This window comes from Micromys minutus, assembly GCF_963924665.1.
Source record: "Micromys minutus genome assembly, chromosome: 28".
Taxonomy (NCBI): Eukaryota; Metazoa; Chordata; class Mammalia; order Rodentia; family Muridae; genus Micromys; species Micromys minutus.
The window spans coordinates 36,651,017-36,722,371 of NC_137963.1; the positions used below are offsets into that span (position 1 = coordinate 36,651,017).

The 71,355-nt window shown below is 46.5% G+C and overlaps 2 protein-coding genes across 2 annotated transcripts; both read left to right on the top strand.

The window, feature by feature from the left end:
- Nucleotides 1-17,960: 17,960 nt before the first annotated feature.
- On the top strand, nucleotides 17,961-26,640 carry HEMGN (hemogen; the record flags this gene model as incomplete). The annotated part of the gene is made up of 3 exons (XM_080940343.1): nucleotides 17,961-18,039; nucleotides 21,279-21,372; nucleotides 25,242-26,640. The coding sequence occupies 3 exons, from the start codon at nucleotides 17,961-17,963 to the stop codon at nucleotides 26,638-26,640; spliced, it is 1,572 nt and encodes a 523-aa protein (XP_080796469.1).
- Nucleotides 26,641-31,141: 4,501 nt separating this feature from the next.
- Nucleotides 31,142-41,258, top strand: TRMO (tRNA methyltransferase O). The gene is made up of 5 exons (XM_080940260.1): nucleotides 31,142-32,072; nucleotides 33,649-33,823; nucleotides 35,061-35,218; nucleotides 38,319-38,945; nucleotides 40,703-41,258. Exons 1-5 carry the CDS (start codon nucleotides 31,997-31,999, stop codon nucleotides 40,960-40,962), a joined length of 1,296 nt encoding a protein of 431 aa, XP_080796386.1. The 5' UTR covers nucleotides 31,142-31,996; the 3' UTR covers nucleotides 40,963-41,258.
- Nucleotides 41,259-71,355: the final 30,097 nt, after the last annotated feature.

The following is a 71,355-nucleotide window of genomic DNA, read 5'->3' on the forward strand; positions in this document are numbered from 1 at the left end:
AGTGCTGGGATTAAATCCTGGCTTGTTCCACCAGCACTTAGCAAAATCCCTTTTCTAATAAACTGTGTCGATAGAGGGTCTTTAGTTAATTCTTGGAAAATTTGGTTAGATGACGCGAAATATCTTGATGTCTTGATTTATTTTGAGATGGTATCTCACAATGTTGTTGAGGCTGCTTTGAACTCTGAGTGCACAAACCCTAACCTCTGAAGTAGACGAGAATCATCCATTTCACAAATTTAGCACAGTCTAGAAATGAGTTCTAAGGGAATCTCCAGACCAAAGAGTATTGCATCTGCCTGGTTTATCAGGGTAAAGACTGTTCCGCTTACCAACCTATCCTTCCTTCTCCAGCTTCTCTACGGCGTGACTAACTGTTATCTGATCAAGCTTTGCTTCCTCGGCCTGCAATGACCAGGATTTACAGCCAAAGGCATTTCCTCACGAGACAGGAAGACAGAGGTGTCAGCAACCATGGCTGAGATTTTAATTTAACACCTACTGAGAATTCAATCAACTAATTAGGGAGCTTTCACTGGCTCACTCATCCCCTAGAGATGGCTCAGGACTTCAGGGGGCCATCTGGGGAGTAGATATGAGAAGGAGGTAATTAGGTTTTTTTTTTTTTTTTTTTTTTGCTGTTGTTTTCTTTATTCCTGGCAGGACCAGCCATTGAATGTACAGCTCTGAGAGCGCTAGCTAGGCGAGCATTCTGCTGCAGAGCTGTTTGTTTGTCTGGAGACAAACTCTTAATTCATGGCAATCAGATTTAGGTTATACCATTCCATTTAGCTTAGACAGGGAGCTTTTTTTTTTTTTTTAAAGATTTATTTATTTATTTATTATATATAAGTATACTGTAGCTGTCTTCAGAAGAGTGCATCAGATCCTAATACAGATGGTTGTGAGCCACCATGTGGTTGCTGGGAATTGAACTCAGGACCTCTGGAAGAACAGCCAGTGGTGCTCTTAACTGCTGAGCGGTCTCTCCAGCCCCCCCCCTTTTTTTTGGTTTTGAGATAGGGGTCTCCTAAAGCTCAGTCTGGTCTTGATGACCTGGAACTTCTGAGCCTCCTGCCTCCATCTCCTAAGTGCTGGGATTACTGGTGTACACACACCACCACGCTGGGTTTTATCTGGTGCAGGGGACCAAACCCAGGCCTCCGCATGCTATGTAAACTCTCTACCAATTGAACTCCATCTCTGGTCCTTGTTTTTGCTTATTTGCTTTTAATGTGGATGTTGCTCGTTATAAATGTACGCTGCATTGTATTTGATCCCATGGAGTCAGGAGAGGGTGTAGAATTTCCTGCAGTTGTGTGAGCCACCCGAGGTGGGTACTGGGAACTAAACTTGGGTCCTCTGGAGGAGCAGGAAGAGTTCTGTGCTGCTAAACCATCTCTCCAACTCCCAATTCTTGTCTTTTGAGGTAGGTCCATGCAGCCCAAGAGACTTTGAACTCTTGATCTTCTCGCTCCAACCTTGAAAAGTACTGGGTGCTGAGATTACAGATGTGTACCACCAGGCCAGCTAAGAAGGAAGGTGTTTGTTTTTCCTTTGGATGTAATGTTCAAGGTTATACTTCATAGTTCAGGCTATACTGAAATTTACTGTGTAAGCCAGGCTGTCTCAGAGCTCAGATCCATGTTGGCCTGGGACTCAGCTGGGGTGGCAGGCACAAGAAAGCCATCATGTATGTCAAGAATAGAGTTTTGCTATGACAGACATGTACAGGTATCCTGGAAGGGCGTTCTGCATAGCTAGATGAATTAAGTTCTTAAGGTATTTACCCTGGGCGTGGTGGGTACACACTTGTAATCATAACATTTGGGTGACTGAGACAGGAGCAAAACCTGTCCTTTTAAAAATAAGATTACAGCTGGAGAGGTGGTTCAGTGGTTAGAGCACTGGCTGCTCCTCCAGAGGTCCTGAGTTCAATTCCCAGCAACCACATGGTGGCTCACAACCATCTGTAATGAGATCTGACGCCCTCTTCTGGTGTGTCTGAGGACAGCGACAGTGTATTCATATACGTAAAAGAAATAAATCCTTTAAAAATCAATAAAGATAAGATTTAAAAATGTACGTGTTGCATGAGCTTATATGTCCTGCATGTGTGCAGACGCCCATGGAGGGCAACGTGCACCAGGATGGGCGGCTGTGGTGCACCAGGATGGGCGGCTGTGGTGCACCTGGTTGGCGGCTGTGGTGCACCTGGTTGGCGGCTGTGGTGCACCAGGATGGGCGGCTGTGGTGCACCAGGATGGGCGGCTGTGGTGCACCTGGTTGGCGGCTGTGGTGCACCTGGTTGGCGGCTGTGGTGCACCTGGTTTGTATGCTTTGGGCACTGAAATGGGTAGTGTGTGCTCTCAGGCCATCTCTCCAGCCAGAAACCTGCACAGCAAATAAACACAAATGTTTTGGCTAGGGGTGGTGAAGCATGCCTAGAATCCCAGAACCTATGAGATAGAGGTAGGAGAAGCAGGGGTTCAAGGCCAGCCTCGACTACACAATCAGTTCTAGTTCATAAGACACTGTCGCAAGTAAAAAACAAACAGACAAAACTGTCTGCCAGGTTCTGCCTGCCTCCTAGTATGAGAACAACACATTGCACATAAGTCCCAGCTGAGCCAAAACGGAAGTTAAGATCATCCCAGGGGCATCAGACACCCTACTCATATGCCGGTCCAGAGTCCAGATTTTGGCCAGCTATAGGAGTGCCTGCTTATAGTCCCAGCACTTGGGAGGTGGAAGTTGAATGATTTGGGGTTCAGTATCAGCCTAGACTACACAGAGTTTCAAACCAGCCTGGGCTACATAACAAGGTCCTATCTCAAGGAAAGGAAACCCACAGACACCTCAGCAGGTAAAGGCACTTGTCACCAAGCCTGACAGATGCCCCAAGTTTGATCCCTGGGATGCAGAGTAGAAGGAAAAGAGTCTCTGAACCTCCCAAAGTTGTCCTCTGAGGTTCACCTGTGCATCAAGTCAGGCTTGTGGCCCCTGCAAAGAAATACACATCATTAAAAACATGACAAAGAAGAGGAGGAAGGGAGAAGAAGGGAAGGGAAAGGGATACGGCGAGGCCCAAGCTCTATTTACTGTGCCACGTTCTTTGGTGATGGCTGCTGCTCCCGGTCATGTTCCCCAAGAAGAGACACACTGTCCAGTGTTAACAGGAAGGCTGAGTGCTTTATGTCTGCCATCCAACGCCTGTTCTGTCAGGAAGCTTTTCAGATAGACAGAGTGTGAGTCATGTTCACAGTCTTTGAGGATGGCTATTCTGCCTGTTTTAATTTCTCTCTTGATTATCAAGGACATTCTGACATTTAAACGCAGGAGTAAAAAGGGTTGGCCCACTGCAATGACTCATGGGGAAGTGGTGTTTGCCTCTAGGCCTGACAACTTGAGTTTGATTCTCAGGACCAGCATGGTGGAAGGAGAGGTGGCTCATGCAGGTTGTCCTCTGAGCTCCACAGGCATGCTGTGGCACATGTGTTCTCTCCCTAAACACACACAGAATAAGATTAAGTGTAATAAAAGAAACATTACTCTTGTGTATTGGGATTACCTGTAATCCCAGATGAAGCTGGAGGATTGGCACACATTTTTGGTGCTTACAGAGTTTGAGGTCAGTCCGAGCTTAAGGCAAGATTCTGTCTTAGAGGGGGGTGTGGGAGGAGGGAGGGAGGGAGAGAAAGTTTCTGCTGATGTGGGACCCCACTTACAGTCTGTGTAGGCTATTACCCTTCTCTCCCAGTGGAGTGTGTGTGAGACTTCCCTCTGTTGCTTCACGCAGGAGTCTGCCAAAGGCTGAGCAAGGCTGACCTCTCTGTTTTTAGTTTTTAGTTTATGAGTCAGGTTCTCAAGTCACTCAAAAAATGGCTTCAAATTTGATATGCAGACAGGGATGATCTTGAATTCCAATCTGAATGGTCCTCCAGTTCCGGCTGGAATGCTGATTAGCGTTCACATCCTCCCCACCCCTCAGTTATTGTGGTACTTGGGATAAAATCCAGGGATTCTTTCAACTGAGCCACATCCCCAGTCCCCCTCTGGACTCTGAGGAATGAGACGGAGTGATAACTATAAAGGAAGACAATTCAGAACTTGGAGAAGCACAGCCTCACCTTGCACGTTTCCAGGATACCTGCAGGTAAAACCAGACCGGAGCAGACAAGATCCTGAACTGCCTTTGTTAAAGGTGCTAACAGTTGCTTAGGAGCGTGTTAGGCAAGAAAGACCTGCTTGCTGAAGTCATTCCTCCCCTGCCACCTAGCTAAAAATACAACCCAAGTGTCACTGGATATTAACAAAGCACACAGGAAAAACCCTAACATTTGTTGAGCAGAATGCAATAGACTGTCGATTAGCTAAGTGTTTGGTATGCAAACACTCTCAGTGTTTAACTCACCCAGAGGAGGACGCAGAGGAAAGAGGAAACAGAATGTCAGAGAATCAGGGAGCAGACTGGTTCCCTCCAAGGAGGGTGCCAGAGACAGAGCTCAAGATCCAGTAGACCAATCAGAATCACACAATTACCATCCTTGTCCACCAGAGCACCAGTATATCTATATCTACATCTATCTATGTCTATATCTAATCTTTATCTATCTATCTGTATATATAGATATAGATAGATACAGAGATAAATCGGGATCCATTCATATATAATATTTTCATTAATTTCCTGGAACCTCCAGCAGCTACCAGAGTTAGAATGTCTCCTTTGGGTTGGTGTCTTCTGTAGGTAATTACAGCTCTGGCTCTAGGAGACAGAATCTGCTAGAAGCAGAGCTTTGGAATACCCAAACAAATGGGGCTAGACCTCAGATTCGGTTCTAGTACATAGTCTATGTAGGGAAGCTAAGATTCAAGAGCGAGGGGAAATAGAACACAGCTAGACCCGGACAGCTAGCGTCAAACTGCCTCAGAGAGAAGCTGATTGGATAAGAGCGGTAGGTGACAGTCTGTGTCTTGGGGTGAGTCCTTCACTCTAATTCTTTGATGCATAAAGCGACTCCAGCTGAAGGCAGTGAGTTAGTTTAATGTTAAAACGGATTTGGACTTGATTTCCAGGTACTACGACAGTAAGTCATAACCAGGTACGGCCTTGGCAGCATGTGGGGGTTAGGGGGAGGTTGTGAGATCAAGGCTGTGGTGGCTCTTCCTGGTTGTCACCCTGACTATATCTGGAATGAACCACAATCCCGAATTGGAAGGCTCACCTGTGATCCTGATCTTGAGGCTGGGAGATACAAGTGTCTGACCTGGATGTTGGCCTGGAGATCTTGAGGCATAGTGGCCATGAACCTCAGGAGACTGAGTCAGGGAGATCTCTGAGTTCAAGGTCATCTGGGACAAAGCAAGTTCACACTTTTAATCAGGGACACACCTTCTGCTGGAGACCTACATAAGGACATTGGAAGAAGGAAGCTGCTTTCTTCTTCGCCTGCTTGCCTTGTGGGACTGAGCATCTGCTAGATCCTTGGACTTCCATTCACAGCTGCTGCTGACCGCTGTTGGGGAGTTGGACTACAGACTGTAAGTCACCAACAAATTCCCTTACGATATGGAGACTACCCATAAGTTCTGTGACTCTAGAGAACCCTGACTAATACAGAGGCTATCTATATACAGAAGACCTTCATTAAAAACCAAATTGTCTCAAATCAATAAATAAGACCAAAAACCCAAATAAGCAAATAAATAAAAATAGAAAATATGAATGGCAGCCATGGGGATCGAACTTGGGGCTTCACCACATTCCGGGCAAATGACCAACCACTGAGCTTTACCCACATCCTTCTTTGCTGATATTTTTTAAATCTTTATTCATTTTGCAAAGTACCAGGAAAACATTCAAAAGCAAAGTGACAATACAGATTAGAAATAGACTGTAAGTGAGGAACGGGCCACATGAGTAAGACATTACATTTAAAATTTATTTAATTTTTTTGAGACAAGGTCTCACTGTGGAGTCCTGACTAGCCTGGAACTTGCTATAATCCAGGCTGGCTGCCAACTCAGTCTACCTCCCAGGTCCTGCAGTTACAGTCACGTGACAGCACATCAGTGGTGTCTTGATTTTTTTGTAGCCCTGGATGTCCTGGAACTTGCTCTGTAGACTAGGCTAGCCTCAGACTCAGAGATCTGACTGCCTCTGCCTCCTGAGGGTTGGATTACAAGTACAGGTATGAACCACTATATCCAGTTTCTTTTGATTGTTAAGACAAAGATTTACGAGTCCTAGGCTGTTCTCAAATTCACTGTAGATGAGAAAACTTTCATTTTGATAGGTCGGTGTTTATTTAAATGTGCTTTAGAATAAATGTAGTCTGTTGTACCATAGCCTGTGGTTTCGCCGACGGTGCTCATGGTTTCTTATGGCAGTGACATAAAAACTTCACTTTAAACAAGAGAAAAATGGGTTTATTCAAGGACAAATCAGTAAAAGTGCAGGAGAAGTGAAGGTGGAAGGTTAACAACCTGAATGTCATGGAACTGCTTCATCAGGCAGAGGATGAGGTGGACAGACAGCTGACAGGGAGCCCAGAATGCCAGCCAGTCAGCTTCAGCCGACACCCAGCCTAAAGACACTGGTCTCTCTCGGCCTCCATTTCCTTGTTTATGAGGTGCAGGGAGCCTTCCTTAGCTTTGTGATTCAGCACTTCTAGATCATTTCATGCTATGAAGGTCATGAGCTGTACAGCAGCAGCCCATCCTGTAAGGCCACCTTTGTGCCAGGCATGTGTTGGAAGCTGTCTAGAAATCGCTGTTCTTAACCCTTTAAGTAACTTAGCCAGCATCCTGAAGAATCCTCTTGTGCTTGTTTCTCTAATCATTGATGAGTCCTAGGCCTCCAAGACCACGCTCACCTCTTCAACAACATTTTAAAAAAGATGTATTCGTTTTATTTTCTGTGAGTAGTCTGTATTCAAGTATGTATGTCTACCACAGGCTTTCCCACAGAGGTCAGAAGAGGAAGTTGGATCCCCTGGAACTGGAGCTATGGATGGTTATGAGCCACTACCTGGGTGCTGGGAACAAAACTCTGCAAGAGGTCCTCTTAACTACTGAGCATTTCTCCTGTGTTCACACTCACCTTTTTACTTCGAGGTTTTGTTTGGTCTTGATGGTGCTAGGGCTCGAACACAGGACCTTGCACATGCTAAGCCTGACCTTAGGCCACACCCATATCACTTCCTAAGTTTCATCTTCTTTCTTTCCCTGCCCCCAGTCTCGCTGGGTAGCTCTGAATTGCCTGGAACTGGATTATGTACATCAGGCTGGTTTCGAACTCACAGAGCTTCCCCTGTGTCTGCTCCAAGTGCTGGGCTTAAAGCTGTGTGCTCTCCTCTTAGTTTTCTATGTTCAGGTCTTTAGGAGGGTAAAGTTGCCTTTGTTTACCCAGCAGCCTGTGTAGTTCTGAGTATAGGGTAGTCAACGATTGAGCAGAGAAAGAGCAAGTGAAAAGGGGGACAGGCCACAGAAGAAGAAGAAAACATATTGCTACGCTATTGGATCAAACACCAGAAGAGAAGGGTAGGTAAGGACAGGGTCAGCCTCAAAGGATGCTCTAGTACTTAAGCTTCCACTGTCAGCATGAAATCCCCTGACGAGGGCCCGTTTGAGAACTGCCCAGATCAGATTGGATATTCTGTGGGGGATGCCTTCATGGTCAGTGGATTAGGAGGTCACAGCCCACTGTGGATAGCACTATTTTTGGACATGTGGTCCTGGACTGTATATAGAGCTAGCCAAGCATGAGTCTTCAGAATCCAGTAAAGTTTCATCCCTCCGTGGTTTCTGCTATACTTCCTTGACTATGCATTTCTTGGTCAGAGGCAATGCCTTCAAGCTCCTTCCCCGGCTTCTCCCAAAGATGGACTGTGATTTATATGCTTTATATGCTATCATTAGCCCTTTCTTCTCCTAAGTTGCTTGTGACCAGAGTGTTTTGTCACAGCAATAAGTGAAATGTGGGGCAGTGTGACAGGGCATGTGTTTAGTTCCTGTGTTCCTGTGACTCCCTCTATAGACTAGGATGTCCAGAGTACTAGCCCTGAAGGATGTTATAGCTTTTATCATACATGAAGTATGTAAGACAGTACTTAGGATAGAGCAAGCAAAGGCTAAATAATTGTTAGTTATATTATTATTATGATTAATTATGATTATTATTTATTATTATTACTATTCCTGGGGAATAAAGTGGTGAACGTATCCCTATCAAGAAAAAGTACAAGATGCTATTATATCAGACAGAGCTCTGCTGTCCTTCTGGTTCCGACTGACGGCCAAGGCCAGGTTTATCATGGGCTACCACATGCAAAGTCTTCAGCCTTTCAGTCCCAAGGCAGCAGCATTAGGCATCCATCTCTCCCCTCGGAACAGAGATATTAACATTAAAGGATCACGGGGCAGCTAGGTGTGGTGATGTTGTGTACTCTCAGCAGCTGGGAGGTTGAACTCCAGGCCAACCGGTGCTACATAGAGGCCTGGTCTCCAGCAAACAAAACCAGCAAGGAATGTGTTCAGTGTTTGGTGAATGAATATAGCACAGCAGATGTATTTATATATGAAAAATAAAAAATATGTGCTAACAAGTGAGACCATGGTTCTGGAAAGAGATTTTTCTAGACAGGAAAAGGCAGTGGAATTGTAGAATCAGACAGTCTTGGTTGGTTTTGAGCCCTAGCTTCCTTTCTTTTGAAGTTAGTTGACCTAGGAATGTAATTTAAACTCATTAAACTATTTTTCTTCACTAGTGAGATGGTAATAATATCTGTTGGCTGACCAAGCCAGCTCAGTCAACAGGTTCTCCAGGGCAGGAGGGAGGATTAGAAAGAAAAAAGGCAATTAGACAACATTGTAGCTTGACCCCAGCCAGTTCTGAGGCTGAGGTGGGTTTGTTTTTTCCTACTCTGCTTTTATACCATTTTAATTATATGCAAGTAATAAGGTCAGTTCTAGGTTAAAGGAACAAGCCAGACAATAAACACCAATAGTCAAGGAACAAGTAAGGCCATAAACAAAGTCCCATGACCACTGTTTCTAAGGGCTTATCTGGATGACCAAGATGTCTAAGACGACTGCTCCGTCCTAGCCCTAAGTCATATTCTTGCCTGAAGCCTACTTCTTTGTTCTAGTCTAAAATCAGATTCCTGCCTGAGCTTACTTCCCTGTCCTGGCCCAAAGTCAAATTCCTGCCTGAAGTAGGCCTACTTTCTTGTCCTGGCCCAATGTCAAATTCTTGCCAAGCGGCCCCAAAAGTTCTCCACAGTTGGCCAATCTGAGATACTTCAGGTAAGTGTTGGGTACCCACTGTGAGGTCACAGAATGACTATTGTCAGCATCTTCAGCCACAGGATCAAGGGTTTTGTGATGTGCCGTCACCTGCTACCTGGAAGGCTGGGCACAGGGAAGAATACTGGGCAGCCAATGGTACTGAATGTGCTGGAAAGACTCAAGGAGAAATAGGGAAAGCAAGCAGTGCTGTTTGATTGGCATGGGCGAGAATACCAGGAATCTGACCAGATTGCCTGGACCAAGGTTAGTCTTTCTTCCACAGGCATGCTGAGGCTTTATAGGATTCTAAGCAGGGCAGTGGGCTCAGGGCCTGCAGTAGGGAAAGTGCTCCAGCTATTTATGGAGGGTGGGTTGGGAGAGTGAGAAGACTCAGAGGGAAATAGATCCCTCCTGAGGTTCCACCCATACCTCTTACAGAGGGGTGGAAAGGCAAAGGTGGTATGAGGAGGAATAAGAATGACATGAGAGACAAGATGGAGTTTATGAGGTTGTATAAGAAGGTGGATTGCCAGGAATGGTGGTACACACCCTTGGTGTTAGCACTTAGCAGCCAGACTTTCCTATTGTGGGTTCCAGGCAAGGCAAGGCTAATCACAGTGAGGCACTTATACAAAAAAGAAGAGGAGGGGGAGGAGGAGGAAGGGGAGGAGGGGGAAGAGAGGGAAGAGAAGGAGGAGGAGAAAGAGGAAAAGGAGGAAGAGGAAGAGGAGGAGGGGAAAGGGGGAAAAGAAGGAGGAGGAGGGGGAAGAGGAGGAGGAGGAGGAGGGGAAGAGAAAGGAAGGAAAAGAAGGAGGAAGAGGAAAAGTTGGTTCTGGAGGTACAACCTGTATTCCAGTTCCTAACTGTGTAGGAGGCTGAGTCAGGAGGGCTGCTAATTCAAGGCATTGAATAAACTTGGCCAGCCTGGGAAATTTAGTGAAAAACCTGTCTCAAAGTAAAAAATCTTAAAAATAATAACAATGACAAACACACAAACAAACCCCTTGTCCTTTAAAAAAAAAAAAGAAGAAGGGGCTTGGGATGTAGCTTAGCAGGTCTGGCAGGTGTCCTGGGTTCATGTTCCAGTTCAATAACAAATATATTTCCTGTTCATCCCCCAGTAACAGCAAGCTCACCTCTCCTAAGAAGGCTTTTGGATTGTTTATCTTTATCTTGTTTAGACATCTGTCCCCGCCCACTGTGTTCTTCTGGTATTATTTTGTTTTTGTTTTTGAGAGGGAATCTCACGTCGTCTGGGCAGGCCTTGAATTCATACTAGGTAGCCAAGGTTACCCTTGAACTTCTGGTCCTCCTGAACCTGGGGTGATAAATGTGCAATGTCACACCTGTTTTACACATTGCTGGGGATCAGACTCAAGATGCCACACGGACTGGTAAGCACTGTATTAAATGAGCAAGTCTCCAGCTCGGTGGTGCTGAGGTTTAAGCATCATGAGGCCCCTCGGCAGTAAAGAATGACCACCAGGGGAAACTTAAAGGTGGGCGCGTTCATGTTCGTTGATGCTGGTACTGTGCATCGGCGTAACCGCTGAGAGCTGAGTCAGCTGTCTAAGGTATAGGGGTAAAGAGGAACAGTGTCCTCAGTTGACCCCGCCCACTGCAGGAGCGTGAAGGAGCCTGTGAGGAGGAAGCGGAGAGTGGAGATGAGCAACTCTGGGAAACCACAGTCTACCAGTGAGTCTCAAGGAGGAAGTGCTCAGTGTGGGCGAGCTGCAGAGGAGACCAAGCTGAGCAGGGACTATTGGGTTTTGCCATTAGGAATGCTCTGGTTATGCCGGGATGTGGTGGATCTCTGTGGGTTCGAGGCCAGCGTGGGCTGCCGAGGGAGTGTCAGGGAAGCCAGTCCTGTACAAAGAGACCCTGTCTTGAAAAACAACAGAAGCAATACAACAGGAGGAATCTGATGCCTTAGGTGGAAGGAAGAGCCACACTGCCGGCCCCTGGGAAGGGGGTGCCATGGTCTTGCTGTTCATGGTTTCATTGCAGGGCTGGTACCAAACTCAGCACCTCCCTAGTCGAGTGCTTTGCCTCTCAGCTACCCTCTCACCACTGACACGTGGGGGTAGGAGGATCTGAGAATGCATTATTAGATCTATTGTTCTGGGACAAACAGAGGTCTGATGGTGGCTTAAGGTAGAAGCAAAAGTTTTTCCCCAGGGGAGTGTCTACTGCCTACAGTCTAGTCACCAGCGCTTACCTGGTTTATTATTAAATACTTTAATATTTGTGCATACACACAAGAGAATACATGCATACGATATAGTACCACGCTTAATAGTAAAAGTTGGTGCGTATACTTTTAAGGTAGTAGTGGGTAGATGGAAGCCAGGCTGCGGTGGTCCCAAAGCTGTGGAAACATGATCCGCTGTTCAGAGCAGCATCTCTGTGAGCAGAGGTGCCATTCATTGTCACATGGCTGCAGGCTGACAGGGAGGAAAGAGCTGACAAAATGCCACCCACTGAGGAACCGAAGTTCCAGAAAGTATTATGTCAAGAAAAGGATTACAGCCTGAGGTGGTACTGCACGCCTTTGACCCCAGCACTCAGGAGGCAGAGGCAGGTGGACTTCTGTGAGTTGGAGGCCAGCCTGCTCTACGTAGTGGCTTCCAAGCCAGCCAGGCCCCTCCTGTGACTCTGTACCCCAGTGTGTTGTAGGAACAGGCCCCAGCCTCACTGGAGCACTGCATACGCAGTGAATATTGCCCAGATGTGTGGGCTCACATCTGCACAGCTTCTCACTTCCTACAGAGCTCTCTTCCTCACAGGGCCCACCGGTTGTTCTGGTTTACAGAAGAAGAAACCAAGGAGTTCAGAGTTAAGTGACTCCTACTGGAATTAGCCTGTTAGGAGATGGCGAGGCCCATACCTTTCGCCCTCTTTGGTGACTTCAAACACTGCTCCTGTGACCTTCACAGCACCACAGCCTAGCTAAGGTGTGATGGATAAAGCAAACCAAGGCTCTCCTGCCCCTCTGTAAGGGCTCTGAAATTCTCTCAGTCAGTGATGCAGGCCTGAAATTCTAGGCACTTGGGAGGCCGGGGCAGGAGGATTGAAAGTTTAAATCTAGGGCTGGCAAGATGGCTCAGTGGGTAAGGGCACTTGCTGTAAGCCTGACCTTGAGTACAATCCTCAGAATCCAAATGGTGTATGCAGTCTGTACCAGGGTGCACGTGTGCGAGTGAGCACCTCTCTCTCTCCCGCTCTCCCCCATACACACACACACACACACACACACACACACACACATACACATTCACGCATTCAAATAAAAATATTTTTAAAAAAGAACAACAAAAACCCTCACATAATACTGTCATCTTATAGTCAGCTTTGTTACTGAGTGAGCTGTGTCTGCTGCATGACTGAGCTCTTTCCTCTGCTCCCTTATCTCCACGAAGACCTCCAGCCATCGTCTGTTTTTTTAAAGATTTATTTGTTTGTTATATATATGTACACTGTAGCTGTCTTCAGACACACCAGAAGAGGCATGAGATCTCAGTACAGATGGTTGTGAGCCGCCATGTGGTTACTGGGATTTGAACTCAGGACCTCTGGAAGAGCAGTCAGTGAGTGCTCTTAACCTCTGAGCCATCTCTCCAGCCAGCCAGGGGTTCTTAATTGTATGCTTCCTTCCCTCCTGTGCTTCTAGTCTATCTGGGTCTCTGAAAGACACAGCCAAGATCCCTCTCCTTCCCTAGACCTGCTGGGTGGCCAGACAGGACGCTGTCCGGTCTTGGTACCTCTCTACCTCCGTATAGTTGAAGAAGGGCCAGGCTTGGAGGCTGAGGGCCCAGGTTCCCAGCTTCCCACCCAGCTCTGTGACTTTTTCGTTAGTCACACTTGTGACCTCACAGTTTCTCGCTGTGAGAACAGAGGACAGTAAGAGCTGAGTTGTAAAGACGCTGCAAGGAGCCCATGAAATGCAAAATGAGGCCCTGTGTTAGGTTAATTGTCTGTTTCCACCATCTGGAAGAATCTTACTGATGTTCAAAGGAGGAGGCCTGGGTTTTCATTTTGCCCTGGGCCTCAGCAAACTGTGTATCTGGTTTAACCTGTATGTCCACAGCCAAATCTATATTTAACCTCCCTGGCTGCCACAGTCTGTAATGAACTCAACTGAGCTGTTCGGAAAGAAACTGTTAGGTCAAATCTCCAGGCCTTCCTTCACAGAAGCAGATCTGACAGGAAGTTTAAGGGAGATATGAGTCGTCTCCAACTAACCTGCCTTCACTCTGGCTTCCTGTACACCCTGCCTTTCTGGTTCGCTGTCCCCCTGTCTGGGCTCTCCCTCTGGGACAGCACATTCAAACTAAAGTGCTCATTTCCCCCACATCTTCCCCTTCTGGGACGACATCTTTCCCCTCCCAGCTGTTCAGACCCAAACTCTGTCTTTGGCTCTTTCGACCCACGTCCGATTTGTAAATGTACCCAGACCACCTGTGTTGTTCCTGAGCGCCACTTCTTACCACGGCTGAAGCCGGCGCAGTGGTCGCCTCTCCAGTGGGTCTTCATGACCCTCTGACTGGTCTCCCTGCTTCACCTCCCCCTCAGCCCACACAGTGGCCACAACTCTTTTAAAGACAGGAGTCAAGCTGCACTGGTCCCTGCTCAAATCACCCGGAGCTGTCCATCCCACCAGGTCCCCTCTGACCCCCACCCTCATCCTCCCCCTCCTCAGGTCCTCCAGACCCTGTATGCTGTCAGCACCCTGGCCCTTCTTCCATTTTGTTAGCCTGAGCAAGTCAAGCCTCACCCTCCCACATTACTTAAGATAACAGCCACCATCGCCCCTTTATTCTTAGCCTATTATTCCTGGCTATTATTGTCTTTGGATGTTCTCCCCCCCCCTTCTCTCTCTCAATCTCTCTCTCTCTCTCTCTCTCTCTCTCTCTCTCTCTCTCTCTCTCTCTCGTTTCTCTGTATATCAGATGTAGCTGGCTGTCCTAGAACTCACATGTACCACGACCACACAGTTTCTGTTCCTCTTATTCATTTCTTTCGTTTTTTTGATCTTGTTGACTTTTTTTTCCTTCTCTGTATAGCCTTGGCTGTCCTTGAACTCACAGAGATCCGCTTGACTGCTGGGATTAAAAGCAAGTGCCACCCTCTTTTTGAAACCTGTAAACTAAGCAGGGCAGTGGTGGTGCACACTTTCTATCCCAGCACTTGGGAGGCAGAGGCAGTCAGATCTATGGATCCGAGGCCAAGCCTGGTCTACAGAGTGAGTTCCAGGACAGCCAGGGCTACACAGAGAGACCCGTGCAAACAAACAATCTATAAACTACATGTCAGGGACTTCCTTTTTTTAGTTTTTAGTCAGGTCTCGCTAATAGCCCAGGCTGGCCTTATATTCTTCACCCTCCTACGTCAGCTTCCTGAGAACTGGTGGCCCTGTTTTAAGTAACTCAAAGCAGCAAAACATCTCATCCCAGGAAGCTGAGGTGACTGAAGCCAAGCCTCCTTTAAAATCATGTTATGGGGACAAACAGGTGACTCTGGGTTTGTTAGTTGCCCATCCTGCCAAGAGCTTGTGGCCTAGAGGGAGGGTTTATATACATATGCGAATATCTCTAGAACAAGGCAGCCTTTGTTATAAGAGCTGGCCTTATGGGTACAATACTTGGCCTTTCAGTAATAGCTAGACACAGAAGGACTGAGCCCTAGGGCTTGCAGAACCGCATGGCTATTTCTGTCCCAAAGTCCCGCTCTTTCTGCTTATCACATCAGAGACACCTTGCCTGACTTCCAATCTAGGTCTCTCCAAAGTGTCTCCTCTGCTCCCTCCACCCTCAGTTTCTCCTCAACTTGAGACCCCACCCTTTGGAGCCTCTCACACTGCTTCTAGATACAGGAGAGTGGGGTAGCCACAGAGAAGGGCCTTGGGGAGTTGTCACAGAGCACAAAAGATCTTTATGTTCTATTTCCCTTCACTAAAGATGGTGTCCTTGGGCTGGCAATTTGGTTTAGTTGGTCAAGTATTCAGCTACCATTCATGAAGTCCTGGGTTCCATCTTTAGCACCAGACACTCTGGGCATGGTGGTCTCCACCTGTAATTTCAGTACATCTGGCATTGGAGGGGGAGACAGAAGGGTTGGACATTCCAAACTCAACTTCAGCTACATACTGAGTTCAAGGCCAGCCTGGGATACATGAGACTGTGATTTTAAAAAAAAACAATGTGTGCTCTGTTGTTTTTATATGAAGAAGTCAGGAACTGTATCGCCCACCTCTGTGGCCTGACAATTTTGCTCAGATGGTAGATAGCACAGGGTGGGTATCCTGCCCAGCCTGCTCCATCTCTGAACAGGTGTCATGAGCTCTGGAGAAAATCTGAGTTAGAAGTGGTTCTGCCATCCTCTGAAGTTGTTCTCATAAGAATTCTGTAACACTTGTTTTATTGAACTATCACCCAACTATTAAAAATTAAAACATTCTAGGGCCAGATGTGGTAGCACATGACTTCAATCTCAGCAGGCAGAGGCAGGTGGAACTGATCTCAAGGCTAGCCTGGTCAACAGGGAGATCCAGGACAGCCAGAGCTATATATATATATATATATATATATATATATATATATATATATATAGAGAGAGAGAGAGAGAGAGAGAGAGAGAGAGAGAGAGAGACCCTGCCTCAAAAAACAAACAAGCAAACAAACAAAAATCAAAACAAAACAAAAACCACAAAACCAGAAAAAAAAACCCCTAAACAACAACAAAATAAAACCCAGAAATCAAACTAAGAGCTTACAACATTTAAAATGCTGGTCTTGATTATAAAATAATTTCCAAAGATTATATCTAAGCCTTTAGTCTTATATGTGAAAATCAAAACATATTAGAAAATGCCTCTTATTTTCCATGAGGTCCCTCTGTCTAGCAAGCCCCTGAGAGTTACCTGAATTTTCAATGGTTTACTTGCAAGGTGGAGAGGGTAAGGAACAGAAGGAGGAGTAAATCTTGCTTGTTTATGACAAAGGTAAAACCTCAGTGGCGGGGACTTGGGTATATGCTGTATCATTGCCAATCCTTTTCAGAATGTTTCAAAACTTTCCCTCAGCTAGCATGGTGTCACACATACCCAATCCTAGCACTTAGGAAGCTGAGGCAGGAGGATGGTGGTGAGTTGAGGTCTGCCTGGGTGGTGTAAGGTCCAAAGCAAACAAGAATAAAGAAGGGAACTAAACTTTGGTAGATCAAGGTATAGCTTAAACTAATAAGAAACCCGTGTGCCACCACACTCTGCTAATTACCACCTTTCTGTGTGTTCTCTTACACACACAAGACATAGAGGAGTATATAGCCCATGTACACATAAAGAGAGAGATGGTCAGAGGTAGAGGAAGGAGACAGAGAGGTTCTCACGTAGCCCAGGCTGGCCCCCAACTTTATACAGTTGAGGGTAACCTTGAACTTCTGACCCATCTGCCTGTACCTGTCAAGTGCCACAGTGGCAGTGTATGCCACTGTGCTGGGTCCATGTCCTTATTAACAGTAAAGCAGCTAACGCTGACATTCAGTATGTTAGATACCGTTCATCAGTGTGCTGGGCACATGGAAGATGTCTTACACGGCTGAGGAGATTTGACCATCCCTGGGAATCCACAAAGCCAGCGCTACTGTCTCCATGTTCCAGGTCTGTGTTGGCTCCAGGCTAACTTGAACTAGAGAGGCTCTGGAACTCAAACCTTTTTCTTCTCAGTCTGTCTTCGGAACACAATGGGCCCTGTGTCTTCTGACCTTGGCCTCCATGTTCCCTCCTTGGCTGAGCCGTGGTCCTCTGCACCTACTGTCTTCAGTCCCCTTAACTTCTGGAGAGCAGTTCCTTCAATTTCAACTTCACTTCTGGAACATAATGCCAGGTCTTTTCACTCAGAGGCTCCGCCCCTCCCCCACCTCCGTGTCCATTAACAGCAGTCTTTCCTAGTTATTCTGACTGGTGAGCAGTGAAGATTAGCTTTGTTAGCCTAGCTAGGGTTTTGTGTCTATTGTCTATTCGAGGGTCATAACAGCAAGGTCATTGCTGATAGTTTGCAACAGCTTATGGTGAAAAGAGCCTCGCCTAGGAAGATTAATCAATAGCTAACTCTATAAGCGTCACTTTCATAAGAAATGTATGAAACAGGCAAGAGACTCTTTACTCGTTTTGCAAATGGAGGCACAGGAAAGGGATGTGGGTTGCTCTGGGCCACTGAGTTGGTCAGAGCCTAAACCCAGGGTTCTTCCTATACAAGACCATCTCCATTCATGAAAAGCCATCCTTCCGGCCACAGCTTGGAATGGCACAGCCATTTGGTGTCCTTAAAAGGAGCCCAGGCACATAGCACTGTGGCTGCCGAGTGGGAGGCTGCACATGCCAGACTGTGCCATAGAGGTTCCCTGGATACATGGGGAGCTTGCAGGATGACAGGGCCCTCGACAGCCCCCCCTTCACACCTGCGCAGAGTGATAAAGAAAGTGGAATTTGCCCACAGCTGTGGTCTAACCAGATAAAACCTTTAGGCGGGAAGTGACAAGCCAACTTGAATGCGTGTCTGTGGTTTTTTTTTTTTTTTTTTTTTTAAGTGTTAGTTTTTGATATTTTCAAAAAGCTTTTAGGCAGGCCGCTTGTGAAGTCTGAGCAAATACCAAGAAGGCATTGTGGTAAGATGGATGTGAGGAAGGGCCGATCTCATCTGAAGCGCCACCAGACCCCTGAGCCTCATCTACAGAAGTCCCATGTCCCAGGTAAGGACAGACCTTCAGAGTGGGGGCTGCTGGGGGGATATTACCCCCCTCTCATTTGGGTAGTGGTCAGATGAAAGGGGCAATGGGATGCAGCCATGGGGAGATGGGCCTGACTCTCTGAGCTGCATTTGGATGCTAACGACTTAAGTCTAGAGAACCGCAGGGGGAAGGAATGGTTACTAAGACATTCTCTGCAGTGGGAGACAGTGGAGATGCCCAGCACCAAATGGCTGTGACAGAGGAGAGGATGGTACTCCTCCTGCTCTGTGACAGAGCCGGTTGGCAGGATGTTTGGAAGGATGTGACAACAGGAACTCCACTAGGGTCTGAGCTGTCAGAATGCTTTACTCTTTTGGCTTTTAATGTATCTTAAGGTCTATTCTAAAGTGACAATTCTCAAAATGTTTTAATGTATCTTAAGGTCTGTTCTAAAGTGACAATTCTCAAAATGTTTTAATGTATCTTAAGGTCTATTCTAAAGTGACAATTCTCAAAATGTTTTAATGTATCTTAAGGTCTATTCTAAAGTGACAATTCTCAAAATGTTTTAATGTATCTTAAGGTCTATTCTAAAGTGACAATTCTCAAAATGTTTTGTGGAACCCTCAGCTCTAAGTTATCCTAGGGCACAGTTTGAAAACTTTTAGCTTCTGATGAACCTACAGAGTCTTGCTTGGAATAAAAAGGCTTAAATACACAGGATCACAAGGGTCATCATTGTATTTAGATAGTTATCAACACTGTTAAAACCGTGATATAGCAATACATGTGCTTATTTATAGATTGTTAAGTCATATCATACATAGTATCAAATCCAAAAAAATTCAGATCCACAGGTGATCCCACTGAAGCTACAAGCAAGAACTGTAGTGTCATGGAGAAAAAAATACCCTGCCATTTCTTTGAACAACAAAGTGCCACACAGCTAAAACTACTGTGGCTTTCTACTCAAAATTCATGCTTTGAAGAAAATTATATTTATAGAGTTTGGTAAAAATAGAATTTGCATCTACCAAGAATCCCTTAGCCGGGAACATAGATCGGTAGTGTAATGCCTGCCTAGCATGTGTGAGGCCCTAGGTTAAATTCCCAGTGCTCCCAGAAAAGGTGCAAGAAAGGGAGGAAGAGAGAAAGAAGGCGAATTGTCGCCCTAAGAACAACAGGAGTCATGGTCCAAGAGTGTGTCCTTTCTGGACTCCAGTGCAGAGCAGATACTCTCACAGGCTGCTGGGCTCTGTGTTGAAGGCCTCCTAGTTTTTCTCAAATTTAGGTGGTAGCATACTTTAAATTTTTTCTTGAAAAATTGTGTGTGTGTGTGTGTGTGTGTTATATATTTTCATGTATGTGGACATGTCTGTGCATTTGTGTATGTACACACACACACACACATATATATATGCACATGTGTGCTTAGGCCAGAGTTAGATAATCAGGTATCTTTCTCCTTGTTCTCTACCATATATATTGAGTTAGAGTCTCACATTGAACCCAGAGCTTGCCAGTTTGACTAGTCTACCTGGCTAGTTGGCTTTGGGGATCCCTGTCTCAGGCCTTAAAAAATAGGGTTGCATGCAGACCACCGTACCCACTTAAGCCATATAAGTATGGGCATTGAGTGTATATGAGCTCTGGTCCTCACTTTTCTGTGGCAAGTGCTTTACCTGATGAGCCATCATTCCAGCCCAGAATTTGATTTTCATAGTATACTTAGTATCCCAAATAATTTTAGTGAGTGCAGTCATATGGGCAGAATCTAATAGTAAAATCCTAAGTTGAGCAAGGTGTGACTCCCAGCAGTCTAGAGGGTTAGGATAAGGAATTCAAGACCAGTCAGGGATGTACCAGAGGGAGACCCTGTCTACCATTCCTCCCTCCAAAAGAAAAAAAAAAAAAAACACCAGTTATGTGAATATGCATATTTCAGTTGGATATTATTCATTGGTTTTTTAAGACAGGGTTTTTCTTTGTAGCCCTGGCTATCCTGGAACTGGCTCTGTAGACCAGGCTGGCCTCCAACTCAGAGATCTTCCTGCCTCTGTCTTCCGAGTTCTGGGCTTTAAAGGAAAAACAAAAAGTGGTAATTTTCTGTGAGCTTCCTATGAGTGGGCTGAGTGGCCAAAGAACGAGTCACCATGTCACAGGAAAATTGGTGTCGTGACTGTGTCACGGAACTATTTTTGACTAATGTTGGGTGGATAAAAGATAAAGTCTTGGTATGCTGTCATCGATGCTCTGTATAATAATGTAGCCTGGATGGAGACAGCGGAGGCAGTGAAAACAGGTCATTATGCCAAAGATGATAGAATAAAGCCTTTTAAAGTATTACCTGTACAAATATAAACTATCTTGAGCAAGTCAGTAGGTTGATAGCACACTGCTGAACAACTCTATGTAGGTCTCGAAGCTTTTCCACCCAAATGCTCATTAAATGGCTGTCCCCAGCAGGGCAGTGGTGCACTTGGGAGGCAGAAGCAGGCGAATCTCTGAGTTTGAGGCCAGCCTGGTCTACAGAGCCAGTTCCAGGACAGTCAGGGCTGCGCAAAGAAACTGTCTCAAAAAAACCAAACACTAAAGAAAAAAGATTCTGCTCCCCTGGGTGCAAAGAAACTGTCTCAAAAAAACCAAAAACTAAAGAAAAACGATTCTGCTCCCCTGGGTGCACTGCTGCAGGTCTTCAATCTCAGCGCTCCTAGTGCGGAGACCCGTGGGTCTGAGTCTGAGGCCAGCCTACAGAAGTTCCAGGCTACATACTAAGACCACATCTCAAAAAAAGAACAAAAGAATCTACTTTTATTTTTGGACTGTGTAAGGATAGTGAAGACAGATCTTGATTTCAAAAATCCAGGGCAAAACCCACAATAGGGTTTCTAAAATTCTTCAGGTAGCTGGAGAGATGGCTCAGCAGTTAAGAGCACCAACTGCTCTCTCTTCCAGAGGACCTGAGTTCAGTTCCCAGCATCCACACGCCAGCTCCTAACTCGTGGTCTCGGGTATCTGGTGTCCTCTTCTGGCCTCCTTAGGCACTGGTCATTCATGTGGTACACAGACACACATGAGGCAAAACCACCTATCTGTGTGAAATAATATGATGTAAAAGTAAACACATAGTAACTAACCGAGCTTCTGTGGTGAGGTCCTTGCTTAGGCATACCACGGGTCACCTCGGGTCACCACGGGTCACCGTGGGTCACCGTGGGTCACTGCTGCACACTGCAGTAACTTTCCTTTTCATCCGGCAGACACCATTGGAACTTGGAGTTTGAGAAACAGAGAACAACTGAAGAAGAGAAAAGCTGAGGCCCAGGGGAGGCAGATGTCACAATGGGTCTTTGGGTAGGTTCCTTTCTGAGAGAGGGGTGAGTGTGGGTGTGGTACGGCAGAACTCCAGCTCACACCACCTTCACAACAGTCCTCTGAGTCACTTGGTATTGTGTGTGTGTGTGTGTGTGTGTGTGTGTGTGTTTGCTTCTAATTTATAGTCCAGTGGGTTAACTCTCTTGCCCAAGGTCACAGCAGTAGAGTCATAACAAGAACCTTCCCCTGCTTTCTTTCTCTTTTCTTTCTTTTTTTCTGTCCCCATCAGTCCCTGAGGCAGGCTCCGGCCACAGAAGGCGGCTTGCCTGGAATATCCAGGGTAGCTCCTGCGGCCCTTTGGAGGTGCATATAAGCACTCAAGAGAGCGGTGTGGGAAGACTGCAAACTTCATGCTTGACAGGGCTTAGTGAGAACGCATACTGAAACACAAAGACTGACTTTTGCCTGCTCTTGGGACCCTTTTCCTCCTACTGAGTAGCCGTATTCAGCCTTACTATGAAGAGGGCCACCTAGTCCTGGTGTAACTTGTTACACCTTGTTTTGTTTGGCTGATAACCTTGGGAGCCCTGCTCTTTTCTGAAGGGAAACAGAGGAGAAGGGGAAGAGGGGAGGTGTGGTAAGAAAGGGAGGGGAAACTGTGGTCTGGATGTAATATATGAGAGAAGAATAAATTATAAAATAATAAAATAAGAAATAATGAATAAAAAGAGACGATACGAGGCATGATGGCTCACAGCTAAAAATCACAGAACTTAAGAAGCAAAGGCAGGAGGATTGCTGTGAGCTCCAGGCCAGGCACTTTGCGTTACAGAGTAAAACACTATGGAGTTGGAGAGGTAGCTTAGTAGTTAAAAGTATATATTTTAGGGGCTGGAGAGGTGGTTCAGTGGTTAGAGCACTGACTGCTCTTCCAGAGGTCCTGAGTTCAATTCCCAGCAACCACATGGTGGCTCACAACCATCTGTAATGATGCCCTCTTCTGGTGTGTCTGAAGACAGCTACAGTGTACTCATATATAATAAATAACATAATAAATAAATTGTTAAAAATACATATTGCTTTTGCCAAGGACACAAAATTAGTTTTTAGCATCCACACGGAGCAACTCAAAACTACCTATAAACCCAGCTCCACATGGGTCCCCTACACCTCTGGCCTCATGTGTATACACACACATACACACATCTTCAAAAAACAAAACAGTAAGGTGGCTCACTGGGTAAAGGAACTTACAGCAAGCCCGGTCCATCACTGGGACCCACATGGTGGAAGTAAAGAACCAACTGCTGAAAGATGTACTCTGACCTTCACCCATGCACACTGTCATTTTTTTCCTCTGTAATTAATGGTAATTATCATCATCAAGGCCAGAGAGATGGTTCAGTGGTTAAGAGTATGTCTACACATACAAACAAAATGTTCATACACATAAAATAAACTTTATAAAGATACAAAAGCATCTGAGTGACCTGAAGTTTGGCTCATGCTCCTTGGTGACGAGGGCAAGCTATTCTGTCTCCTCATTTCTTAGCTGTGTTGTAGGTAAAGTGAGATAAATAACACTTTGCAATTTGCTGTAGTGGCTGTAAGAATTACATACAACTTACGTGAATGAATCACAGGCACAGTATAAATTAGAAGTATGGTATTACTATAGAGAAGTGTGTGTGTGTGTGTGTGTGTGTGTGTGTGTGTGTGTGTGTGTGTGTGTGTACCATCTGTCATCTCTAGTCCTTCCATGTCTCTGGCACTATTGTGACTTACTTCTGTCACTTTGGGCTGTGAGGTGATGCTATTATCTTCATTTTGCATAGGACAAAATTGAGCTGTACTGAGATGTTTGTGAACATGCCCAAGGTCAACAACTAGGAAGCTGGGGATATTAGGCTGGTCATGTTTGCTTATCAGCAAGGTTCCCCCACCCCTCTAATTTTAATGTACACCGGTACTTTGTCTGCATGTGTGGGCACTGGGAGCTGTGCTCTTGACGGCTGACCCATCTCTCCAGCCCCTTGTTTCAGGAGTTTAACTATTAATCCATCTCTCCAGCGCCACAGCGTTGTATTCTGTAGCCCAACATGCTTGGCCTGGAGTTCATAGCAATCCTCCTGCCTTTGCTTCTCAAGTTCTGTGAACTAGGTGGCCTGGTGGATAAGGATGCTTACCCACAGATCTCCATCCTGAGTTTGATTCTTAGGACCTACATGGTGGCCGGAGAGCTCACTCCTGAAAGTTGTCCTCTAACACACACACTCGTGGTACATGCACTTCCCTACACATAAAATAAATGGATGTAAGGGGAAAATGATCATTTGACAAAGTTAGGCTTGGTGCAAAGCATCTAGAATCCAGCATTTGGGAGAGAAAAGCAGAGGATTACTAAGTTTGAGGCCAGCCTGGGTTACATAGAAAGGTCTTGTCTCAAAACTAAAACAAACAACAACAACAAAAAAGATTTTATAATTGTCTTGTTACCTTGGAATAACAGTTCAAAAGGCTGAGGTGTCAAAATTGCAGCACTTGGGAGGCAGAGAAGGTTAATCTCTGTGTTTGAAGCTAGCCTGGACTATGGAGAGAGTTCCAGGACAGCCAGGGTGAGGTGCCATTACCTTTAGGGTCCCTGTACCTTTATTTGGTTTAATTTTTTAAAGATAGGGCCTCAGAGCCAGGCGAAGTAACACACAACTATAGTCCCAGCACTTGGGAGCTGGAGGTAGACAGGTCGCTGTGAGTTTGACCCCATCCTGGTCTACAGAGTAATTCTCAGGCCAGCTAAGGCTACCTAGTAGAACACAGTAGCCCAGGCTGGCCTGGAACTCAAGTCAGTCTTTTCCTCAGTTTGAAGAACACGGTGCTTACAGGTGTGTCACTGCAGCCACAACCCAGGGCATCTGTGGGGAATCCTGTATACTCATATCGGGTATTTCTGTCCAAACCCAGGGTTTTTTGAGACAGGGATGCTCTGTGTAGCCCTTCCTGTCCTGGAACTTGTTCTGTAGACCAGGCTGGCCTCAAACTCAGAGATCCACCTGCCTCTACTACCTGAATGCTTAAATTAAAGGTTTATACCACTACCACCAGGCTTTTTAAAAGCTATATTTTAAATTACATTGTATTTATTTAGTATGTGAGTATATGGGAGCATCCAAACATGCAGAGGTCAGAGGACAACTTGTGGGAGTCAGTTCTCTCCACCACCATATGGGTCCTGGGAATGAATTCAGGTTATCAGGCTTGGCAGTAAATGCTGAGCCATTCCTCAGCCCTAATTAAAACTTTTAATCAGCTGGACAACTAGTGGATTTCTTTAGTTTGGGGAGAGGCAGCAAGAAGACGGACGACATCAAGTGTGATCATCAGGGATACCATCCACCTCTTTTGAGACAGGGTCTTTCACTAGCGTGAGTCCATCAATTAGGTAGGAAGACCCAGGGATCTCTGCCTCCGCAGCTGAGATTACAAACTCATGGCACCACAAACTCCATTATTTTTACATGGGTACTTAAGATAGCTAGAACTCAACGAAGCCCACTGAACTATCTCCCAAGTGTTTCCCTCCCTTTATCCCTCCCTTTCTCTTCTTCCACTCTTACACATTCCATTGCATGCACGCACATGCATGCGACACACACACACACACACACATACACACACACACATACACACATGTCACTTTATCTTTAAAACCATAAACTCTTAAAGGAACACTTTCCTAAGATTGAACACCTAGGATTACTCATCTTACAAACATAGAAATTGATGTCTGGGGAGAGTAAAGTGCTTGTTTCAGGTCATGTAACAAGGCTACAAGGACAGGGGTGGATATTGGAAGCATTCAGTTGAATACTGTAGCTCTGCTGCTGACATTAATTCTGGTCTCTCTGCAGAGAACAGAAAAAACGCAAGTATCAGAGAACAGGAAAAGGTATTCAGAGAGGCCAAAAGAGACAAGGGAATGTGGAGCAAAAGGCAGAGCCTTGTTCACAGACAGAAAAGGAAAGGGTGCAGGAGGTATTGGTACCTGCTGAGGAAGAAACTGAGCACCCTGGAAGCCCTGCAACTGAAGTCCTCCCCTTGGTAGCATCCCCCACAAAACCTGTGCCTGCAGAACACTGTTCTGAAGTACACCAAGAAAGCATTCAGTGCCAAGAAATAGCAATACAGAATCATTCTCAAACACACCAGCATAGCGCCAAAGCTGAAGACTTCTCTCCTACCACGTGCCAAGAAATAGCAGTATTCCAGCATTCTACTAAAATGTGCCAAGATGTGGCTGAACCCGAGGCGCTCTCACCAAAAATGTACCAGGAAACAACTGTGTCCCCAAACCAGTCTTCCGAAGTACCCCAAGGTATAGCTGAACCCGAGGCGTTTGCTCCTAAAATGTGCCAGGAAACAACTGTGCCACAATACCATTCTTCCAAAGTACCCCAAGATATGGCTGGACCCGAGGCGTTTGCTCCTAAAATGTGCCAGGAACCAACCGTGTTTCAAGAACATACTTTGAAAATGTGCCAAGATGTGGTGAGACCTGAAGTCCTCTCTCCTAAAACACATCAAGAGATGACTATTCCCCAAACCCTTCCCTGTTTAAAGCCTGAAGATGCTGCTGGCCCAGAAGGATACTTCCCAGAAGCACTCCCCGAATCCGATGTCCCTGAAGGCTGTCCACTTGACACAACCCCCACATCAGTCACATCAGAAAAAAACCACCCAGATCTGGGAATGGATGTGACTGAAGGAAGCTTTTCTGAAGCCCGAGAATGCACTGGATCTGAAGCTATTGGTACAAAAACACACCAGGAAGCAGTTGAGGCTGAATTCATTCCTCAGGAGACATATAAAGAAGTCACTATAGTCTCCTCTCATAAAACAATCCTAGAATCACCTGGGCCTGAAGAATATCTGCCTGAAACATGTCAACCAGCACCTGGGCCTGAGAACTATCCACCTGAAACCGGCCGTGAAATGTCAGGGCCTGAAGACCTCTCTATCAAGACCTGTGAGAACAGGGATGGGCCTAAACACAGCCTTCCTGAAGGAGCCCAGGAAGTGGGTGGGGCCCAGGGGCAGGACCCTGACGCCCAGGATAGTGAGAACACTGGTGCTTTCTCTCAAGGTAGGAGTCGTGTACAGCAACAACTCCCTCAGAATTTGTGTTTTAAAGCTTTGACAGTAGCCAGTTATTCCACTGGGAACTATGACTATCACTGGGTCTTTTCAAGTAAAATGTATTTTCGGGCTACCAACATTCGATTGGGACATTTCCAAAAAACATTCAAGTAACTGAAAATTCTAGTTACCTATTTTGAGAAACTACACTAAGAAAAACAAACCTAGAATAGGATTAATTATGTGTAAAAAAAAAAAAAAAGGCCTTGTTTTTTGAGCTAGATCTCACGATGTAGCTGTGCTGGTTGATTTTCATGGTCAAAACCAAATTCTGGTCCTTTGGAAGAGTGGCAAGTGCTCCAAAATGCACAGTCATTTCTCCAGCCCTAAAAAAGAACACACACACACACACACACACCAAAACCTTTTAAAACACAGAACCCTGAGATGGGGGTTGTGGTGCACACTTTTAACCCAGCACTGAGGAGGTAGACACAGAGGCAGGTGGATCTCTCTGAGTTCCAAGTCAGCCTCCACAATGAGTTCCACACAGCCAGGGCTACAATGAACCTATCTCCTAAACCAAACCAAACAAGCAAACCAAAAACCACCTGGGGCTGGAGGCAAGCGGACTCTGGTTAAGGGCCTGCTCTGCTCTTGCAGAGGACTCAAGTTAGGTTTCCAGCGCTCACTGTAATTCCAGGGGATTTAATGCTCTTCTCTGGCACCACAGGGTCCCACACACACCAGGTACACATAAACAAAACAGGCACACAAATACACATAATTATACATCTTCAAAACGGAACACCTACTGCTTTTTAAAAAAGTCCCAAGATTATAACACACTGTCGTTTCTATGACACGCAGCATCTTAATATCTAAGTACCTAATCCAATGGAAATGTGTCTACATGATCTGTGGCTCGGCCTCCCCTTCCCAAGTGAGTCACCGACAGTGCCAACGTTGTTCATTGAAGCTGTTGTTTTGTATTTTGTTTGATTTTACAGAAATGGAGGAAGAGGATGAAGCAGATCAAGACCCAGAAACTCCATCGAGGCCAGTGTCCTCAAGAGATCTGTCCAGAGAATGGCGTCTATAACTCTGCTCTATTTTAACAGTGCTCAGTGATTAGGTTACAGTCCTACTCAATACAGCAGTACATACATCTCTGTGACTCACTGAAACACCGCAGTAGATCTTATCTGAGAGAACTAACATTTTTAAGGCTCTAACATAGACAATAGTGTGTGTGTGTGTGTGTGTGTGTGTGTGTGTTTGCATGCGTGTACCTGTGTGAGAGCCTGAGGGTGTGTATTTGTATATGGGGGAAGACTGGAAGAACAGGGGAAAGGCTGAGTAGTTGATTTTTTTCCTCTAAGAAGAAACATATATTTGGTAATTCTGCGAAGATAGCAATTTAATATGAACATTTAGCATTTTGAAAGTATATAGTTTCTTGTGAATTTTGTCAGTTATTGATGTTGTAACAACATCAGAATTTTATTCAAGCTTTACATGTCTCTTTGAGTTAATCTGAACAAGTGTTATTCTAAAAGTTTTTGCAAGTTATTTTGGAATTGATAAATGTCACTTATTTCTGTGTGAACCTGGACCTTCTATTTCTATTTTTTTTTTAAGATTTATTTATTTTATGTATGTAAATACACTGTAGCTGTCTTCAGATGCACCAGAAGAGGGCATCGGATCCCACTACAGATGGTTGTGAGCCACCATGTGGTTGCTGGGAATTGAACTCAGGACCTCTGGAAGAGCAGTCAGTGCTTTTAACCACTGAGTCATCTCTCCAGCCCCCTCTATTTTTTAAACTGTATTTGTAAAAAAAAAAAAAAAAAGAAAGAAAGAAAAGAAAAAGTACATTACTATGGTCTTAGCTGTGTTACCAAGACAGCATCTTAGTTTATGTTGGGGGTGTGTGTAAAACACCTAAATGGCATGGCATCTTTGCTCACTAGGGTTTAATCTGGCCTCATAGAGGAACAAAAGAGAAAACAAAAGAGACAGTGCTGATTGCAACAGGCTCCTCTCTGGGGATCATACACACCCTGGTTCTGGGATGTTAAAGTGTTAATAACCTCCCCCAAAGGAAACTCTGTGGGTGCTGTATGAATAGCACATGCAATGGGAGTGCTTTTCTATCCTGGAGGGATGGGCAGGATCTGCACAGGAGACACAGGGAAGTGCAGTTCAAAGTCAAGAGCACTGCAGGCTAATTGTGTCAGTGTTGGCTCCATATGGAAAAGCTGGCTTATGTGCTAAAAATCTATCATGAGGCAGCTAATCTATTACTGACATGTAGAGACTCACCTGACCAGGAGTTTACAGGAGGTTGTGAAATATCGGACTTAGGTACCAGGAACCAAACCTGCAAGCCTGGATCCTCTCTAAGAGCAGTGTATCCTCCCCTGTCCCCTTTTCTTGACAAGGCTCCTGACCTGGAACGAGGCATGTAGACTGAGCCATAGAAAGTACTCTTAACCAGTGGAGCCATGTCTTAGCCCCGATTATAGACTTGCAGACTTACATGACCTAATAATTTATCAGGTAAATAAGGCTTTTCAACAATGAAGCTTAAGATTTTATTTCTGGAATTCATCTGGTGACAATGGTCACAATGACCTGAAAAGGATAGGAGACCAGAGGCAGGAACAGAAACAGTTCTGGGTGGGAAAATATTTGAAAATATTCCAATATTTTGTTGGTTTGGGTTTTCCTTGGGCTTTTATCAAAGACTAAAAATAGGACAGACTTTGGCAAATAAAAGCTCATTCAATAAGATCATGTGCTAGGCTCTGAGGCTATATCCAAGACAAGCCCAGTCTCCTGAAGAGGGGGTACAGAGTAACACATGAGCTACCAGGGGAGCCTTCAAGTAGATAGGACTCTCCTTAGGATTCTTATATTTGAGGTGACATCTATACATGGACATTTTTAAGTGGCTTTATGCCTAAGGTTTAAACTTTTTATATTTTTATGAGTGTTTCCTGTATGTATATGCATGCTTGGTGCCCACAAAAGTTAGAAGACAGCATCAGATCCCTTGGAACTGCATTTATGGTAAACTTTTGTCTGTCTGTGTAGGTGCTGGGAATTGAACCCAGGTCCTCTATAAGAGCAACAAATGTTCTTAACCACTCAGGTTTATCTTTTCTTGTTTATCTTTTTGAAGACAGGGTCTTACATGTCCCAGGCTGGCTTGAAACTCGCCTATGTCTCCACATCTGGCTTTATGTGTTGCTTGGATTGAACCAAGGACTTTGTATACATGAGACAAGTACAACTGAGCTACACCCCTAGCCTTTTGTTTTATGTGCTCTCAGGTACTGGCATGCGGGTTCATGGCTGACCATGTAGGTACATGAATATGAAACCAGAGGGTGATGTCTGTCTTCAATTGCTCTCCAGCTTACTCAGGCAGGGGCTCTCACTTGAACCCAGAGCCTAAAACTTGGGGTAGTCTAACTAGCCAGTCTGTTCCAGGGATTACCTGTCCTTACCCTTACAGCATTTACATGGGTGCTGGGAACCCAAAGTCTAGTTGCTTGCTTGCACGGCAAGTGCCTCACTCACTGAGCCATCTTCACCACCCTTTGTCCTGTTTCCTTCTACCATTTCCTATAAACTCATTATTTTCTTATTCATATCCAGATACTAGAGTGAATCAAATTATTCCTGTTTTCTTGTTGGCCTAGAGCTTTGAGGTAATAGATTAGAACCTCCAAGAATCCACTTTAGCTCCCTTTTGTGCTGCCCTCTTCTGGTGGCAGGAAGGGGTCTGGGCATGCCTGAGCTACATCCAAGACTTAAAATTGTGTGTTTGTGGCACTGGCTTACCTCCAACTCAGAGATCAGCCTGCTTCTGCCTCTGCAGTGCTGGGATTAAAGCTTGAGTCACCAGGCCCAGGTTTTAAATGTGTGTGTGTGGGTGGGTGGGTGGGTGCCTGTGGAGCCCAGAAGAAGGCACCAGATCCCCAGGAAGTGGAGTTACAAGTTGTGAGCTGCTACACGGGTGAGGAAAATCAAACCTGGATCCTCTTGAAACACTGCTGGTGCTTTGAACTGATCAGCCATCTCTTCAGCTCCCTTTAGGTTATTTAAAAAAACAGATTCCCAAGTCTAGTACCTCCAAGTCTACCTTTTTTTTGAGTCTCAGTAGCTGACACAGTTGGCAATTACACGCTGCTTGTAGATGATTATTGAGTGATTAGCTGGTCTTTCTGGAGGACAAGCACCTTTCACTTTTCAGTGTTTTGTTAACAGCGCCCACTAGTGGCAACTACAGCTTATTTCAGCCTATTTCTACAGTGTATACATTTGCCTCAAAGTACTCAAAACTTGTTTCTTCAGCTAGACAATAGTTACCTCCTACAGGAAAAAGGGGGAAAAAACGTTTGCAAATTTCACGGACAAAACTGACAGAGGACGCAATATCAGTTTTAACTTTTAAAAAAGTCACATCTTTCTCTCAAAAACCTGTCTCCTGATACTGGTTATTTCCTACTAGTGACTTGTTTAACGTCAGTCACAACACACACTTGGAAACAGCTTTTCACGGTTAAGCCTTTAATCTGCGGGCTCGCATATTTTTAATATTTTATATTACAAGTAATGTCAGGTGGATTCCCCCCTCCTCTCCTCCTAAACCGACAAGATTTTGAAATCCCTAAACATAATCATGTATACAAAAGAGTTTGCGTGGAAGACTCTTAAAAGTGGTAAAAGAACAGGCAATTGGGAGGAACAACTGGATATTGCATGAGATTAAAATGTGATTTTTGTTGGTGCCTAACTTTCTAGTGTACGAGCTTTTCAGTCCCAGTGGCCTGGAGCACAAGAAACGTTTCCCATTTACTAACTCCTAGCCTACTTTGCCTGTTAACCTACCACTCTTGATTTACTTGACCTTTTCCGACAAATAGTTATTACTATTTGGAGCAGAGTGTTAAATACAACCCGTATGCACATGCGCAAGGACAATCTTAAACATTTAACCTCTAGTTCTTGGAGCGGGGGGGGGGGGGGGGGGGGGACCTAAATTTGATCCTGGGAGTCACGCGGCGAAAGGAGAGGACGGGCTCCAGCATTTTGTCATCTGACTTCGACATGCTCCCGCACACACAATAAATGGGGGAGGAGCGTCCCAAACTCCAGTTCTTTTGCTATGTGATCATAGATATTCACATCCTCTGCCTGTGAACTCGTGGTTATTTCTGGTCACCGAGGCCGCTTCTGATTCAAGGGTAGCTTTGCGTGTACATCTCTATCCACACGTCACACCTTCGGAGGGTACGCTGCAGACTGTCGCGAGGCCGCCATCGCCGCATGATGGGTGAATGGTGGTGCGCACAGCGTCCAGGTTCCCAGCCTCCACGCGGCGGCTGGGCCGCCATTGAGCGCGTTCTCCAAGACCAGGCACCATGTGACAACTGCGCAGGCGCCAAAGCCTAAAGCACGGAAGCGGAAGCGGAAATCAACACTGGGCGCGCGGACGGTTCAGCGGCCTGTAAGCATGCGCGGCTTGGAGAAGCAGGGTTCGGGTGCTACCGCCGCCCCGTGTGGGTGCGCTCAGCCGGCCCTGGAGACAGGTAACTTTCAGGAAACGGGCGGCGCAGCGCCTTAAGCTAGACAGCCGGTTTTCCTACCCAGGAGAAAGCGAACTGCCTGATGTGCGTTCTTGTCCTTACCGCCAAAGTGAGGATCACGTGGCCCTGTGGTCACGTGACGCGCTAAGGACAACGGGAGTGACGTATTACGTTTTTGGTACACGGGGGTGTGGGCTGGGCTTAGTCTCAGTGCAGTGGCTGCGTCGGCCACGTGTGTCTTGTCTTTTTCCTTAGGTAGGTAGTTACGGGGAGGTACGATTGTGAGACTGAGGCTGTCATTTGGCCTCAGTTTCTTCGTCTTTAGTCCTCTTCCACAAGAGCATGGATGAAGATTTAAAAAAAAAAAAACAAAATACGCAAACAAAAATTATACAGCAGTCATTGTAAATATTCTTGGAGAAAACTTGGCAAGTTGTCAGAAGCACAATATAGGTGGAGAGAGAGAGCCAGTTTATGTAGATAATGTACAGTGGGGTGTCTGCTTTTATAGAATTTAGTCAAAGTAAGTGGAGTATTGCTTAGGCTCAAAAGTACATACGATATCACATTCGGTAGGGAAGTAAAAGATGGTAAGGATCAGATTGCAACTCCTGGAAGCAGTCTACAGAGATGCACTGAGAAGGTCTTCAGCGTGGCTGGCGGGTGTATTATACATACATGTTATATATATATATTATACATACATGTTTTATATATAAGTAAATATAAAAATATATATATATCCCCTTCTCTCTGAATAGAGTGTCGTTCTCTCCTCACTCACTCCAACCCTGGAGACAGGGTTTTTCTGTGTAGCCTCTGCTGCCCTGTTCACACTTTGTAGACCAGGCTGTCCTTGAACTCAGAAATCTGCCTGCCTCTGTCTCCCAAATACTGGGATTTAAAATAGGTGTGATACATTCCAACAATAATAAGAGTTTGTATAAGCTGGGGCCGGAGAGATGGCTCAGCGGTTAAGAGCACTGACTGCTCTTCCAGAGGTCCTGAGTTCAATTCCCAGCAACCACATGGTGGCTCACAACCATCTGTAATGAGATCTGAAGCTCTCTTCTGGTGTGTCTGAAGACAGCTACAGTGTACTTATATATAATAAGTAGATAAATCTTTAAAAGAGTTTGTACAAGCAAAAAGTAAGGAAGCATTTGAGAGACAGTGCTAGATGGTACTGGTTATACTAATAAGATAGACTAGATATAATGCAAATTAAATAAAATGGAGATCTGAGTGTCTCCTCCAAGAACATAAAAAGAAATAATGATGAATTCTAATTTCTACCTCATAATATGCAATCAACACATTATATTAATATAATTTATGAATTTTTATAACTGTAAGTAAAAATTGAGGTGGGTGTGCTGGTGCATTTGTGACCCCATCAGTTAGGGGATGGGGCTGATGTGGGAGGTTTATAAGTTTGAGGCTGGCCTGAATTACATAGAAGGACTTTGTATTTAAACATGTTTTTAATAGTTGTGTTGAACCTAGATTTTAGAACTTTGAAATCCTCACAAGAGGAGAACGTGTTTTCTTACATCTTTGACCCAGTTTTCTTCCATAGGGAATCTTCTAACGGAGCCAGTAGGGTACTTGGAATCATGCTTCCCAGCCAAGATTGGTACTCCAAGGCAGCCATCCATTTGTAGCCACTCCAGAGCCTGTTTGAAGATCAGAAAGAGCATCTTTAATAATCCTGAACACTCCTTGATGGGCCTCGAACAGTTTTCTCACGTTTGGTAAGTTGCTTTCAGTTAGAAGTGGTAGCTTGCCCTGAGAAAGTACACCAGTTGAGGGCAAATTCGACAACTGTACCACCCTACCTGTATGATTATGGATTATATATGGATTTCCATATTCAATTTGTATATATGATTACTTGCATATTTGGTCACAATTAGGGACTTGTGATTTACTGAGGGAACATGTTTTAATTACTGCTTATTCTAATTAGGATGGCTCTCTTCTGTTTAGCTTAAACCCTACGCCTCCTTGATTTTGCCCGTGGGCCATTATGCTGGTCTCTAGAACAAGACTCCGAAAAATGTGGTCTGTGGACCAAATATGGTCCATTGCTTACTTTTGTACACTTATGGGCTCACAGCTGTGCTGCCTGTGCAGCGTGACTGGAAGCTGTTGTCTGCGGCACACCTGTTGTTCATGTATTGTGTGTGGCTCCCACTGTACAACTCTGCTCCAGTTGTAGAATAGTTGAAACATTGCCTGGTTGGCCTCAAATCCTAACATATTTATCATCTGACCTTTTATAGAAGTTCTGGGTCTTGTTGTAGGCCCTTGAAGAATTGAGTGTTCTCTCCCTAAAAGACACAAAGTCTTAGAAATCTGGACACTACTTGTTCTCATTGGGAATCCTGTTTCCGTCTATGTTTACTGTGTCCAGCAGCAAACAGTGTTGTTCTTAGTTTTTCTTAATTATTATGGACGCTCATGGTGCTGTTTTATGGCTTCTGTGTAAGCCGCCCGTTCTTGTTCTTTGCTTTGAGTCCTTTGAGTTGAGTTCTTTACTTGGTGACTTACATAAGGATGACTTACGTATTGTCAATGTTGACTAACCCATTGTGTATAGCAAACATCTCCTAGACCTGAATTTAGTGGTTTATGAATTGCAAACGGTTACTCTTTTCCCTCATGGTCTCTAGCTTAGTTTAGAAAGGCCTCATCAAGTTGAACTTTTCTGAACTTCAGCATCTTTACTCTCAGAGTGAGGGCTAAATTGTGGTTCCTAGAATTGCTAAGGTACGGAACGGGTGTGAAAGTGTCTGGTATACTACATGGCACACAGCAGCCACCTAGACGCAGTGTTCACTTGGCCATGTGACAAATGTTAAGTTCCTGCCGTATGCCGGGTACAAAGAATCTGGAGATCTTCCGTGGGAGACCATACTCCTTTCTCAACTCATTGGACGAAAAGAATTTGTCCCTTTCTAAACAAGTGTTTTGGTTTGTTTTCACTAGGATTTTGTTTGTTTTTCACAAAAACGGCCATTTGAACTACAAGGCAAAAGTGCAGCCCCCTAGGCTGAATGGGGCAAAGACCGGAGTGTTCTCCACACGGAGCCCTCATCGCCCCAATGCAATAGGACTGACGCTGGCCAAGCTGGAGAAGGTGGAAGGTAACTCACTCGTGTCACCTTTGTCTTACTCCTTGAGAAATCAGCAGCCAGTCACTGCTAGCTGCTGTTCATGCCAACACTCTTGGTGTCACCTTTGAGAGCCTCCAGCCCTTAGGGACATGTGATGATTGAGGGCCTCAGCATTGGAAACACGTAGGAAACACTACAGACAGGTTTGTGGAAGATGCCCAGAGCCTGTTTTATCAGTCCACTATAAAACTAGTGTTGTTTTTAAGAACTCATGGGTTTTGTAAGCATTCAATTAGTAAGAAGGGTCGTCAGGACTGGGATGTAGGAAGAACAAGATGATGGAAATGTACTGGCCGTCTTCAGTTGTGCTGCCTAGTGCCCAGTTGTTACACTTCCGGAAAGCAGAAGAAAGGGGCACTTACTTCTTACAGGATGAAGGAAGGGACGTTTGAGCCACTGTGTCAGCCATCAGCTGTGCAGTGTGTTTGTGGCCCCAGATAAATGACATTGCAGACCTTAGCAGTGTCAGGTTGTAGAAGTGCCACAGTAGAAGACTGGACTGGGTTTAACTGTGTTCTTGTATAAGCTAGTCAGATGTTCTCAGAGAGCTTGTTTGTTTATTTGGTTTGGTTTTGTTGTTGTTGTTTTTGATACAGGGTTTATTTACCCATGTTGACTTTGCGTATAGAGCTGAAGACGAACTTGAGCTTCTGAGCTCTCCCTCCTGATGCTCTTATTACAAGAGTATGTCACGCTTCAGTTTATGTGCTGCTGTGGGTTGAACCCAGGGCTTTGTGCATAGTAGGAAAGCACTCTGCCAGCTGAGTTCTGCCCCAGCTCAGAGAGCTTTTGCTAGAGAGGCAGAAGGTAACAGCATGGGGGTGGGAGTGGAGAGCCATTCCAGGCTGCATCTTGATCGCTTGCTCCTGGGGTTGGCAGAAGCATAGACTTGCCTCTTGGACTCCACAGAGTTTGTGCTGAGGGTCTTATGTGACAGGCTCTCAGTGTCTTCGGGACTGCTGTTTTATTTGGGCCCTGCACTCTGCTAGATTGTGCTCAACTGTTAGGTGGGATGTCCAGCAAGTTTGGTTGCTTTTCCACCGCTTTTGTTGAGGTGGCTTATCAAATTGGACAATGGCACTTTGGGACATTTTTCTGATCATTCATGCCAATGGCATGTTTTGGTTTTACTTTTTTATTGCTGTGATAAGACACTATGACCAAGGCAGTTTATAAAAGAAAATGTTTACTCAGGGATTACAGTTTCAGAAGATTAATTACAGCCCATAATTATCATGTGGGGAGCATTGTCGTGGGCAGGCTTGGTGCTGGGTCAGTACCTGAGAGCTGATTTCTTGATCCAAATGCGTGAGACAGAGAGAGATAACATTGAGATTTCAAAGCCTACACCCAATGGCACACCTTCTCCAGCAAGGCATGTCTCCTGATCCTTTCTAAATTATCCCACCGGCTAGGGACTAGGTATTTAAATACTTGAGCCTTCGGAGCCCACTTGAATTCAGACACCACACTGCACTGTTTTTTACAAAAATCATTGACTTTGTGCTAGGTCTTGTAAATGGTAGAGATACCTTGGTGATTAACTCAGATAAAAACTTCTCCTCATACAGAACTTAGCCTACTATTGAGAGAAATGAGATCAGAGAAGTAAATGGGCAAATAGTAATCAATAATGAATAATGCAGAGGTGGAAAAAGAGTGCTGCATTTTATACCTATCGTAAAGGTCAGGAGCCCGTCACTCCTGTGTTAGAAGGCCAGTCGGTAAGAGAAAAGCATAATCAGTACTGGTCATTCATAGGGACAATAATAGCCCAAACCGTGAACATTGGCGTTTCTGTGAACTCTCAGGTTCTCCTGTGTATTCTATCATTTGATAGTGCAGGGTCATCTCTCCAAAGTTATAGGCTTGTACACATCATGTCTCACATCTGGGTCTTTCTTATCATGTTTTGTTTTTTAAAAAGATTACTTATTATATATAAATACACTGTAGCTGCCTTCAGACACACTAGAAGAGGACACCAGATCCCATTACAGATGGTTGTGAGCCACCATGTGGTTGCTGGGATTTGAACTCAGGACCTCTGGAAGAGCAGTCAGTGCTCTTAACCACTGAGCCATCTCTCCAGCCCCTGTCTTGTTTTCCTTAAGTAGAATCAGAGTCGACATGAGGACATGTTGTGCTTTGGTTCTCATTCCGTCAGGGTAGGAGGCTCTGTACCAGCAGCAGGATGTGGACAGCAGCTGTCCAAGTGGGACTGCAGAAGACCTTAATATTTGGTTGTAGGGTCTTGTGCCCTGATGACTTAATTTTGAGTCTTTATGGACATTTCTAGGTCTGTATTAACAAAATGATCCAGAGTGTATCTGTTTATGTGTTTAAAACCTTGCTGTTTTCCAGGTTTGAGGAGAATGGGCTCATCTTTGCTGCTCCTTTCTGTGAGGTTGTTTGTCAGAATCCATTCTCTCATAGATGTAGGGACAAGGGTCTCAGCTTTATGCTGGTTTTGATCTGGAAACACCCTTAGGTCCTAAAGCTGTTCACATTTCTAGGACATCTTATGGCTGCTTGCCACCTGGGCTTCCCCACCATGCCTGTGCACTTCAGTCTGCAGAAGAGTTTATTGGGTTGAGTCTGTGGTCAGTGAGGAGTTCTATATGGAACTCAGCATAGACCTCTTTTGCTATATTGAACTCAGAAGGGGTTACACAGGGTCTGAGCAGCAAATTGGAGAACGCCAGGCCTCCTGAAGTCTGGTTGCCACTGTAAAAATGCACATTGGTTTTGGTGACACTCTGAGGACTGGAGTGTGTCTGGGAGTGATGCAAAGATTAGTGAACTTTCGGGGTCCCTGCCATTCTGTGTGAAAAGGCCTGGTGGAGGTGTGTATACTTGAGCCTCTGTGAGACCCAGAAGAGAGCCAGGACTGTTTGTAAATGACGTGTTCTGTGAGAGCCTGGAAGAGTAGGAGTTTGGTAGATGGAGCTGTGGGGTTCCCATCAGTAAGGGTGAGGTCAAGGTGTTTGAGAGACTTGGGATAATCCTGCCCTCCATTTACTTTTGCCATTATCCTGTAGATACCTAAGAGGCTCTTCATCCCCTTCAGGTGGCGCTGTCTACCTGTCTGGAATTGACATGATACACGGCACTCCTGTGCTAGACATAAAGCCCTACATTGCTGACTATGACTCACCACAGAACCTGGAGCCACAGAATAACCACCATAAGCCAAGGGCTGTGGCCCAGTCTGATGGCACAGCTAGCGGTTGTGACCAGCGGCTGCTCTCAGGGTGTGGGAAAGCACAGGATTGCCGTGGCAACAAGGAGAAACCGAAATGCCTTGAACACAGGACCTCAGAAGAAAACTCCCAGAAGTTCAGAGACACGTCAGAAATCCAGCACACTTTGCCAGAGGACAGAGAGGGAGCCGTGGGTTTGGCCCTGGAACCAAGCAGGGGTGAGAGCATGGATACGCTCAAAGATCAGCGTGGCCCACAGGAGCTGAAGAGCTTTCTGGAAGAAAGCACAGATAGACCAAGGAAAGTGGACGGTGCCTTGGTCCTGCGAGGGAGCAGTGCAGACACACAGTGGGATGCCTCCTGCCATGCCAGAGTAGCCGACAGAGTGCCCTGCAGTGTTGTCCCCAGCTGGGTGAAGGATGCTCCTGTAACCCCCTTACGAGTTCGCTTTACTCCTCATGCAGAGATGGAGCTGAGGATGCTCAGTTCAGGAGGTGAGCATGGGTACCCTGGGTCTCCTAGGAGTGAGTGAGAGATGAGCTCGGGTTCCTTGTTGTGTTTCTTACTGTGCTGGGGAGCAGGACCTCTGCATGTTAGCTGCAGACCCAACCAAAGATGAGCTTGTCTCTATAATGAATCTCGGCAGGGCTGACGCTTCTGAAAGCACTATAGATATGGAGTATTCGTCACGATGGCTGGGTTTAAGGGGCAGGTTATAAACTCTGGGTGCGCTAGCACTGCACTTTCTGATTGACAACGGTTGAGTTGCTGTAAGTCCAGGTGCTCAGAAGGCATCTGTGGAGAGTGGCTGCTGCCTCAGGGGGTGTCCCTTGACTTGGTCCTTATCTTTCATTTATTTAATATTTATTTTCTTATTTTGATCATGTGTATGCATGTGTATCTGTCTTGGGGGTATGTGTTCATGTAGATAATGATGGGGGCCAGGAGAAGGTTTTGTATCTCTTGGAGCTGGAGTTACAAGTATATGTGAGCTGCCCAGCATGGGAACTAAAAACCCAATTCAAGTCCTTTGTAGCAAGAGCTCTTAAACGTTGGGCCCCATCTCTAGCTCTGCTTGCCTTTCCCTGTTCTTTTTTTTTTTGAATAGCATTCATACCATGGCTTGTGTTTGGTCTATACTTGGATGCGCTCAATTTCTTCCTTGCTTTCCTATCTAGCCAAAGAGGTACCTGTTTTATTCTATCAGGGCCCCCTAGGGGCAAAAGAAGACTCTCCTGCTATACTAATACCATCCACTGACATGTGCTTCCTGCCAAAGAAAGGTCACAGGACCCTGTTTTGGAGCTCATTTAATACACAGTTCTTAGCATGTGTTGTTTGGTTTCCCCAGTCCATAGCAGATGGAGAATGAAGGAAGCTGCTGGCTGTTAAGAGGTGGGAATGAGGGTTGCTAGCAAGTAGCTGGTTTCCAAGGAGATGACAGATATCCAAAGGGTTGAGAGCCGTTCTTGTGTTACTTTTCAGTAAACAGCCAGCATGACCATAGCAAGAGGGACGTGCACTGTTTACTGTGCGGTTCTTTGTTGAGCTTCTCTGCACTGTTCTGGCCTTAGGGAGAAACAGCAGTGAGAAAAAGGGATCAGAAAACCCCTGCCCTGCTCCACAGAGCTGGTCTTCAAGGGATAGGAAGTCAGCTCACTGCTGTGCAAAGTACACAGAAACACTGTCGGAAGGTGATGGTGCATAGGACATAGCAAAGAAAAGGGCAATGTTAGCAGGTTACATTTGGAAATAGATGCTGTCTTAGTTAGGGTTTACTGATGTGAGCAGACACCATGACCAAGGCAACTCTTATAAGGACAACATTTAATTGGGGCTGGCTTACAGGTTCAGAGGTGGGAGTATGGCAGCATCTGGGCAGAGCTGGGACTGGGAGAGATGAGAGTTCTACATCTGCTTCTGGAGGCTGCTAGCAGAATACTGGCTTCCAAGCAGTTAGGATGGGGGTCTTAAAGCTCACGCCCACAGTGACACACCTACTCCAAGTAGTGCCACTCCCTGGGCCAAACATATTCAAACAACTACAGCTTGCCTTGCCTGTTTTGGAGACCTGTGTATACATCACTGTGTATTCATTTTGGAGGTGCACGTTTAACTCCAATGACAGTAATGGTATCTGACACGTGTAGGTTTTCAGATCCCGTTCCTCCATGTGACGTGCAGAGCGAACACATTTCCTGCTGAACCTCACTGTTTCCGGTCTGACCTGATGGTTGTCATCTTGTTGCAGATGCTAGTCAGACGCTATTTAAATACTTCCAGTCCACAGAGGAAGCCAAGTGCGCCATTGAGGCCGTGCTGTCAGCCGATCCTAGGTCGGTGTACCGACGGAAGCTCTGTGAGGACCGCCTTTTCTTCTTCACTGTGGACACAGCACACGTCACCTGCTGGTTTGGTGATGGCTTTGCGGAGGTTCTGAGGATTAAACTGGTTTCTGAGCCTGTTGAGGTGGCTGACCCTGAGGAATCCTTGGTGGCCCTAGGGTCTTGAGCGCACGTGTTTTCAGAAGCTCCGTTGGCCTCTGGATGAGCCTGTTCCTGTCATCTCACTGCTTGGGTTGTTTAAAATATTTATGTGAAGGAAGTTTTGTTTGGTTGGATTTTTTTTTTTCAGGACAGGATTTTTCTATGTAGCCTTGGCTGTCTTGGAACTCACTTTGTAGACCAGGCTGGCCTCAGACTCACAGAGATCTACCTTCCTCTGCCTCCCAAATGCTGGGATTACAGGTGCAGGCCCTGTGCCTGGCAAAGGAAATGTGTGTTAATAAACGTACTTGAGAACTGTGAGATCAGAGCACTCATTCTGGCTTTGCTCCAATGCTGAAGCCCCCACATGCTGCTGTGGGGGCTGCTGAAGACAGTCTTCACTCTCAGTGCTTGCCACAGAGAACGCCGATCTTATCTTACTGCTTCTCCAAGGCGGGGTTTCTCTGTGTAGCCCTGGCTGTCCTAGAACTTGCTCTTTAGACCAGGCTGGCCTTGAACTCAGAGGTGCACCTGCTCCTGCCTCCTGAGTGCTTAGATTAAAGGTGGCAACAGAGAAGATTCTAACAGGGCCTCGCATGTCACATCTGATCCATTCAGTAGTTCACATTGGCCGTCCTCACTCAAGAGCCTGACTCTGTTCTGTTGTAAACCATACTGAGTTATAATGTCTTAGGGCCAAGTGACTGCAGAAATCCTTAAGGGTTAAATCCCTGCATTTGAGGGACTTTCACACACATGCGCGCACGCGCACGCGCAAACACACACACACACACACACACACACACTCACTAAAATCTTGACATATTCTTGAGTTAGAAAGCCCTTCCCCTGACCCCAAGAAAGTCATTACTGGCTTGTTTCTGAATTACTCTGACTGAAGAAGCTGCTTTGACCCAGCTTTAGATGATTGACGTGACACAAATAAGATGTGGGACAGAGTTCACAGCAGACCCTTATGTAGCCCAGGCTAGCCTGGGACTCTTGATTCGCTTCTCAGTCTCCTGGGTCTAAGATTATAGGCTACAGCACCACACCTGGCTCAAGATTCATTTTGTGCCGCAAGTCATGGTTTGTGGAGGAGGTAGACATAAAGAAGACAGTGTATTACAGGTTGATAAACTAATTAACACCACACAGGTCCGTGCCATGTAGGAAGTGGATTGTAAGAATGTGTGGCCCGTAGGTGATTTTAATGAGATGGTCTGAGATAACTGAAGATTTACGATCGGAGTAACCAAATTAGACACCTGTCAACATGACGCTCTTTCCTAATCACAGCTGCAGATCTCAGAGCTGATTGATCACCTTTTGGAAAGGACCCCACTGCCTGTGGAGACTCGTCCAGTCATTACGGCTGATGACATTCCACTCCTAAGCCAGATTGGTTTGTAGCTGATTCTTACCTTTGACAGTACTTATAATGTTTTGGGACAAGATCTTAAATTCAAATTGTCTAAAGATTTAAGAAAACAAAAAGATTGTTATAAGTTGTAAAATAGCTCAGAGGTCCCTTTTAGCCTTTATTTGGCTTCTCCATAAGGAACATGCAGTATAGTATAGAAAGGTATAGTGTTATAGCTAAGAACTTGGCATTCTGATGCCTTTTTGTTTATGTGTTCTGTTCATGTGGGTGTATGTTGTGTGGATATGTCTGCATGTGTGGGTGTGGAGGCCAGATGTGGAATCCACACTTTAAAACTATTAAAAAAAAACAAAAACCTTGGAGTTGGACACAATGGTGCACACCTTTAATCCCAGCACTCGGGAGGCAGAGGCAGGCAGACCTCAGAGTTTGAGGCCAGCCTGATCTACAGAGTGAATTCCAGGACAGCCAGGGCTACATAGAAAAATTCTGTCTTGAAAAATAAAAACCAACAGAGAAACTCTGTCTCAAACAAACAAAAATCCTTGTAGAAAAGTAAGAGCATCACCCAAATTAACTCGACCCGTGGACTCTCCAGCCTATTGACTGCCTGTGGAGTTAGCATTGGGGATGGAAGCTGGAGAGCATCGCATTAACTTTACAGCTTGAATATATTTATACTACGTATAAGGTCTCATGATAGAGCTCTGTCTGTCCTGGACTTCACTCTACACCAGATTCACCTGCCTCCGCCTCCGAAGTGCTGGGATCAAAGGTGTGCTCCACAGTGCCCAGCTTAAGTGAGTTTTCTGTTTCGAGTATATTTTATAGTCCCACCCACCACCAAAACACACGATCTCTGGACAGAATTAGAACTAGGTAAACCAAACCGTTGCTTTATATCCTCTTATAAAACACATGTTGGGCTGGAGAGATGACTCGGCGGTTAAGAGCACAGGCTGCTCTTCCAGAGATCCTGAGTTCAATTCCCAGCAACCACATGGTGGCTCACAACCATCTGTAATGGAATCTGATGCCCTCTTCTGCTGTGTCTGAAGACAGCTACAGTGTACTCACATAAATAAATATTTTTTTTAAATTGCGTGTTTATCATTTAAAAATCCTTACTTTCATTATTTTTAGGTGTGTGTTCCTTTGTATGTGGGTATTCCATATGTGAACAGGAACCCAGGAGCCCGAGAATGCCTGGCGCGGTGCTAGGAACTGAATGCTGAGACTTTAGTTATGTGTAGGAGTGTCTCTCCTGGGTATGTGCACGTTCAGCACGGGAATGCCCAGCACTGAGGTCAGAACAGTGTCAGATTCCGCAGAAGCGGAGTCGCAGATGGTTGAGCTGCTATGTAGCTGCTGGCAATCAAACCTGGGTCTTCTGCAAGAATAAGTGCTTTTAACCACCAGCCTCCCCCCACCTTTTGTTTTAAATGTAATTTTTTCAGGCTCTTAGAAAAACTTGACTGTTTCTCTGAGAGTTGTGTGTGTTTCGATCATATCCACCCCCCTCCAGCTCTTCCCTGCTTACCCCCCAACTTAGTGTTCTTATAAAAAACAAGGCATCTTCACAGGCTGCCCAGTGCTTTTGGGTGTGTGGCCTTAGGTTGACTCATCAGGGCCTACACTCTCGCACGGTCGCCAGTGGCTCGTGACCACCTTCATGCTGGGTTTGGCGGCTGAGCTTGCACGGGTCCTGTGCGTGCTGTCGAACCACTGAGTTCATGTGAGCAGCTGCTCTGCTGTGTTCAGAAGACACTGTCTTTTTGTGGCCGTCCATCCTCTCTGGCTTCCACTTTCACACGCCTTCTTCTGTAATGAAACACGAGCCTTGGGAAGATTAGGTGTGGTCCGGGTGTTGTCATGGCTGAGCATTCTGACACCTTCTATTCTTTGCACCCTGGCATATAAAACGGGAGGTTGAGAGCAAGATCGGTGGGCACAAACATGAATAGCCATTACTTTCCACTTACACTGTACTTCCTCACACTCCCAGTGGAGGAGGAGGGACAGCAGAGACCCAGACCTAGCAGGATTGCAGCACCTAGAGCCCACCGGCTTCAATGCCGTGAAGCTCAGGTCCTCTGGCCAGGCAGCAAGTGCCCTTACCCACCGGGCCATCTCACTGCCCCCCCCCACCCCCAAGGCCTGGTCTGTTCTTGGCTGAAGCTAAGATGGGTCTTTACAATGTCAGGGGAAGAATATAATGGAAAACTACTTAACTAAAAAAAACCAAAAAACAGACAAAAATACCCAAGAAACTGCACATGGCACAGCCTGGCTGGCAAAGCTGGAAATAATTGGTCCTTTTCTGAAAGATTACTGGTTATTGCTCTGTGACCCTGATTCTCCCAAGTGGTCTTTAGAGATCTAGAAACGTTACTTGTGGATGGAGGGTTTGTTTGTTTGTTTAAATTGGATATTCTCTATTTACATTTCTTTTCCCCACTCCCATCCAGTGAATGAAGCTTTTTTCTGTTAGATAATTCTAAGATACTCTTTGTGGTTTGAAAGGGAGTGTATAACTTTTAGAAAATGTGTAGAGTAAAAGGTAAATCATATTTTTATATTTCCCATCAAACACCATGGCCAAAAGAGCAAGTTGGAGAGAGAGGGTTTATCTGGCTCACACATCCACGTTCTTGTTCATCATTGGAGGAAGTCAGGACAGGCACTCAAATGGGCTTCACTCCTCATGGCTTGCTCAGCTTGCTTCGTAGAACCCAGAACCACCAGCCCAGGGGTGGCTCCACCCTCCCCATCAATCACTGATAAAGAAAATGCCCTTTAGCCGGATCTTTTATAGGCATTTTTCCTCAACTGAGGCTTCTTCCTCTCCCTAGACTCTAGCTTGTGTCAAATTGGCACACAAAACTCGCCAGTTCACTGTCCATTTGGACAAAATAAGGTAATACAAATCCTTGCTTCAACATGTGTTGAAAGTTTTGGATGGATGGACACATATTGCTGAAGATCACTTCTTTTCTTGGTGCTATGGGTTGAATAGCGCCCCCTGCCTGATAGAAAGTGCGGTGCCCCTCAACTCCAGTGCAGCCCAATGGCATCTCTGCAGAAGGCTCTCCAGAACTCACTGGGAAACACACTGCTATATTCTCTTCAGTCCACTGTGAGTTTTTTTTCCTGATGATAGGAGCGCACATTATTTTTATATGTGGAACTTAAGGAAAATGTCCTCTGTTCCGCTTGGAGTGGTGAGTGTAACCTTATGTTAGATTTCTGTGTTTAAGTCCACCACTGTATGTCCTTTCACCCATACCCTCTGAGACGCGGTGCTTAAGATGAAGGACACGGCATGTCCTGCTGTGTCCGGTCACCTGTGAATCCCGAAGCCAAAACCAACCCACATCGCACACGAGCTGAGGAACTTACCATGCTTGAGCAGGTACCCGGAGCTGAAGCCTTGTCCCTGGGAGTGGACTGCTGTTTCTTGCTCTCCTAGAGCTTCAGGCACTGCCGCCTTGTGTCTCCGGGGAATAGAAGGCGTCCTGGTGCTGCTGGCCGAGGTCTGAGCTACCAACTCTCCTTGGCCCAGAAACGGCTAAAGCGTTTCATCGCACCCGGAGTAAGGTGCTTATAGGAGCCGCACACTCGTTGTCGCCACCTACTGGCGATCTGTGTGCTTGCACTGGTAGAACGCTCACCTGTCACGTGACCGCGCAGGCTGCCTTCCCGGTGTTCCCAGGGCGGTCTCTGACCCAGAGTCTGGATAGGAACCCTGACCTCCTTGGTCGGTTGAGTCGTCAGCAATAAAAGTCAATTTTGGAACCCAAGACTGGCTGTATCCACTGAGAGAGAGGCGATGGTGGGGGGGGGAGACAGAGGGAGAAGGAGAGAGGGAGAAGGAGAGAGAGAGGGAGGGAGGGAGGGAGGGAGGGAGGGAGGGAGAGAGGGAGGGAGGGGGAGAGGGAGGGAGGGGGAGAGAGAGAGAGAGAGAAGAAGGGAGGGAAGGAGAGAGGGAGGGAGGGAGGGAGGGAGAGAGAGAGAAGGAGGGAGGGAGGGAGGGAGGGAGAGAGAGAGAGAGAGAGAGAGAAGAAGGGAGGGAAGGAGAGAGGGAGGGAGGGAGGGAGGGAGAGAGAGAGAGAGAGAGAGAGGGAGGGAGGGAGAGAGAGAGAGAGAGCACGCACGCTCAGGGCATGAGGAAGACCATACCAGCATGCTGGCAGGGCAGAGCCTTCGTGTGGTGTGCAGTAGAACTATCCCCAGACTTCGTGATGGGAGGAGTCCGTACCTGAGAGGGCTGTTAGAGCCAAGGCAGATACAATTCAAGAACACTAGGGACACCAGATTATTTTCTTTCTGTGTTTTCTCCCCCCCTACTAACTCCCTGTTATTAGAGATTTACTTTTGTGTAATGCCCTCAGAGGCCAGAAGGGGCGTCAGATCCTCTGGGGCTGGAGCTGTGGATCACCATGCAGGCACTGAGAACCAAACCTTGGTCTTTGCAAGAGTAGGAAGCTCCCCTAACAGCCGAACCTTCCTACCGTCTTATTCTTGCCAAGATGCACGCTCACACACACTGAGAGATATTAAGAACACCTGCAGTTTAAGTATGAGGACTGTAGCTACATCTCAGGATGCAGTGAAAGCCAGACATGGTCCCTTAAGTGCCTTTAACCCCAGCACGGAGAAGCGGAGACAGGAGGATGACAGACTTGGTGGTTGATAGTCTTGAATAACAAGAGTTCAGAGAGAGAGAGACCATGTCTCAGAGGAACAGGATTATAGCTCAGGTTTCTATACATATACATCACAAATAAAATTTTAAGAGGTTTAAATGCAAAAAATAACCACGGCACATTTCTAAGTAATGAGGGGCTGCAAAGGAAAAATGAGTGACATTAAATGAAATCAGGAAAGCCGTGCACAGAGCGAGGCAGGAGCTTGGGCCGTGCATCAGGACTGGTGCTTTCTCTGCAGCTCAGCCTGCTTGGCAGTGACACAGCAGTGTCCTTGGACATCAGCCCAGTCACTAAGTATGTGAAGGAGTCCACTGTACACTATCTAACGCCTAAAGAAAAGAAAAAAGAAATAACCAGGAAGGAGAAGCCGGGATGTTGATGGGTTGAGCTTGTTTTAGACGGAGTTTCACTATGTAGCTCTGGCCTCGGACGTACTGTGAGAGCAGGCTGGTCTTGAACTCACAGAGATCACCTCCCTTTGCCTCCCAAGTGCTGGAATCAAAGGCAACCACCAACCAGGCAAAATGTAATTTGGGTTGTTCAGTATTGAAAAAAAAAACAAAAAACAAACAAACAAACAAAAACCTAGGCAAGGCTGTGCGCCCAGCTTCCAGTTTTACAGGAGTGATTAATCTGATTTTAAAAATCCTTAAGTGGTGGGTGAGGACGGGTGTCTGTGAAGAAGCCTGTGAGAGCAAAAGTATAAACCCAGAAGCATCCCTATGCCCTTTGCTTCGGCTGTGGCGCTTTAGTATACGCACATTCACTATTCACTATCAAAAGAAGGTAAACTAAACTAGGCCACATGGCAGTCACAGCATCTGGGAGGTGGGGCCTGGGAGATCAGAGGAGTTCCAGGCTATCCCCAGCTTTGTAAAACCCTGCCTAAAAAAACAAAACAAACAAAACCAACCAAACAACAACCCCCACCAAAAAAAACCCAAAACCAAACCAGCCCAATCAAACAGCCAGACAAAACCCTGATCAAACAAATGAACCTCCGGTCCTCTGCCTCAACGCTGAAGAAACTGGAAGCTAGTAAGTGAAAGAAGCCAAGCACAGAAAGAAAGACAGACAGTGTGAAAGTTAAAGCGCGGATCCAACAGAAGTGGTGGTCACTCGGAAGGTCACAGGGCAGGTGGAGATAGAGGGTTTGGATTAAGAGAAACCAACATATAGGAACAGAAGAGGACCATCCTAAAAGGAAAATCTACCACATATCAGCTGCTCTGCAAGGTGATGGCCATGCCCCTCCCACCCACGCCTTCCCCAGCAATGCCCCTCCCACCCACCCATGCCTTCCTTGGCAGGCAGTCCCCAGAGAAGGAAGGTCACCACGTTCCTGGGGAAAGTATTAGGTAAGGTGGTCTACAACTGTTCTTACGCCCCTGAGGAAGCTGAGACAGGAGGATGGCAAGTTCCAAATCAGCTTAGGCCATTTAAGGAGACCCTGTTTCAAATAACAAACCTATTAAATAATGATGTCGCCAGACACATTGAACACTGGACCAAAAATTATGATAAAGCTCTGTGAAGGAGCTGTGTTAAGGGCATGGTAAACCAAATTCTCATTGTTCATGTAAAGGGACCCTCCGCCCCAGGCCACACACACATGAACACACACACACACACACACACACACACACACACACGAACACAAACATGCAAATACATATGTGCACCCATACCACCCCTAAAAGAACAGAGAATATGGGGCCGGAGAGATGGCCTGTGGTTAAGATCACCGACTGCTCTTCCAGGGGACCTGGGTTCTATTCCTAGTGTTTCCATGGTGACATAACTGCCTATAATTCCAGTTCCAGGGGTTCTGACACCCTCTTCCAGCTTTCTGGGGGCACTGTCTCATGTGGCAATTCTGGCAAGACACTCATACACACAAAATAAAAAGGGAAAATAAGTTTTTAAAGTGAAGAATATGAATTGTGGTCATATCACTCCTGACTCAGTATATGGCTGAGAAATATAATAGCAAGTTATCTAAGAGGCGGCGGCGAACAAGCTCTGGCCAGAAGAGGCTTTTAATGCAATCTTACTGAAAACAAGCCCAAAGTCCTACTTAATGGTATTGCTTTGAAAAAAAAAAAAAAAAAAACCACTTTGCCGATTTCTAAAAATGAAGGCAAAAGAAGACAGACCCGTATTTTCTTGCGCCTGTGTCTTATATCTATTGCCCCAACGGGATGGTTTGGAAATCAGATCCTCCCGCCACTTTCTCAGAACCCAGCGCAGGGCAGGATGCTGAGTAGGACGGAGGAAGCTTGAAGCGGCTTGCAGCGGGTCTGTTCTCATCCGCGGCCACTCATCCCTCCCACGTGTCCAGCCCAGTGGGCCTGTGCTGGAGCACGCAGCGCTTCAGCCCCGAGACCCTGGCCGCGGTCCAGCCGGTGTCGGCCCTGCTGTGAGGAGCCAGAGGAATGCCTGCAAGGCTGAGCGCATTCCGAGGCCTTGTGCAAATGGTGATGCAATCCTTGCAGCTTCCTGGGGGTGGGGGTGGGGTGGTGGCAGGCGCTGTAACCCCAAACCCAGCAGGAAGGTACTGGGGGGGGCAAGGGGAGGCAGCGTCAAAGAAGCATTATCCACGATGTCTTTGACTCTACCAAGGGCGTTCCCACTGGAGTAGAAACAGATTTATCGCTCGCTTTGACTTTCTGTGTGGTTGAAAATTTTCCCCCCTTTCTTTCAGATCTCTGTGAACCCGAGGTTGGAATGGGATGTCGTGGGAAGTTGTGGGTTCCCTGCCTGGGGTTCAGGATAAGTACTTGGCAGCGATGTTGTGGAGGCGAAGAGGACTCCAACACCAAGATGCTATGAGTGTTTGGTGCCCATTGTCCCTAAGACGCTACCAGAGGTACGCAACCTGATGTGGATTTCACAACCATCTTCCCAGGTTGGTGATACAAGCTCCTGCAGGAGAAAGTCCTGGCTGCTGAGACGGACCTTGAGGTGCTGGGGCTGGGCGTGCCTGACTCAGGCTTCCCAGCCCATGCCAGCATTTTAGAGGGAAGCGATGCCATCTTCCTCTGCTCGCCCCCGTGAAGGCAGGCGTCTCCTCTCCGGCCCTCCCCCTTCCTCTGACTTCACTCACATCACTCTCTGGGAGATCTCAACATCTCTGACTCCAACCCTCACCCTGTGTATCTCAAGCTCTTTCTAGCCTCGACTTCATTCCGGAGCCGCTCCTCGCCCACAGAACCATCCGGGAACCCCTGCCTCCTCTCCACTTCTGATCTGGGCCTCGGCCCCGGCTTAGTGTGTCAAGCCTCCACGTGCCCCCTCGACGTGCGCTTTTGGGCCTTTCTCGTTCTAACCCCATCGTCATCAATTCCGCAGTTAATGCATTGGTCATTAATGTGTGGCCACGTGACTGGCTTCATTTTCCATCACATCCCTCTTCTCCAAACACTGTATCCCTCACGGCTGCCAAAAGGATGGGGATACTGCCTCATCAGGTTCATCGCTTATGAACAAGTGTAAGGCCTAGAAAAACAGATACTCCCCAGTGTGAGCAGGTACACAGGGCTACCCAATCACAGCCACTAGAGCAGCAATTCTCAACCTGTGGGGTGTGACCCCTTTGGGGAAATGAGCCTTTCACGAGGGTCACCTAAGACCATCAGCAAATTCAGATATTTACATTATGATTAGTAAGAGTAGCAAACTTAGAGTTATGGAGTAGCGATGGGAATAATTTTATGGTTTCTGAGGACCTGTATTAAAGGGTCTCAGCATTGGGAAGGTTGAGAATCACAGGGCACCGCTGAAAGGTGCTGCTCATGGATAGGGTGTTATAGAGCGGTAAGAAAAGACTCACCTTGTGCGTGGCTGCGTTCCGGAGTGGACATTGAGGAAAGTAAGTCACATACATTGGTAAAACAGGGGGGAGTGGCCAGAACGGTGCTCCGTCTGTGGTCTGTGTGCACAAAGTTCCTGAGGGGGTCACCATGAGTTTTAGCAACAATTTGGATCTTTTACAAATTATTTTTGTGATTTAAAAATCATGTATTTATGTGTATGACCATGGGCACGGGGGGGGGGGGGGTGCAAATTCCCTCTGAATCCAGAAGAGGGCGCCAGATCCCTCGGAGCTGGAGTTACAGGTGACTGTGAGCTGCCTGTCGTGGGTGCAGGGAACCAAACTCAGGTCCTCTGCCAAAGCAGCGAGTGCTCATAACTGCAAAGTCAATCCCTCCAGCCTCAGTAACTGTCTCTTGTGTGTATGTACTTAAAATTATTTATGTGTATGGGTGTTTTGCCGACATGTACGTCTGTGCATCGTGTGTGGTAGCTAAGGGGGTCATAATGGCATCAGATCCCTTGGAATTTGAGTTACAGATGGTTGTGAACTACCACATGGGTGCTTGGAACTAAACCCAGGCCCTCTGGAAGGGCAACTGGTGCTCTTAGCTGAGTCATTTCTAGTCCCCACATTTATTTTTTACTCTTTCCTCCCATCCTTCCCTCCCTCTGCCTCCCTTTTCCCTCTCATGGTGCTTCTCTATGTAGCCAGGCTGGCCTTTAGCTTCAGATCCTCCTGTCTCCCTGTCTCTGTCTCCCAAACACTGGTGCTGACCGGTTTCCTCATCTGTGTGTCATTTCTGTAGCTGTCAGTTTCTGAGAAGTTTTTGTCATGTGTTAATTGTATTTCCACGGGAACTCACTGACCCCACCTCCCCCATATGTACAGGGACAGAAAACCTGCTTCCGGTGCCCATGTTCAGAGGAGAATCCTGCAGAGCCAGCGACACACAGAGCTCTCCAGAGCCTGCCAGCCCACCTCCTTTTCTCCTACGGCTTCTTCGTCCAACGTCTAGGCCGCTCCTGGTTCTGCTGGCTGGTCTCCGTGCCTGGATTTCTTTTCTCTCTGCCTTTAGCTTGCAAAGCCTCTTTTCAGCTGGTCTTTTCCGAGGAAGCAGCCTTTTCTGTGAGAGTTCTCAAACCTCTCTGGTGGCATAGCTCCTCTCCATGCTGTTCCTCCCTGGCCTTGGCCTGCCTGTAATTTCCTCAGAGAAGGGAAACCTGAGGGATGGTGTGGCAGGAATGATGTCTCTTTCACCACTGTAAAAGCCCCTGGGGCCAAGCCTGTGCCTGGTACTGTGCCCCAGCTAATGAGTGTTTGACAAATGATCGCATGTGCGTTCACGGTTAAGCTGTCACCTGCCCTGCCAGAAAGCCAAGACATCCAGCATGTCCAAAAAAAAAAAGCGCTAAGTCCCTTTAGAAGTCAACACATCCTGCTGAAGGTCCTTCATGGGCTGCTGACAACCCCAATAGGGGGAGCCATGTTCTGCAGCATTGTGGGCGTGTCCAATTAGACTCGGTGAGACCGAGCTGCCCTCCTAACATGAATAAGCCGTGCAAATATGTGGTTAATGACCATGTCGCTCCGTGTCAGTTCTTAATCCCAGATAATTAGCAGAGAGATAATTGGGGGAAGGACTGGAGGCGCTGACAGACGACCCATCACTTGGGTGAAGTTAATGATCCTCTGTGGATTATGACCCACCCTCTGGGAGTGTTGAGGGCTGCTATTTGAAATGCTCCTTTTGAAAGGGCCTGGATCCAAAAAGAGGTGTCAAGAACTCCAGCTCGGGGCGTGGCATCAGAACTAATTCCCTGGGCTGCTTCCCGGAAGGTGGGTGGATGAATGCAGGACTGCCGGTCTGAAACAGGCAGCTGAGGTCCTGCGCTCAAGCCCACCTATTGGTGCCCCAGCTGAGCCTTCTCCTCCCTGGGTTTTGCCGTGTCTGTAAGGGTACTTACTGGGTGAGCTGCGGCGTGAGGATGTGTAGCAGACACTTTTCCTAGGAGGCCTCCGACTTCAAGGTGGAGTGTTTGCCGCTGTCAAGATATTTGGGCAGTTTGAATGGGCAGGATAAGAGCGTCTGAGGAAGGAACAGTGGAGGGATAAAAAGAGACATCTGGAGCCAGGCAGTGGTGCCACATGTCCCTAATCCCAGATCTCAGGAGGCAGAGGCAGGGGAATCTCTGAATTTGGAGCCATTGCAGTCTATAGAGTAAGTTCCAGGATAGCCAGGGTTATGTAGAAGAACCCTGTCTTTAAACAAGAGAGACAGAGAGACAGAGAGAGGGAGAGAGAGAAAGACAAAGATGGAGAGAGGGAGAGAGAGAGAGAGGGAGAGAGAGAGGGAGAGAGAGAGAGAGGGAGAGAGAGAGAGAGGGAGAGAGAGGGCTAGGATATGACCTGGCATGGTTTTGAGTGACCGCATGCAGGAGCAGCTAGCTGTCCACCTTGATGGATTCCCTGGGATCCATGGTGGTCAGCATCCCTGGGAAGCGACATCAGCTCAGACTCTGCTTCCTGGGCGTCTTGCTCCGGAGAGTGGAAGAGGTGGTTTTCTTGAAGTTGAGGGTGATGTGGGGTTCGAGGCGTCGTGTTTAGGCCTGGACCCTAGAACCAAGCTGGCCTCTTCACCATCCTTTCTTGGAACTCAACTCCCTTTGCTGCCTGATTTTCTAGGAAGGGAACTAGGTCCACATCAATGCACAGAGCAAAGGGGACTCCAGGCATCTGTCACCATGGGTGGTCCATGAGGAGGCAGTAAATCCCATTAAGTCAAAAGTGTGAAATTCTTACAGCAGTTAGAGGTGCTCTAGTTCCCTGGATGTTTCTGTGGGGCTGATTAAAGCCCGCAAGACCCCGCCCCCCAGTTTCTCTATAGCCCTGGCTGTTCTGGAACTCACTCTGTAGACCAGGCTGGCCTCAAACTCACAGAGATCCTTCTGCCTCTGCTTCTGTCTCCTGAGTGCTGGGATCAAAGGCATGCACCACCACTGCCCAGCTGAAGGTTGGAGGTTTTGGTTGTTTTTTTTTTTTTTTTTTTTTTTTTTTTTTTTTTTTTCCCCATTTTTTTTTTTTATTGGAAATTCTCTGCATTTACATTTCAGATGTTGGAGGTTTTTTGTTTTGAGAGTTGGGATTTTACAATGTATAATTTATAATGTAAATTTTATAATTTTATAATGGCCTTTTGTTCTTAATTCTCCTGCTTCAGACCCCTCACCCCCCTCAGTGCTAGGGACACACACGTGTGTACTGTCACAACTGACTGCGAAGGGGGGAAAATCCCATTGTCAGACAAGTGTCAGAGTTAGAGGAACTCAGGTGGCTGGGCCCTGCCCCACTCTGGGAGGCGCAGGGGCTGCTCTTCTCCCATAGTCTGAAGCCTTAGAATTTGGCACTGTCTGGAGACTTTTGCCACAGCACCAGAGAGGCTGCCACATGTCGGACAGCGCACAGACTCACTCCCCAAACACTAACAGTGCCAAGGTTGCAAATTCTGGTTCAATAGAACCAGAGGAAATGGCTGTGATTTCCCGCAGACTCCAGACTTCCAGAGATGCCGGGCGCGGGGCCGGGCGCGGGGCAGTGCTGTTCTGGTATAGGAAAGCGCTCATCTGAGGGGATTCTGCACAAGCCTTGGGGTGACACGGGAGTGGGGTGAGGGTAGGGAGTGACATGGGGACAATACATTATGGAACCCCTGGAGCTAGAGAAGACCAGTGCTCAAAGCCGGTACGGTCAGGGCAGGCACTGAGCTGGGACTCTGGGAAACAGGTTTGCAGACCTTTGGTAATGTGAAGGGTAAAATCCAGCCAGAGGAAGGGACAGATATGAGCTAAGTATTATATTGGAGGGTGATTTTGATTCCAAACTATCCTTACATTTTTTTTTAAAAATAATATCTCACTCTGCAGCCCAGTGTGGGCTGAGACTTGTGGCAAATTCTCCCACCCCAGTTTCCCAAATACCAGAATTATAGACACGACCCAACATGCCTGGCTGAAACTTTGCGTTTTTTGAAAAAACGATTTATTCTCGTTTCTATTTGTTTACAAGTGTTTGTCCCCGCACCTGACTCATTGTACGTGGGTCGCTCAGGTTGTCATACTGTGTGACCAGCACATCACTGACAGAGCTGTCTCTCCAGGCCTGTAAATGTCTTTAAGGAGGTGTGTCATTCATAGAAACAAGGGGCTGGACACTGAGTTCAAGGTCATCACCATGTAAGCTGCAGTTCCCGGAGACAAACCTCACACAGTGAAGGCTCTACCCCACTGGTTGATCGGAAAGATTGTTGAGAGTTGTTAGCATGTAGCCATTTAACACTTGGCCCCTGTATCTGTCTGACCTGATCTCCTTTCCACTCCCAGGTAAAACCTTTGGGATGTAGTGACTTGGTGGACACAGCTTTCCTGGCCCCAAAGCTAAAACGATCACCAAATAGCATCTGAAACCCACAGCAAAGTGACTTCCTTTTGTTCAGTGACTATAAAATGTTTGTGTGAAGCTGGTGAGACAGACGGCTCAGCGGTTAAGAGCACTGACTACTCTTCCAGAGGTCCTGAGTTCAATTCCCAGCAACCACATGGTGGCTCACAACCATCTGTAATGGGATCTGATGCCCTCTTCTGGTGTGTCTGAAGACAGGGACAGTGTATTCATGTACACGAAATAAATAAATCTTTAACAAAGGATTTATTTATTTTATTATTTTATGTGTATGAGTGTTTGCCTGCATTCACAAGTATACCACATGTATGCAGTGCCCGTGGAGGCCAGAAGAGGGCACAAGATTATCTGAGGTTGGAGTTAGATGGAGCTGCTCTGTGGATGCTGGGAACAGAACCTGGGTCTTCCGCTGCCCTTAACTGTTGAGCTGTCTCCCCGTCCCAAAGGAGCCTTCTTGAACTCACCTCCCAGTTAGAGAGATAACACTGTAGACTGACTTCTTTGGTTTCTTCTCCCACAGTTCTTTCTGATTCCTCTCTGCCTGACATAAAGATCAACTAGTTTAGGGGACTTGATCATCTTTTCCTTTTAATTAATTTTTTAGTTTTATGTTATGTGCATTGACATTTTTGCCTGCATGTGTGTCTGGATTCTCTGGAGCTGGAGTTAAAGACAGTTGTTAGCTGCCAAGTGAATGCTGGGAATTGAGAATAGCCCGTGTTTTCAAAAGGCTGATTCACCTTGCCTGCCCCTAATTGTTTTTTTTTTCTTTCTGCTGTCTGCCTGTGTGTATTACCATCTTCCTCTTCTTCATCCTTTTTTTCTCCCTCCTTATTTTCTCTCTTCCTCTCCCTCCTCTTCCTTTTCTCTCTTCCTCTCCCTCCTCTTCCTTTTCTCCCTCCCCCTCCCCCTCCCCCTCCCCCTCCTCCCCCTCCTCCTCCCCCTCCTCCTCTCCCTCCTCCTCCCCCTCCCCCTCCTCCTCCCCCCTCCCCCTCCCCCTCCTCCTCCCCCTCCTCCTCCCCCTCCTCCTCCCCATTCCCCTCCCCCTCCTCCTCCCCCTCCTCCTCCCCCTCCCCTTCCCCCTCCTCCTCCCCCTCCCCCTCCTCCTCCTCCTCCTCCTCCCCCTCCTCCTCCAGTCCTGAGCTATGTTACACCTGCTGCCATCTGTGTCCTTTGGAGTTGTTCCTCAGCATGTGGAGAGCAGACACTCCTCAGCTCCTTGGGCACAGCGCTGTTTACTGCAGGTGCCCACTGACTGCTCCGGAGCTGTGCTGGACCAGCGAGCAGATCTTTTGCAGAGGCGTGAGACCCACACGAGAACGGGATCTGTTTGTTTCATCCCGTTTGTGGAGTTTTACTAACAGAACCCTAACCTTGTGCTCACTGTGTCTCCGCGGTGTTCTTATGATTTGTAGGAAGCAACGCACAGAGCCCCTGTGTGTTCTTTACCCAGTCTTGCCCAAGGTAGCATCTTACAGGAGGCTGCACTGCTGTAAGGAGGATGGCGACATGGGTGTGGCCGTGGTCACCATGGAAACGGACCTGTTAGGTCACCTTTTATTTTTAATTTATTTATTTTTATTTCCTGTGAATTGGTGTTTTGCCTGCACTTCTGTCTGGGTGAGGGTGTCGGATCCCCTGGAACTGGAGCTAAAGACAGGTGTGAGCTGTGGGAACTGGAATGTGGGTGCTGGGAACTGAACCCCGAGTCCTCTGGAAGAGCACCTTCACCACTGAGCCACCTCTCCAGCCCAAGTCCCCTTTTCTCTCCGTCTCTACCTCCTGCCACCTGCATCCATTCCTACGCCTTGGCAGACCTTCAATATTTTTCGTTCCAAAAATTTGTTTGTTTTTTCATGACAGAGTTCCTCTGTGTAACAGTCCCGGATGCCTTGGGCTTGTTTTTTACACCGGGCTGGCCTCGAACTCATAGAGATCCACCTGCTTCTGCCTACTGAGTGCTGGGATTAAAGGCTTGTGCCACCATCACCAACCTTCAAAAATTATTTTCAATGTAAAAATGTATGTAAGGGCTGGAGGATGGCTCAGCAGTTAAGGACGTGTACTAATCTTGCAGAAGACCCGAGTTTGGTTCCCAGCACCCATGTTGGGTTGCTTAAAACTGCCTGTAACTCCAGCGCCAGGGGCATCTGACAACCTTTTCTGACCTCCACAAGCACCTTCTATGTGTGCACACCCACACACAGCACATAGACACACAATTAAAAATAAAACAAATACGCTATGTGGCACTGTAAATCCTAGAATGTGAGAGGTTAAGGCAGGAGGATTGGCAAGTCTAAGCCAGCCTGGGCTACATATGGAGATAATGTCTCAACACACAAATAGATGGACAGACAGACAGACAATTGCAAACACATGAAGCATGTGATACATTGGTCTTTAAAATCAGCATTATTTTCTAGAAGTCACAGGAAATTGTGTGTCAATAATTTATTCCCTTTTTTTGCTTAATAACTTTTTGTGGCATGGCTGTACCATGGTTTATCTAGTCTGTTGAAGAGCATGGGTTTTTTTTTTTCTTCCAGTTAGAAAATGTATTTATGAAACTTAATGAGATTGCAAAGTTTCTGTAAGGCTAAGGACACTGTCAAGAAAACAAAACGGCAGCCAACAGATTGGAAGAAGATCTTTACCAATCCCACATCTGATAGAGGACTAATATCCAATATATAAAAAGAACTCAAGAAGTTAGACTCCAGAGAATCAAACAATCCTATTAAAAATGGGGTACAGAGCTAAACAAAAAGTTCTCAATTGAGGAATATCGAGTGGCTGAGAAGCATCTAAGGAAGTGCTCGATATCCCTAGTCATCAGGGAAAGGCAAATCAAAACAACCCTGAGATTTCACCTCACACCAGTCAGAATGGCTAAGATCAAAAACTCAAATGACAGCAGATGCTGGCGAGGATGCAGAGAAAGAGGAACACTCCTCCCCTGTTGGTGGGGTTGTAAGCTGGTACAACCACTCTGGAAATCAGTCTGGTGATTCCTCAGAAAATTGGACATAGTACTACCTGAAGACCCAGTTATTCCACTTCTTGGCATATACCCCAAAGATGCTCCAACATACAATAAGGACACATACACCACAATGTTCATTGCAGCTCTATTTATAATAGCCAGAAGCTGGAAAGAACCCAGATGTCCTTCAGTAGATGAATGGATACAGAAATTGTGGTACATTTACACAATGGAGTACTACTCAGCTATCAGAAACAATGACTTTATGAAATTCCTAGGAAAATAGATGCATCTAGAAAATATCATCCTGAGTGAGGTAACCCAGTCACAAAAGAAAAGACATTATATGAAGCTCAAGAATAATAAAGGCCAAATAGTGAAAGCCTCAGTCCTTCTTAGGAAAAAAAAATAAGTGTATAGCACCCTCTCAGAGTGTGGTACAGCTAGACCTTAAATCATTAATAATCCAAGAGCTAGGAATATAGCCTTGTGGCAATTTTTGGTATCCAAAGATCATTATGTTTAATCTATACACACCAAGAAAACTCTGACTGTTTCCATGTTACATTCTGTTCTACATGTACTTTATGCTTATGGTAACTGGCGGGATTTCAATGCAGGCTATCAAACCTCTAAACGAATTGCCAAAATGCTTTTAAAAATCTGTACATGCGTCTCTCTTCTTTAAATAAAGTTGTAAGAAAAAAAAAAGGAAATGTATTTATATTTTTGTCTCTAAGAATGTGTTTGTGTGGGTGCATGCCGCATGTAAGCAGATGCAGATGCCAAAAAAATGATGTTAGACCCACTGGGCTGGAGTAGCAGAGACTTGTGAACCATCCAACATGGGTTCTGGGAACCGAACTGGAGTTTTCTGTAAGAGAGTCGTCTCCCACCATCTTGTTTCTTGTAGTTTTCTTTCTTTCTTAGATAGGTTTTTCTCTGTGTAACAGCACTGGCTGTTCTGGAACTTACTTTGTGGACCAGGCTGGCCTTGAACACTGCTCCGGAGTGCTGGGACTAAAGTCATGCCATCTTGTTTCCTTTCTCATTGTTACTTGGCTACTATGAATAAAACAACTGTAACCAGTCATGAAATGTTTTTAGTGTGAACGGATCTCTTTTTTTTTTTTTTTCTAGAAGGAATGCCCAGGTGTGCTAATGTTGGGTCACATGGTAGTTCCATGTTTGGTTTTACAGGGAGCCACAGCTGAGTCCCACTGTGAACTCCCACGGTCGGTCGGTCGGTCTGAGTGAGCAGTCTCTGGCTCCTTGCCAGCATCTGTTGACGTCACTATTTTTATCTTAGCTGTCTTCATAGGTGTGCAGTGGTACTCTGTGGTTTTAATTTGCCCTTCCGAGTGACTGACAGGGCTGTGCTCTCTTCTCTTCTCCTTCTTTTAATTGGATATATTTTATTTACATTTCAAATCCCCTTTCCCAGTTTCCCTTCTATCCTCCCCTTCCCTTTCCCTCCCCCTGCTTCTATGAGGGTACACCCCCACTCACCCACCCCCTCCCACCTCCCCGCCCTGACATTCCCCCACACTGGGGCACTGAGCCTTGGCAGGACCAAGGGCTTCTCCTCCCATTGATGCTCAGAAAGTCCATCCTCTGCTACATGTGCAGCTGGAGCCATGGGCCTCTCCATGTGTCCTCTTTGGATAGTGGTTTAGTCCCTGGGAGCTCTGGTTGGTTGGTACTGTTGTCCTTATGGGGTTACAAACCCCTTCAGCTCCTTCAATCCTTTCTCTAACTCCTCCACTGGGGACCCTGTTCTCAGTTCAATGGTTGGCTGTGAGCATCCGCCTCTGTGTTTGTCAGGCTCTGGCAGAGCCTCTCAGTAGACAGCTATATCAGGCTCCTGTCAGTATACACTTCTTGGTATCCGCAGTACTGTCTGGGTTTGGTGGCTGAATATGGGCTGGATCCTCAGCTGGGGCAGTCTCTGGATGGCCTTTCCTTCAGTCTCTGCTCCAAAGTTTGTCTCTGTATTTCTTCCTGAGACTATTTTTGTTACCCATGCTGTTCTCTTAAAAAGTCTGTGTCTTCTACCTGTTCTCTTGTAGGGATGTTTGTTTTCTTGCTGCTGAGTTTTGAGAGCTGTCTGTAGATTCTAAAAGTGAATCTTTAGTCAAGTGTGGTTTCCAAATGTTTTCTCTCATTTTGCAGCTTCGCATTTCTCTTTTGAAAAGATTTATTTATTTATATTGTGTGGGTATGCACAAGTGTCTGCATGTCCGGATGCCCAGTATGTCACCCATGGAAGCCAGAAGAAAGTGTGAGATTTCCTGGAACCGGAGTTGTGAACCTCCACGTGGGGGCTAAGAATGGAACTGGGTCCTTTGCAAGAATAGCAAGTGTTCTTAACCACTGGGCCATTTCTCCAGCCCCTCACCCCTTGGTTTTTTAGGACAGGGTTTCTCTGTCTAGTCCTGGCTATCCTGGAACTCTCTGTGTAGACCAGGCTGACCTTGACCTCTGAGATCTCCCTGCCTCTGTCTCCTGAGTGTTGAGATCAAAGGTGTGTGCCGCCACAGCCTGGATTTAGATTTTGTTTTTAGAGAGAGTTTAACTGTGTCGCCCAGCTAGTCTGGAACTCTCTGTGTGGACCAGGTTAACCTCAAACTTTTTGTGATCTTCCTGTTTCTGCCTCCCATATACTAGCATTACAAGTGTGTGCCACCACATCTGGTTAGTTATATATTTTTAATTTTTTATGTCTTTTCTTTATATCTTATAACTTTCTGAACTTAGTTATTAGTTCTCTCTCTCTCTCTCTCTCTCTCTCTCTCTCTCTGTGTGTGTGTGTGTGTGTGTGTGTGTGTGCATGTATTCTGGGGATCTGAACTCAAGTCCTTATACTTCTTCAGCAGGTGTCTCAGTGACTGAGAATCTCCCCAGCAGCTTCCTGTTAAAGGTATTTATTTACTTTTGAGACAGGGTCTCTGGGTAGCTCTGGCTAGCCTAGAACATTAGGCTGACCTCAAACCTCCTGGCAATCCTCTTTCTTGGGCTTCTGGGTGCTGGGAACCGCCATGCCTAGCTTCATGACCAACTTTCTAATCTGGGTGCCATTGTTTTGTTTTCATCTTTTTTTCTCTGACTAGATGGCTGAATGCTGTGCTGGAGAACAGTGGACATCTTTGCCTTGAGACCCTGATGCTGAGAGAAAGTTTGAGTCTTTCCCCATGTGGTACAGCGTGGTCTGCGCAGTTTGTGTCCACTGCCCACCAGGACAAAGAAGTTCCACCCATTCCTTGTTTCCTGAGGTTTTTATTTTTCCTCCTTCATGTGTAGGCATTGCTTTCGTGAAATGCTTTTCCTCAATTCACAGAAATCATGTGATTTTTGTTAGCTGTTAATACTGTAGATTGTATTGCCTGTTTTTACATTGTGGGTCTTGTTTTACGAATGGAGTAGAGAAAATTCAATTGACCATGATTAATTTAAGCCAAGGTGTTCAGGACTGCACCCACCTTTGTAGGGAAGGCTGGCTGTACGTATGTTTGAGGTCTGATAGTTGACCTGGCCACCACCTGTCACCAGCCACTGGCTCCACTCCCAAGGAACCAGGGTCTGATTGTTTTTTTGTTTTTTTTTTTTAAATACTGAGCCAGCCTTTTGTCTCTGAGATAACTTCTGCTCCACTGTGGCGGACAGCTCTTTGTAGACTGTCAGATTCTATTTGCAAATATTTTAAGACTTTTCCATTTATATCTACCAGGAGTTGTGATCTTTCAGTTTTCTGGTTTTATATTATCTTTAAACTTTTGTTAACATACATGAGAATGGGCCTTTATGTATTTATCTACTGATTATTAATCTTCATGGGGATGTGGGTGTTAGGGGCCAACTTGCAGGAGTTGGTTCTCTCCTGTGACCAGGTGGATCTGGAGAATGCAAGTCAGGTGATCAGACTTGGGGACAGGATCTGTACCTGTTGAGCCATCTCATTGGCTCTTCTGAGCTGCCTTAAGGAAGTCTTGGTGTCTAAGTCCTTTTAGTTTCCCGAAATAAAATGAAATGATTCCTTTCTATTTTGGGGAAGAAATGATGTAGCTGTTGTTAATTAGTTAATTCTTTAAACAGCTGGTGGAATTTTTCCACAGAAGCCATACAATTGTAGATGCTTCATTTGGGGAATTAAAGAGAATTGGGTGTAGTTGTGCATATGGGTGTACATGTGTGTATATATAGGTGTGTTCGTTACGTATATGTGGTTATGTGTGTGTACATGTGTATATACATGTGTAGTGATTATGTGTATGATGGTTATGCATGTGTACATGTGTGGTAATTGGTTATGTATTCAGTAGTTATGTGTATGTACATGTGTTTGGTGGTTATACATGTGTACATGTGTAGTGGATGGTTATGTGTGTGTGTGTGTGTGTGTGTGTGTGTGTGTGTGGTGGTACACATTCACCTGGGAATCTGAGCAGAGACTGGAGAAGAAGGTCAGATTTTTGGGCATGGGCCACAATGCCTAGCTGACCCTCCAAGTCTCCAGTTTTTTTAAGAGGTTTTCTCTTCAGTGTTAGTCACTTCTGCTTCTCCTTCCTAGTTCTGATGTTGTAGATTTAGTGTTGTTATGTGGTCTGGGTTGACTGTCTTGTTTATTGTCATATAATATTCCCCTTTGCTCCTAGTTATTTTCTCTGCTCTGGGGTCGCCTAGTCTGATGTGGGTGCGATCCTCCCATTTCCTTCCTATCACTGTTGCATGATATAGATCTTAGATTCTTCTGTTTTCAACTGCTTGTTCCATGGTGGCTGTAGCAAGTTTCCAGGACACAACTATGTTAATTTCTTAAAGCCATCAAGTCACAAACTTGGGTGACTTAAGACACTTTGGAGGTACTAGGAATTGAACCTGGACCTTGCACACAGTAGGCACACAGTCTATAGTGATCTACATCCACTTTAATCTTAAAATTTATCTATTTATTTTATGTATGTGAGTACACTGTGGCTGTCTTCAGGAGCACCAGAAGAGGGCATCAGATCCCATTACAGATGGTTGTGAGCCACCATGTGGTTGCTGGGATTTGAACTCAGGACCTCTGGAAGAGCAGTCAGTGCTCTAACCACTGAGCCATCTCTCCAGAGCCCCACACTAATTTTTATGCTTTCTTTTGGGACAGAGTCTCCCTAAGTTACCCAGACTGGCCTTGAACTCTCCACACTTCTGCTCCCCAAAAGCCTGGCAAAGACACATTTATTCTGACCATACTCTGAATCGCTATCTGTGAGCTGAAACCAAGTAATTTATAAAGTCGTTGCATTTTTCCCTTTACCATATCTCTCCAAATGTGTGGGTTCACGCTCACAGCTCCTTGGTGCCATATGTCCTTCTGTTTGCTTCTTAGGAGAACATTGTGGTGACATTTAGGGCCCACGAGATAATCCAGGACAACCCAGTCCTACCCACACAGTCTCTTTGCCTACGATAGCTTTCACAGAGTCTGCGGGTCAGGACCTGGTTCTCTCTGGGACCACCACTCAGCCTGTCCTGAGGGCACAGAGCTGGGTCTAGTCTCCACACTGACCTAGCACTGTGGGTGGGGGCAAGGTTCTTTAGTGCTTTGCCTGCGGGAGGGCAGAAGCACCCTCCCTGCTTCCTATATTAAGAGCACTAGACTTTGGAGGTCTTTTTGGTCTGTATCCTGTGATGTTTTTGTGTGATGCCATTGTTATCCAAGTCTGCATTATTTGGGGCTAAAGAATACATATGTATTCACCAGGAACCCTGAGGACCTAGAGTGGTGGACAAACATCACTCTTGCTTGACTTCTCCACAGTACAGTTCAGTCTCATGTGTCCTGGGCTGACCCACCATGTATGCAGGGTGATCTCAAACCCCTGATCTTCCTGCTCCCCAGCCCAGGTGCCGAGATGATCTGTAATACCTGATGTTAAGTTCCTTTCTTCTGGCCTCTTCTTCCTGACTGTGTGTTTTGGGAGGGCCCTGTCCTCGGGTTCCTGCATGATTGTTGGGCCTCTTTCTGGTCAGCATAGCCTGCCCCCTGCTGGCCATAGTGGGTATGACTCTGTACAGAGGACAAACTTGGGTCTGACTCCTAGATTCTTCACTGGCTCCTGGCCTTCACATCCTCCAGAAGGGTCCTTGTTTTGTCCTGAATTTCAAAGCCTTTTTATGACTTTTCATTTCATGGCCGCCTGTGGACTATTGCTTGCCTTCTGATCCATCCTGCTATGGCCTAATTATCTAGGATCGAGCTTTGTTGCTTGTAGGTAGATTATTCTGGCTGGTAGTGCTGTGGGAAAAGAGGTCCCTGTTAGAGGGGTGTGGACCCAAGAAATGTGTGTGTGTGCATGAGTCTTCAGTGGGTGTGTGATATCCCAGAGGCTTGGGGCTGGAAAAGTCTTTAGAAATCCTGTGGGATTCCACCCACGGAGTGGGTTCTCTTACAACATCTCCACTGACTGTCTTCAGTGCTGCTTTAGAGACCCTTCCCGAAGCGGTTGATTCCCTCAGGCGGCCGGCATCACCCTTGGCTGCTTCCGGTCACTTCTTTCCCTCATCTGTTGGAGTCTAATGCCCCCCAGCACTGATCATCTGAGAACCCCTCTTCCATCGCTGCCTAGGAGGCGCTTCGCAGACTTAAGAAGGAGACTGCACCCTGCTCTGACTTTCTTCAGGCACCACAAAGCTCAGGTCCCCAGGACTTAGGCCACCACCCCTAGTGGGGGGATCTTTAATTCCAGTTAAACAATATTTACCAACAAGTGAGGTTCAGGGACAACCCAGACACTCAGAAAAGGTCAAAGTTGGACAGAACCACCATCTCCTCTCTCTAAACCCTCTCCGTAAAAAAAAAAAAAAAAAAAAAAAAAAAAGTAGCCTCTCGTAAGATTCACGGTTAAGGCAGCTTGCAGACACTCCTGCCTCTCCTGACTCACAGAGCTTAGTTCTCACTAAGCTCCTTCACAGAAGCTTCCACATACCCTCCCTTTCCTAGTTGGCCCAAAAGCTCCCTATTTTTTTCACCGCCGAGTTTACAGCCTGAGTTAAAAGCGTAACAGAACCTGCCTAACTTTGCTAACTATAAGACACTTGGGAGGATGCGGCCCTCAGGTTCCCTTGCGCTGTTGGTTGTGAAGGTGCAAACCAAGGACCTGTGGGAAGCTTGGCATTGCTGTTGGCATCACCGTCCCAGCAGCTAACAGCTGGCGGCAGGAAGAGCCTCAGCCCGGATTAGGGGTGGTTGAGGTCTCTAAAGGTAAGCCTCTGCTCAAGCTGTAATGACGGTTACTCATTTTTCTTTTGGGAGCAGCTAATTCCAATCTTGAAGTCAGATTTAACAACCCCAAGACAGCAGGTTGGATCTGCAGTTACCGACACCTTGCAAAAAGGCTCATTCGAAAAGGCCACAAAGTGGATTTGGATCATTGTGAAACTTGGATCCTGTCCACAGAAACTATCACATACTTGATGTCCCCTGGCTTTTGGGGGGTCAGCTCACTTTATAATGTTCCCCTCTGTCAACTCAGGGACTTCCTAGTCTCTTTGTTCCCTCTGAGTGTCAGCACTGCAGAAGGTGGTTTCCCCAGGTCCTAGGTTCCTCTCTACAAGTCTCAGCTGACCTTGAAGGAGTTAAAGGTGGGGAAGATGACAACAGATAAAGGAGCTGCTGTCAGCACAACTCTGACGACCCAGGTTCAGTTCCTGAGAAGGCTGGACGTGGTCGTACACATCCATGCTCCTGCATGTGTGTGGTGAGCTGGGAGGCAGAGACAAGAGAATCACCCAGAAGCTTGAGAACCAGTTAACCGTGGGCACCTGCAACAGCTGCAGAGACAAGAGACTCCTTGCCTCAAGGTGCGAGATAAGAACAGACTCTCAAAGCTGTTCTCTGACCTCCACACATGTACCACAATACAAACATACTTGTACTCAAATGTGACACACACACACACACACACATACACACACACAAAAAGAAGGATCTAAATCTTCTACTTTGGGAGACAAAGTTCTTCTATGCACGGTGGTATGTGTATGTGTGTGAGAGTATGTATGTGTGTGAGAGTATGTATGTGTGTATGTATGTATGTATGTATGTGTGTGTATGTGTGTGAGTATGTATGTGTGTGTATGTATGTATGTGTGTGAGTGTTTATGTGTGTGAGTGTATATGTGTGTGTATGTCTGTGTGTGAGTGTGTATGTGTGTGATGCCTGTGTATGTGTGTGTGTATGTATGTGTGTGAGTGTGTATGCATGTGAGTATATGTGTGTCTATACATGTGAGTGTATGTATGTGTATGTATGTATGTATGTGAGTGTGTATGTGTGTGTGAGTGTATGTATGTGTGAGTATATATATGTGTGTGAGTATATGTATGTGTGTGTATTGTGTGAGAATGTATATTTGTGTATATGTATGTGTGTGTGTGTGTGTGTGTGTGTGTGAATGTGTGCATGTGTGTGTTTGAGCATCCTGTGAGAGGCGGTGTGTTTCAGTGAGTCACCCATGGCTCAGTCATCTGGTGACATAACAAGTCACTCTGAAGGTCAGTGGTGTACAATAGTTTTTATCGTCTCACAGTGGCTTGGCTCTCTTGGGTTTGCTTCAGGGTCTCCCAGAGCCTACGTTCATTCTGGAATGTATCTCGGGACCACCGGCTTCCTGCCTCACTCAGGTGGCTGCTGATACACTCAGATGCTTGTCTGTGTGTGTTTATTTTGGAGTTTCGTGCTGCTGGGGTCAGATCCAGGGTGTTAGCTCAGTAGGCAAGTCTAGTCTGCGGAGCTCTGTCTCCAGTGCACAGAGGCTTCGGTTCTTGTGAGTCTGGAAGCCCTTTCATGTCACTCATCTTTAGTGAGCAGATGAGGTGGCCTCACCTCATGGACTCTAAGGCACAGACAATGGGAATCCAGGGAGAGAATGCTAGCCAGCAAATGGAGAGGACTAGACCCAACCTTCTCACTGCACTCCCACCCACATCTGGCTTGGGGCCTTGCTCATCGTGAGCACCTCATAGGCAACACTCAGTTGGGGTCCTCAGATGGGGTTTGGGGGGGAGCCATCTTTGGGACTGCTTGGGCCATGGGTGACTTGGCACCCACAAAGAAGCACAGCTCTGGGCATTCTAAGAACGAGGGAGGGACCACCCGTTATCTTCCCATTTTTCTGCTGGAAGTTGAGCAGGACTGGGAGCCCCTTGGGAACCAGCAGAGTTACAGGTCACAGGCCAGAGCTGGCTGTGTTCTGAGACAGCACAGAGGCCAGGTTCATTTCCTTCTGGTGTGGCTGTGCAGGAGGCAGTGGCAGCGGCCCTGTCCCCTGTCGTTGGAGAATTCAAAAAGCCATCAGGGGAGCCTGGAAACTCTTCCTGAGAAACGGCGGCGTGTGTCAGAAAACAGTTCCTGGCCAGCCTGCCTGGTAGGAGTGGTGTGGTTCTTTGAGAAAGCCACGCATGCGAATCTCTGGGAAGAAGCCTGCTAGAGAGCTTTGCTCTCTTCTGGCCCCGCGGCAGGCCCAGACCCGCCTTAGCTGGAAGGATGCAGGCCTCCTCCCGCCGGGGGAGGAAGGGCCCTCCCGCCTGTGGTTGGGCATTGTGCTCTCTGGATTCCAAGTTGTCAGTCTCCCTGGAGGCAGGGCTCTGGGATGCTGACCCTGCAGATTGTTTTGTTAGGTTTCTCCCGCAATTAATTCGGAAATTACCCACCCGCCTGCAATCTTTCCAGGTGTTGTAGAAATTACCAGCATCTTCCTACAGTTTCCACTTAGGTGTGACCAAGGTAAAGTCAAGTCGGGATGGTCTTCGACTCTGGCACCAACCCTGGAAGGAAGGCTTGTTTTTTAGAAAAGCCAGTCCCCTCAGTTTTGGCACTAATCATCTCAAGCAACTAGATCCACAAACATCATCTTAAAGCCTCACACGCCCTGTGCAGATAAGTCATGGGCGTGTGGAGTTGCCAAGCTCAGAGGCCCAAGAAGAGAAGGCTCCAGGCAGGACTCACAAACACACAAGGGTCCCAAAGGTACAGCCAGGCAGGGAAATTCCTCAGATTTCTGATCCACTGGGGCTGTCGATCCAACTCCTGCGGGGACCACGTGGTCTCGAGCCAGTCATCTTGTATTTCACTTTCCTTGCCGGAAGAACATCTGTGAAGCATGTTCCATCTCAGAGCTGTTGTAAGAATCCAGGGGTTAAAAACCTTGTATACCTCCATGGTAATGTTTGGGACCACTGGCCAGGGAGGGCTCTAGCCTAGGGTCTGTGACTAACATGTTAGCCTTGCTGTTCTTTGTGAGGTAGTGGTTCTTAACCTGTGGGGTCGTGACACTGTTGGCAAACCCCTTTCTCCCAAAATATTTATGTTATTCATAACAGTAGCAGAATTATAGTTGGGAAGTAGCAATGAAAATAATTTTTTCTTACAACTTTATTTTTAAAAAAGAGAGACACATGTACAGATTTTAAAAAGCATTTTGGAATAAAACTATATGAACATATTTTTGTCAGTACTTGATTTTTTTTAAAGGTTTGATAATATGCATTGAAATCTTACTGGTTACCATAAGCATAAAGTACATGTAAAACAAAATGTAACATGGAAATAGTTAAAGTTTTCTTGGCGTATATAGATTGAACATAATGATTTTTAAATACCAAAAATTGCCACAAGGCTATCTTCTTAGCTCTTGAGTTATTAATGATTTAAGGTCTAGGTGTACCCCACTCTGAGTGGGTGCTGAAAGTAATTTTTATGTTGGGGGTCACCACAACGTGAGAAACTGGTAAAGGGTCACAGCGTTGGGAAGTTGAGAGCCACTGGGCTACAGGACCTCTAGACTGTGGCTCTTGATAAGATCAGCAACAGAGTCTTAGGGAGATAAACCCAGGATCAGTCTGACCCACAGGACTCTACCCCGCAAGGGTCACCTTCTGCATCAGCTGACATATACTTGGCTTAGGCAGTAGGAGGCTCAAGGACAGACTCAAAGTTGATAGATCTGGCTTATTTCCAACAACAGAACCCACGGGTGGAATGGCAGTTTCCAGGGTTGATTCGGCTTCAGTGAGCTTCCCAGGCTCCAGGTCCCCGTGTGCAGGCTGACGTGTTGTTAGGTCAGACACTGTGGGTCTCCCATGGCTGCCACGCTTCCAGAGGTCACACGCAACATTCAGGGGTTTAAAAGAAGCACTGTCGCTCTATTCTTCTTAAGGACAAAGAAATGCTTCCTAGGTATCTCATTGGCTGAGGAAGTCCCCGTGACAAGAACGGTACTGTCACCATGTCTGCCTTAGAAAGGCTGAGATTTAACCAGTGGGTACCCTAAGTGGGTAAGACTGACTCTAAAATGCACAACCAACTGGGATTGGAACCAAACTGGGGCTATGTATGCAAAGGAGGCTCTTGAGTACATCAGAGGGAAGATGGAATGCTTTATTTTTGTCTCTAGCAGCCCCTTGTGCCATTGTCCTGTATCACCCCCAGCTATACCACCAAATACCTGGATTAGCAGAAGAGCTGGGGACTGGGTTGTGGCAGAGCCCTTGTCTGGCATACACAGGGCCTTGGGTCCAGACAGCCCCGTAGCTGTGCCCAGTCCCTGTGAGCACCTAGCCAGGGAAAGGCAGAGAGGGCTCTTCAAATAAAGTGGAAGAGTGGGGTGAAGTTTTGATGAAAAACCGGAGTAAGAGAAAGCCAAGTGACACACGGCGGGGCGGGGGCTTGAAATCAGACAAAACATGGTTTTCTCACAGCGTGAGGATGCTCAGAACACATTAATCCCTATCACTGAACTCTCTGCTCCTTAGGTCCAGCTCTTTCACTGAAAGACACTGGTCCAGCTGAAGCTTGAGCTGGGTGAGGACAGATGGACAGATAGAAGGCATCAGGAAGCTCTAGGAACAGGCTCAGAGAGAGGAGGGGCTCCCACGGGGACTTAGAGCCAGGATGCAGGGTTAGGTGATTCACGGAAGGACTAGTTTCAGAATCCATGGTGAGCCGGACTCACCAGGTGTTTAGAAATAGCAACTGTCATGGCAGCTGAGGCTTAGGATGCAGACATGGCAGCCATGGGGGACGATGGCGGTATGCCACAGCCAATGGCAGAAGCATCAGGATGGGCTGGCGGTGGGAACAGAGTGAAGGCAGGGGACAAGGCACCCTTACCCCCCCCCCCACTGCCCTCGCCACCCATTGAGGGCAGAGGCTAGAGAGGGTTAAACTCTCAGGCATGGTTCTCTTACCTTCTTTCTGTGTTTCCATGCCTGCAGAACCATAGGTACCCTGCTTTGCCCACCCCATCCAGAAGCTGCTCCAGGTTCCCAGGGGCTGAGATCACCAGCCTGAGACCCATCCTGAAGACTCAGCTTCCCCAGTCTCTTTTTCCTCTGGGAGGGGCTGACACCCCAACCCCTGGGTCTTTCAGAATCTGCCCTCCTGTTCTGGGCTCAGCTGGAAATCTGAGCTCTGGCTCTCAGAAGAGAGGGTGTGGAGCTGACGCCAAGCAGGCTGAGCCCTACAGGGCAGCAGGTGAGCCACGAGGACCCTCTCCATTGAAAAGGTCACTTTACTCTCAGCCAAGGAAGCAGCCCACAGACAAGGACAAAGGACCAGGGCTGGAAAGACCTGGAACCAACTGATCAAGGACCCATGGTTCCCGCTCCCTCTCTGCCAATCTATCTCAGTTTTTCCTTATTTTTTTTTTATGGAAAGAAAACATTATTTATCTTTTCGGACAGAGCCTGGCTTATCCTAGGCTAGCCTTGAATCTACCATGTATCCAAGAATGCCTTTGAACTTCTGACCCTCTGTCTTTACCTCCTTAGCGCTGGAGGTACGGGTTTGCACCTCACCTGGTGTGTAAGATGCTGAGGGGCAACCCAGGCTGCCTCCTCACTGAGCCGCATCTCCAGTTTCTCCTCTTGCCTTTTCCCTGCTCCATTTGCTTTCAGAAACTGCTACCCACCCCACCCCATGTTTCTGAGTTCTCCCTTTTAACCAGCCAAGGGCTGGCATATCCCCCCCACCCCATACAATGACGGCCTTAACAGGGAAGCCTCCTTCCCTGGAAATTGCAGT

What these genes read in the sequence shown, in the direction of transcription:
- TRMO (XM_080940260.1), top strand. Translation starts at nt 31,997, where the DNA reads ATGCGCGGCTTGGAGAAGCAGGGTTCGGGTGCTACCGCCGCCCCGTGT. An exon ending in CAAGCTGGAGAAGGTGGAAG is followed by an intron (nt 35,219 to 38,318) that starts GTAACTCACTCG and finishes CATCCCCTTCAG; the next exon opens with GTGGCGCTGTCTACCTGTCT. An exon ending in GAGGATGCTCAGTTCAGGAG is followed by an intron (nt 38,946 to 40,702) that starts GTGAGCATGGGT and finishes ATCTTGTTGCAG; the next exon opens with ATGCTAGTCAGACGCTATTT.